Source organism: Gordionus sp. m RMFG-2023, chromosome 5 (assembly GCF_954871325.1).
Source record: "Gordionus sp. m RMFG-2023 chromosome 5, tfGorSpeb1-WG-v2, whole genome shotgun sequence".
Lineage (NCBI taxonomy): Eukaryota > Metazoa > Nematomorpha > Gordioida > Chordodea > Parachordodidae > Gordionus > Gordionus sp. m RMFG-2023.
In genome coordinates this window covers 11,033,229-11,105,317 of record NC_088779.1, presented here as the reverse complement: position 1 = coordinate 11,105,317, position 72,089 = coordinate 11,033,229, and the positions used below count along the sequence as shown (strand labels likewise).

Below are 72,089 nucleotides of genomic sequence, written 5' to 3'. Positions count from 1 at the left end.
CAAAATATATATTTAAATTTAAAAAATTATTAAACTTAAATTTCAATATTATAGTAAATATTATAATTTAAGTAGCGAAGTCGTGTAAGGGTATTTCCAGACAGAACGTTTTCTCAGAGCGGTTCTCTAGGCGTGTTTCCAATTTTTTTATTTACGCCAAACAACGATAAATTATTTATTTTTATAAATTTGCCACTTTAAATTGTTAATAAAAATCTGTTTTTATAACGATTAAATGGCGTCTGGGAGGGTTTGTGATCAACTTTTGAAATATTTTATGCAAATTAATTCGAGCATGCCTATAAAATCAGCCTAAAGTTATTACAAATATTAAAAAAATAAAGGGCGATATAGTTAAAGCCACCAATAAAAATAGCGCGCTATTTTAGTCACACTTAATATTTTCTTTCGCTTCAAAAAATAAATCATATTTATAGAACTGTGATAACTTGGAAAACGCGATATTAAAAAACTTTTCAAAACGGTGTGATGCACAGACAATTGAAATTTGCCCCAAGTTATAGTTTCTAAAATTATTATTAATACTGTAGGTCAAAGACCCGACCTGAAAAATTTTTTAAATTGAAATTTGATCATTAATCTTAACTTTATTTTCTTTTGGGAAAGAACACATATAATTTGCATTTCTTATTAAAGAAAGACTTAGGTTAAAAACATACCTAATGTCAAAATATAGGAGGCCAATATATAATAATTTTATTAAATGTTCGATTTCTTTAACACTCAATAACTAGCTCCAGATATTCTTAGCCGTAAAAAAGAATTAATAAGAATAATTAATAATCAATTATAAAAATCTTATAAAGAAAGCATTCAGATAGAGAGAATTCAACCAAAAGATCTGCAGTAACAGGAGAAAAAATCGGAAATTTATCATAATCTTAATCATAACAAGAAAATTTAACATTTTAAATAACTTAAAATATTCGTTTATTTGATTTAGATGTCGCAAAACGGTTAAATTATTGTGCAAGACAAAACTCTTGCACGTTCCAAACATATTGACCATACAATTAAGAAATAATGCACCCGCAAAAAAAGATCCCCAGTCGAATGAAACCTTATCATTTACCAGCCCTCCAGTAATGGAAGTTCGTAAATTCATGACAGATCCATTAGTAAATTTTTCGATAACACAAAAGATATTTTGAGATAATCATTATTTTTTTCTCTATTGCGGGCAGTTAAATTTTCATATCAATCTATTTTAAAGGTAATCATTTTTAAGTATTTGGCGGCATTGATATTTTTCATTTGTTTTTTTGTTATTTTTAGTTTAGTTTTTAATCATTTTTATTTTATTTCTTTTGATTTTTTCATTTTATTTCATTTTTTTTTACTGCTTAAAGCCGGACCAGGATACTGCCTTAAAGCTTTATTTCTTCTAGCAATAATAATGACGTTGTTTTTTACAGGTTGAAATAATAAGGGGTAGGAGGATGCTAATTCTGAGATAAGGGGTAAGAACATACTATCCTAAATTAAATTTAGAATAGTTATTTTATAATTATATGAGAAATAATAAGTCGCTATTAACGAAAATATGTTTAGTACTATTTCTTCCCTAATTTCGGTATAAATGGAGATATAAGATTTGTCAACCCATAATTTATTTTTACATGATGAAATACCCAAAGTATAAGCTCCTTGTAATATTATTTTGGCCCCCTCAACTAGTGTTATCAAACGGCCCGATTTGGATTGATTAATAATAAAAGCCCTATCAAGATTTAATAATATTATGTAAACCTTCCGAGTTTGCTCAAAATAGATGCTAAATTTAGGCGTAGATTTTTTTAAAGGTAGTAATTGCATCTCCAGTCATAACCTGTCAAGCAGACCCTTTTTTATTTATTTTTCTAAATCCAAGCCCTTTTTAAAAAAAAGATTTTGTATTTTTTTGAGATTTTTTCCTGATTAAATTTACTCTCGCAATAATTAAATAGGGTAAGATGCAATTTGCCAACATTTTGCAGTATGAGTTTTAATAGGATAAATAATACCCAACCCCTCTTCATTTAACCTTTTAAGTAAGCATTGGTTAGGAATGCGAAATGAAAGGGAAATGCAAAATAAAAAGTTATCTAAATATTCTAAAATAATAATTGAAGTTTCTATTAAATGTCAAAAAAAAAATTTTTATATCTAGGGGCGGAAATTATATTATAAACTATATGCGAGTGTAGTTTGCCAGGAAGCGCAGACAAACAACAAATGTTATGCCAATTGTTTGCTACCAAATCAAGAATGGATAAAATTTGAAGATCCCAATGTATAATTACAATAAAATAATAACAAACAACTTAAACTTGAGCAAATTTGAGATTTCAATAAAACCTGACTCATATTGGTAATTATCGAATTAAGGTGGGAATGATGGTCGTTTTCTTAAAGGGAAAGTTTACTTAACTAGGTTTTGGGAATTGTTGCAAGGAAAAAGTTTCCACACTATATAAAACAGATTAAGATTGAGTTATCGCGGTAAGGTTGTTATATAATTTAAGAACTAAATGTACCTAAAAACCATCTATAAACTAAACTCAATGCTATAAGCTCGCAGGAGAATATTGAGAAATAAAATCAATCAAATATTAAGTATTGTTGATAATCAAATAAGATGACTATAAGTTTCAGAATATTTTAATCTATTGCTATATGTAACAAGTAATCAAACTTATGATAAGGCCTAAGATTTGAAGACTAGAGGATTTGGTGTATTGAAAAAAATTTGTAACGACATATATAATAGTTATGAGTTATAAGGTGTCGTTATAAATATATTATATATATAATATACCTGTTACTTTAAAATATAAAAATTATTCAGAATTTAATTTATACAAATTACAAATTTTTATAAATTATATTTTGTTACGCTTAGCTTGCTATTTTTCATCATTGCTCATTAAAGCTGGATAAACTCTTAGATTATTACCTAGAATTTAAATAAAATTAATGACATCACTCACAATTAAAAAATAATAATTTTATTTGTGTAATATTTAAAAAGGCTTAGCAAATCTGGGTTATTAAACCTAAAAACCTTGTATAATTTAAAGATGGCATTTTTTAATTTTTTAAAGTCTTATTGTGTCCGAAATTTATTCCAGCGTGTACAAACTATACCTACCTACCCTCTTAACAGTGAAAAATTTGAGCTACTTTTAATTTATATTCTTATTTATTTTTTATTTATACCTTTCATAGTCAAATTATAAAGTGACCCCTTAATCAGGATTATACTATATTGGAATATGACACTAATATATTTGAAAAAAGAGACATTATATGACTTCAAAAGCTATAAATTAAAATATACGCGAAAAAATAAATTATGACAAAATTCTCTAAATTTTAAGGGTATATACTACATACATGATGTAATTACGATTCAGGTAAAATCGAGTTTTTCAAAATTAAATAAAAAATGCGCTATAGATGATCCAAACTTTAATAATTTTCTAAAAGCCTCGAGTATATGAATAAAAGCGGGACAAAAATCTAAATAAGGGAGAGCATATTGATTAGAGACCTTCATGGGCCGGGCCGGCCCACGACCCACAGCCCAAGCCCGGCCCGGGCTTGGGTTTGTTGGAAATTTTTGCAATAGGGCTTGGGCCTAAATTTTTAAATTCAAATTTAGCTTATTTTAAGGATATTTAATAGGATAAATATAACAAATCATTCTGATTTTATTAGTGTTATTTATCAAATTTCCTATACACCTTGGGAGAGTATATATTTTTTAAATCGGAAATTGGTATAATTTTACTTAGTTAACACAACGGCCTGGGCACGAAACAGCGAAAATCAGGGAATATTCCCAAAAATGTTCCCAAAGATGGCCAAACTTCGAGGATTACTAGAGCTACGAGTAATTTATTCTTTATAAATCTTTTTAGCTATATTATATTTTTAGCTTCATCCTCATTATTGGATATGTCTTCATGGGAGGATGATACAATACTTTATAATGAGACGGATGCTGATGAGATTTTTATATATGGATATTCAGCTAAATGAAGAGGATATCAACCTGCATCCTAGATTGGTGAAAGAAGCATGAAAAAATCTTGCCAAAATTTGCAAGATTAGCCAAAATAATTCATGCAATTCCAGCATCTAATGTTTCCAGTGAACGGAATTTCAGCACTATTGGAAGTGTTATTGAAGAAAGAACAACAAATTTAAATAACGAAATTGTAGATAATATATAATTTTATATGATAATTTGAAAATTAAATTAAAATTTTGTTTATATAATTTATTAATATTTTATATATATATTATTACTAAATAAAATATTATATTTCTATTAGTATTACTTCAGCATAAGTTAAGTATACATAAAATAATTTTATGGGCTTGGGCCGGGCTTGGGAAAATTTTTAAATATTATAGCGGGCTTAGGCCGGACTTGGGAATTTTTTAAATATTAAAAACGGGCCGGGCCTGGGCTTAAAATTTTTTTTTACGATGGGCCTGGGCCGGGCTTGGTCCTAAAATCTAGGCCCATGAAGGTCTCTATTATTGATCAGATTCTAACATTAGCATTATTACAACTGTGATTTCCTGTTATCATAGGCGTAACCAGGTGGGAGGGGTATATCTCCTTCTTAAATTTGCCTGTTCTTGTAAATATCATTTGAAGCTAATAAAATCTCCCTCCTATACACACTCCCCCCTCTCTTTCCTGCCCACCATTTAAAACGTATGCAATAATAGATTATAATCAAGAACAAGAAAAATAAAAGTTAATAATTTTTTAAAATAAATACTATAATTATAAAAAAGACTTTGGCAACAGTAAGAATGTTGGCAAGCAGCATGAACTAAGAAGTAAAAATTTGAAAGACCCTTGAGGCATGTAAAGCATGAAAGTTGCTAAAAAAAATAATAATTAGATTCCTGTAAAATACCGATCATTATTGTAATGTAAGACCAGATAAAAAGATAACAAGTAAAAGTAAAAAATATTTTTAAATAATACAAATTATGAGATAATCTAAAATAAATATCAAAAATCATAATAAAAATTAAAGGCAAAAAATTTAATAATAAAGAATTATAAGTATAAATATTTCAACTTAAAAGAAATAAAACTAAAAAGTCGAAAAAAAAATCTCTAAAATCTGACATAATCATTTCATAACTATATATAAAAAATATTTTCTGAAAGATGCATAATAATAATTCTTCTAATTTTTCCATTAATAGCATTCAAAAAAACTCAGGCTTTTTAATAAAAATGAAATAAATAACATTCACTCATAACAATTAAAAAAATTTAGAAATAAAAATACATTTTTATAATTAAACAAATTGAAAAACTTATGAAAATATATAGCCGAAAGCTTATAGTAATAAGTGTATCTTATAGTTGTTAATCTTAGATTCTTAAAAAAAACTTATTCAGATTTTAAAGTTATTTCAAGCTAGTTGCCTGTGAATTGTTATGATGAACATCTAACCGATTGATGTAGGAATTTTCTACATAGCTATGTTCAACGAGGACAGCTATTATTTGTTGGAATGCCAATTCTGATCTTTTAATTCTCATCATGACACTCTACTCTTTGGAAGCAGGTGTAGTGGACTTATTATACTATAATTTGAAGCAACAATAAAAAGCATCCGCAGTATTAATACTATACGAACTATGGAAAACTAGAAATGAATGGATATTATTCATATAATCAGAATGAAAATTTTTTAAGCTTTAAATATCAAATGTTATAATAATTTATAAAATAACCATTTAATTAATCCGGCTTTAATAAGGGTATAAGAATACGATACTAAAAACTCATTATAATATGCCAATACAGGCATATATGTGAATAATATATTATAGATCCAAAATTATTGAACATTTGTAATATAAAATATAACAAAATAAAAATTTATAGGCCGAAAGCAGAGATTTAGAGAAAATAATAATTGATAACTCCCATTTATTGTTCTACCAGATAGACACGATCCATAAAACGAAAGCTTCTTCACGCAAAGAAAGTTGACTAAATATAAACAAAATTAATTAAAATCCATATTCTTTTTTATGTTATTTGGGATAGGTATTATTTTTGCCTTTAGTGATGAAATGAAAAGACCCGCAGACACTTATTCAGGTAATTTATATAAATAATTTTTTCAAAAAAATGTTTATTATATATCGATTAAAAAAATACAGACGCAACCCTAAGACCAAAAAAAATTAGAACCCATTCAAATTTCACCGTGGAAAAGCAAATTCTAGAAAAATCCCCAGGTTTTATTAATTTAAAAAAAAGATACTTTTATAATTTATACACAAGATTTTAAATTGTTTAAAATAAATATTGCTTTAAACTTTTTTACCAGTAGTTTGTTTGGTAATAGCTAAAAGTTAAATAATGCTGTTTTGGGCGCAGAAGAATTGTGGAGTTTAATTTATTTCAACGCCCTTCAAAGCTAAGCTTTATTGAAACTCAGTTGTCTTGCAGTGGTGTCGTCATCGATGAAATAACGACGTTATGTTATTTCAAAAGACACGCTTCTTTTTTTTGAATAACGGTAACGCAAACGATTACTTTGAATTTTATGGGAAAAAATATTTTTTATTTAATTTTATTCTATTTTCTATTAAACATATTTCTTTTGATTTTATAAATTTTATTAAGAATCTAAGCCAAGTTTTCAATCCATTTTAATTTATTTAATACATTTTTGTTATTAAATTTTATATATTCAAGATTGTTATCAATTAATATCGAATCAATCAAAGCATTTAATTAAATCTAATTTTATAATTTACTTTATAAAGAATATATATCATACTTATTTCTTCAGGTGAAGATGATTTAACTCTGCCCTGACTCCAGTATGACACATTTTTTACACAAATAGGAAATATTAAGTAGACTAGGTCTACACTATAAGTGGAGATTGTGCCCTAATTCAAATATTTCAATGTCGATGTCTTGCAGCTCATATATATAGAAAATTACATATATGAATTCAGAATTCTGATATAGATAGAAAAAAATATGTTTGAAAATAAAGATTTTTTAAAATTATTTTAACAAATTCCACCAATTAAAATTTTTATCTATCAATAAACCTACCTTCCGCGTCAGTTGAACGTGTGTCTAGCACCGCAAGCTGTGTTGAGCACAAAGTTCTCTGTTTATCTGATTAAAATTTATGAAAAAAATTCTTTTTTTAAGTACTTTTACAGCACAAGTTTTTTTCTAAAAATAGAGTCAATACCCAATTATACTCAAGAAAAACAAAAACGTGATCAGTATTATTAAATTTTAATTTACAGTTAGAAATATTTTCGATTTATGAAAAACTCCGATGTTATACTACTAATTTCTAGATAAGAAAAAATTCGTATACAAACCTTATATATATTTAATAAAGAACTTCAGGGTCTCATATTATTCGAAGAGGATAGTATCAGCAAAGATGATACTTCGGATAGTAACACCCAGGCTGAAATTCAAAATATTGATCTTACAGGTATCAGTGAAGACATGTGCACAACATCTAAGATCGGAAGTTTAATGCTAATCATTTATATTTTTATTTTTAGATCTTTCTTTCTGATATAGCAAATCATATGGTTGATAATTTTTCACATGAAGTAAAATATAACAATAGATGACAATAATAAAATATAGAATTACAATGAAATTGTAAAAGACGAAGGTTTTCATAGTGTACAATGTACTCAATATGACACTCCTTGGTTAAGTATCTGGGATTCCCCTGCTTCTGGTTTTATAATACTCTACACTGTTATTTTTATTGTTATGATTAATATATAATTATAATAATCCTAAATTTTGTTTAAAAGGACAAAAAATGGCCGAAACATTAATGCCAACTAAAATAGAACCTACGCCATTCTATTCCGAATTCAACATAATCGACAGTAAAAAAATTAAATTATATTATGTTTTTGGGTCATTTTTTTTGAAAAATAAATATAAAAAAAAAATCATGATATATAGCCTTGTTTTAAATTATCAAATTTTATTCAACTCCATTACGATCTATAGACCAAAATTGACATTGACTATCCCAAATTAAGAGATTATAAATAAAGATTTCATTTTACACAATTTTTTATTTGTTCAATTTGAAATCCACCACCCCATCCTTATATTTTATTTTACCTTTTATTTTCCTATAACAGGACACAATTTATGTTTACCAGATTATTTTATTTAACTCTTCATTTTTTATTTATAATTAATTCTTTCATGTTATAAATTCTTAATAACATTATATTTTAAAATTGAAAAAAAGTCTAGATAAAAAAATTGATGTTTTATAATTTTTGGTTTGAATAAAAGTTTCAAATATTTTGTTAATAATGACTCTTATAAGATCACAAGGGTCAAAGGATCATCAAACGACCTTACTAATGAATGGCCCTCAGATAATTTTACCATTTACTGAAGTTCAACCACTACAAATGACGTCCTGGGAACACCGACAACTCAACCTCAAAGTGTATTCCACTTCGAACACCTGTGTAATTATTTGCACCGGTTTCGGCTGCATATAAAGAATATAACAGATGACCTGGGAAAAGGCATAATATTCCTCATGTGAACCACTTTTATTTGTAAAAATAATAACTTATTTCTCCTCAAACCACCCAAGGGTACCATAAAATACAGGAATCGATTGAAATGGCAGATCCGCCCAATCAAGCTTGCAAAAGAATTTAGAATAGAATTTTAAATCCGAAGGAAAATATAACCCAATAAGCTGGAGCGTTGAAATAACCTATAACTGTGACCTTTTAGAAAGCCATGATTTATTTGTGTCGACCCAAATCCATGGGTAAAATTGACAAAGTAAATTACTATCCATAAAACCTACGTGATTCCAAGAATTATATAGATAACGAAATCTATAGAATTCGCGAAATCTTAGGCAAAAATTAGTATAACTTCACATTCTTACAACCCATAGATAGTAAAAAAAAACCTATCAGTACTAGCATCCCTCTAACAATTCATCACATTAGTTACCGTATATCCATCTACAATATCAATTTCCTAGATGTTTTCAATACTGAAGTATGGGCCACCTGTAAATTAACTGTTATCACAGACAACATAATAAAAGCTATTTCCAAAACAACTAATACAAGGCAAGCAATCCAATAAATCCAAAACCCACATAATGATTACATCGAATAGAAATCCTAAATAAAAAATCAAGATATTTATAAACAAGAATAGCCATATTGAGAGAAATAACAAAACACAATATAATATTAATGTTTACCATTTTAAGTCAAATTTTTTAAAAATAGATAAAGAATATATTGATTATTATTTAAAAATTGAGCCACTTACATAACGTCATACCACCACCCCCATCCCCGTATTATTTAGGGATGGAAGAGTGGTCATATTTTATTTTGTCATTTTTTTTAAGTATTATTTTTATTTTTTTTTATTTGAGGTAGTGGGGCATGGCTAACTAGTAGAACCCCAAAGGTCATTCAATGGAAATTCGTTTGAGGGGTATGCCTGTGATCTTATAAGAGTCATGACTAACAGGGGTTCACTAGTCTTTACAATCTCGGGGGCTCAAAAAAAATTTAAAATTATTTTCAAAATTACCTTTTTTTAGCTAACATTATCCAAAATTACTTTTTTAGCTAAGAGTATCCAAAATTACACTTTTTAGTGGTATAAAAAAAATTTCAAAATGCTTTTTTTTAGGGGACTCGAAGTCATTTTACAAATTTTATGCTGATTTAATTCTGTCCCATATAATATAAAATTAACCATCACAGAGATCTTGAGATTCTAATTACACCTCCGAATTCAGAACGATCTCATGCTCCCTACCTTATATTAAACATAAAAAAAAGTTAAAAAATCATATAATAAAGTGTAAAAACTAAAAATTAAAAGAGAATATAATAAAATTTATATCAAAAGAGAATATAATAAATTTATATCAAAAGAGAATATAATAAAATTTATTTTACATATAAAAGATTGAAAAAAACTGGATATACAATAAAATATATATTAAAAAATCACCCTTCCTACAAAATGTTTATTTTTTAGGGGAAGAGTATAAAATTTATGATAAAACACTTAACTACAACCCTAACACTATCACATTTATTATCAATAAGTCTTTTAAATAAATTATAAAATATATAAACTTCAAGATACTATTCCCATAAGCCCTCCGCCTACCATGAACACACCCATTAAATATCCGAAAGTAGATGAAATAGAAAGTATATAATATTTTTATTGATAGTGAGTGATATATTAATTTCCTTTTTCTTGTTTCTTAAAAAAAGGGTATCAAACATTAATTATGGCAAGTGATCAACCTCTCGAATCCGTTTCTATTATTGGTAAATATATATATATTTATTTTAATATATATATAAAAAAGAAATTTATATAATTTGGGCCCTTGATAATTCGAGAAACTTCTTAATTTGACCAAAATTTTGAGCCTCAATAAAATTCCTATTGTTTCCAACGTTGCCAAAATTGATAAAAACATGTATTACTTACTATATAAATTTATCTAAATTAAACTTCAAAAATCTCTTTGTTGAAATTTTTAATTAGGGATATCCGAGCACGTTAGTGGAGAAGAACTTGGGAAAAATTAAGGAACGGATTCCTGGAATTAGAAATTCTGAAGAAATTAGGAATTTAATACATAATAATATGTTAAGGCTCTATTATAATTTAGTTTTTATTTTCTTAATTTCAGTTTGCTTCACATAGAATGTTATTAGCATTATATTATTCATTATTTGGTATTACTGTCATTTTAGGAATTAAGATTATAAAAAATATAATTTTTATATTTTGATATAATTTTAACTCTTTTAAATATAAAATTAATAAATAATAAAAGTTTTAGTTTCAATGGATAATTGTTACTGTTAAGAGCTGTATTTTGAAAGTCAAATTTATAGTAACAGCAGCACACGTTTTGTATATTTTGTTTGTAATTAATTATATTATAATATATATATGCTGGTCGTATGGATCTAGAATATTCAGGGTTGGATTGAATTGAACCAGTTTGGGTCAATATATAAATATTTAGCATAATCGTATAAGATGTATAAACATTCCTATCTGACAATTTGACCATGATTTTTTTTTTAATTAATATAAAAATTCTATATTTAAAAATTAATATTTAAGAATAGTTCAAGAGTTCATTTAAAAAATGGTCAGAAACCTTACTTAATAAGTTGATTATAACTAATTTTTAATATAATTATTATACAAAATAATTTTGCGATTTACAAATTTGAATTAAATGGAAATAACTAAAAAAATATATACGACAATGTAATATTTATTTGAATTGAAAAAGAAATATAATGTTTGTCTGCACCGAAAAAATATATAAATAGTAAAACGCTAAGATCATTTTTCAATAATTTATTTGACTTTAACAAACTATTTATAATATAGGCGGAGTCAGAATTCTTCATGGGGAGTGGCACTATTATATAAGTACTATATTCCCAGAAAAGTGACCAATGTTACTTTAAGCTAATATAATTTATTTATTAAAATATAAAAAGCATATAAAGTTGGCATAAAAATGTAGACAATGAATATCCTAAATGTATAATACGTATTTCACAATATTGAATTAAGGATGAATTTAGGATAAAATAAGTCTAAAGATAGAAATTCTATTGACACTGCTATAACTTATAAATAAAATTATATTAAATCTCAACTATGTATTAATTAATTTGCAAGGTTTTTATTGTAAATATTATATTTCAATTATGTAAATTATATAAAATTTCTTTAAAAATTTATGCAAATTGTAAAAAATAATTATAACATTTCTGCCATATTACCTAAAAAAGTGTTTAGTAAACTCAACAAGATATGAAGCAATATCAAACTAATCTACCATTAGCACATAAAATCCACAATTTATCTAATACTTTATTTGGGTAAGTACGTCTTGGTTTAAAATTATTGCATAATATAATATTTTAAAAACAACTTGTTCACTTCAGTCGTGTAAGACGCCATTTAATTGTTAAAAAATATCAAACTAACAATAACGCAAAATCGCGTGCATTAAAAAAATTTCATGGTTGGAAGGATACATTTATTATTTCTCGCTTTGAAAAAACGTTATGTTTGGAAATGGCCTTATTTTTTACTAATAACTGTTATTGGAGGTCTTTAAACTTGCTTATTGCAGATATTTGTTTTTGATATATTTTTAAATAATTTTGATTTTTCACTTTTTTATATAAAAATATTTCTTTTCTAAAATTTGAATTAAAGTCATTATTTTTTAAAAAATATTAATATTTACTTATTTGGTTTAAAATGATTGTTTAAAGTAATAAACCGTAGACTTTTTATGGGAGAAATGGAGGGTTGGGGGGGGGGTTGAGAGGCATGTAGGATAAACTTTTATTACTTTTGAAACAATTATAAAGCGAAAAGGCAATTTTTTGAATAGGGGAACTTCTCAATGCTTAAAACCTTAACATTTTCCCACACTGTAGGTATTGATGGGATATTTGTTATTCCCCTGTTTATATTTAAATTTTTTACCCAACAAATAGATAAAGAAATAGAACGTCTTCACGAAATACCAGATATACAGGTCTCATCCGTGATGCCTTTTACTGAATCTTCCTGTCGAATATCTGTTACTACTCCAGGGGGGTCTCAGCCTAAAGTTAATTTCGAGATGGCTAGTATAAAAACCTCGAAGGTCCAATTTATTAATGGAAATGCCGACCAACAAAAATCAGATCAGCCTGATAACATGGACGAGTTAGATGTTGTATTGGAAAGATTGACCGCGAGATGTCAAGCCCCAAATAGCCCCATGTCTTTGGAAGAATTTTTTTCCCCCTTGAATGATGATTATTTTAGTAGGATGCTAGAGACAATTTCGCCGCTATCAATGGATGCCAAAAATGAGGAGGGCTTGAAAAAATATTAAGTGAAATCTTTAATATTTATCATATAATATTCTGAAATAGTTGAAGGCACGTGGGCTGACGAGCAGCCAGGATTTTCTGTAAAGAGGGGGGGGGGTGTGTAATTTTTTATATTGAAATGGTTTTTCTGGAGCATTAGTAATTTATTACTAGAACTAATCATATTTTAAAAAATGATAATTTCGAACACAAAAAATAAAATATTGGAAAATACAAAATATTTAAGAGCGAATCTAATATTGTTAAAAAATTATATTTATTAAATCGGTGTGTAAATCACAATAAAATATAGAGTAAAACATTATATGATATAAAAAGTTAATCAATATTTTGTTCATAAATGAAATTTAATCTTCTATGAGATTTCACCAATATTTCCGTTTTTATTCTTTGTAATGGAGAAAATCTCATCAAATTTAGTTGATCAATATATTGTTCATAAATGAAAATTTAATCTTCTATGAGATTTCACCAATATTTCCGTTTTTATTCTTTGTCATGAAGAAAATCTCATCCCATTTACTTGTGCTAATTGATATTGTTTCCAAAATATAAAATAAATTTTAATTTAATTGGAAAGAAATATATTTTAAAGACAATGCTTTCATAGCGTTTCTGGGGACTATCTTCTAAAATTAATCTTTCATATCAAGATTTAAATTCTGAAGTTAATTGGCTTTCATATACATTTATATTCTGAATAAAATTTAGCTAAATATTTAATTATTTTAATATAAGAATTAATATATCCTCAGATCAGGAATTATAGATATAGTCATTGTAAATTGAATTGCCATTTAATAAATCATAATCGTTCATTGATCTGAGTATAAAATGTATCCAAAATTGGAATAAGGGTTATTTTATAGTATTCCTCAATTGAGTCCACGTTAATATTAGTTTGTCTAGTTGAATCTCAAAATCATATAATTTCGCTTTCGCCTCAACAATTACATAAATCTCATAAAATACTTGGTCGAGATTATCGCTTAATTTTCCAAGTTATAATACAACAATATTCGCGATTCTCATAACTTTAATCAATTTAATGAAAAATATTATAGAATTTGGTTGATAAAATTTTCTTAGATCCATCAGTGTTTAAGGTTTAAAAAAATTTGAAAACAAACTTTAAATTTTCATGAGATAAATACGAACGAATAAATAAATAAATTTTAATTTTTTGCTAATATTTAAAATAGAATATAACCTAAATAGATCACTATGTATCATAAAAGATGAAAAATCTTTTATATTTTTTTAAATAATTTTGCTATGAGGGAAGCCCCCCCCACTGGCTACGCGCCTGCATGTGTAATACAAAATATACAAACAAATTATATAATAACTAAGATGATAGCCACCACCCCCTTCCCATTCAAACATTCTGGATTTGCCACTGTTATCCATAAGAATAAATATTGAAATCATGACTACAGATCTCATCAATTTTTTTTATCAAATAAATTAAGATATAAATTATCAACCTAATCCTGCCATAACCTTACTCAATTTTCTCGAAATGGGAGTGAACGTAGTCATGCATGAGCATGCCTTTTATCTTATATTTACTTAATATTTTATATTTTTAAAATTTGTATAATTAAAAAAATTGTTTATTTTATAAAATTTTAGATACAAACTAGATGATATCAAAATAGAAGAATAATCTTAATTTTTTTCCCCTTTATTCATTAATCTAATGTTTTTGTTTATTTTTCTGATATATATTTTATTACACCATTATTATAATGTTAAAAGAAATAAAGATTTTTCCCCAAAAAAATAAATTTTATAATATTTAAATGAAGTTATTTTACAAACTAGCAAGTTAAGCCTAAGTAGCTAGCTAGTATACAAATTAGCAAGCTAATTTTTTATTCTAATATTTTTGCCTATTTTTTGTATTTATTCTTTTTAATCCACCTTTGGACGCGCCCCCGAAAACTACGCGCCCCTACGCGCCCCCTATGAAAGAGCTTATTTTAAATTATATTATTTTAGAATCGTATTTAGCTTTATATAAGGCAGAAAATGTTTTTTTTCATAAAAAAAATGATAACATAGTAAAATTTTTAAAAAATTATTTTTTTACACGACTAAAATACGCACCCCTACGTGCCCCTACGCGCCTCCTTCAAAGAAATTCATAAAAAAAATAAAGCATAATAGGATTAAGCTCATTAAAAGAAATCAAAAAATGTTAGATTTGGAAAACACTTAATTTCTTCTTTTTTTGACTAAACTCCCGTTAAATATACTTATTTTTTATAATAAAAATATTTATTTAAATAAGATAAATAATACCATTTTCTGAACCTCCTCGAAAAGTTATACATGGTTCTGTATTCATTTTTAAAAAATAATGTATATTTAACGGAGACGCGTAGTTTAGTCAAAAAAAGAAGAAATTTAGTGTTTTTTCCATATCTCAATAAGTTATAAATAATTTATAAACTTAATATTAACATTTTTGATTCCTCTTAATGAGCTTAATACGAATATGCTTTAATTTTTTATGAATTAAGCTTCTTTAATAGGGGGCGCGTAGGGGCGCGTAGTTTAGTCAAAAAAATTTTTTTGTAATTAAATTTTTTTAAAAAATAATACCATTTTCTGAATCTTCTTAAAAAGTTATACATGATTCTGTATTCATTTTTAAAAAATGTATATACCGGGAGCGTGTAGGGGCGTGTAAGGCGCGTAGTTTAATCAAAAAAGAAGAAATTAAGTGTTTTTTCCAAATCTCTATAAATAATTTATAAACTTTATATTAACATTTTTTGATTCCTTTAATTAGCTTAATCCTATTATGCTTTATTATTTTTATGAATTAAGTTTCTTTCTAGGGGGCGCGTAGGGGCGCGTGGTTATGTCAAAAAAAAATTTTGATTTTTCAAAAGCCGGTTATAATAAGTTTTAATATATAATATTAACATTTTTTATATCTTTTAATAAGCTCTATATGATTCTGCGTTCATTTTTTATAAATTAAGCTTCTTTGATGGAAACGCGTAGGGGCGCGTATGGGGGCGCGTATGGGGGCGCGTATTTTAGTCATGTAAATAAATAATTTAAAATTTTTTTTACTCTATTAATTTTTTCTAAAATGAAAAAAAACATTTTATGCCTTACCTTATAAAGCTAAATACGATTCTAAAATAATATAATTTAAATTAAGCTTCTTTCATAGGGGGCGCGTAGGGGCGCATAGACGAAATGAGATAAAAACTAAGTTTAATAAAATATTTTAAGAAAACTTAAAATTGAAATACAAAGTAAAAATATTGATATAGCAGGCTAAAAAGAAACCTTTTAAAAACCCAAATTAAGAATTGTGGAAAATCCAAATAAATCTCAGGGTAAAAAATCAATTTTTAAAAAAATCATAAAATATTCGTAAGCCTATTAATCGTAAAATAAAAATTAGCTATCGAGTTTGTATATTTATTGGAGAAGTTTGTATTGTGTATCTTGTTTGTAAACTAGATAAATATGAGTTAATTTGTATATTTTTATTAACGCATTTTTTTTCAATTTTTTGTTATAGTCTATATATAATAGGCATATGTAGACAGGCCGCTGACCTTTTTTGGTTACGCCGAAAACGCCACCGTTTAAGGTAATCACGCCGGCGCATAATTTTTTTTTATATATTATACCTTTTTATTCTAATAATTGGTCAACATTTTGTAATGATAATCAGGATTCTGATGAATTTTTATTTTCTACTATTTTAAAATCTTAATTATATTGACGTCATTATAGAATTCAATCAATCAAAAATCTAAAATTCCAAAAGTTACCATAATTTTACATATTTTTAAAATGGATGCATCTACTTTAATAATTTAAATAATTTTAGTATCCTAACTCTGGATAATAAAAAATCCATAGTCTGGAAATTTTTTTGCAAAATAATTAGAGAAATTATTACTGCTCTAAGATATAAAACTGCAGAGGTTGAATTTGAATTCGAGAAAGATCAAAAAATGTCTAAGTACAATAGATTTAACATCAGACATGTTAGATCTTGACAGCATTGATCCATACCCGGATACCCGTTTTCAAATAGGCAATTCGAATGATAATAATAATAACAATAATTCCACGCATATGAAAATCTTAAAATTAAATGTCCCAACACGTTAGCATAGTATATTAATTATGCTAGAAAGCATATCTGGAATAAATAAGTATTTAATTAATATTGTTTTGAAAAGAATTGGGAAGCACTTTCTCAAATTATAAATCTGAGCTGGTAGAAGAACGATTAGCATTTCTTTCAAAATAAGTATATTCTTTTATTTTTCATTTAAAATTATCTAGGTATTGGCTTCTCTTTTACAAGATTTCAAAAATTGGCAATTGTGTCAAAGTATTTAATAGAGCAAAATTGTTCAGCTTCAGAATTTATAATAAAACATTTTAAACTTATAGAGAATATGATAATTAGGTAGTAAATATAGCTAATGAGGATCAAGATGAATTATTAAATTTAAGTTATTTGACAAAATTGGCGAATAAACATTCACCAAATATAAATTATGAATCCAAGTTAGGTGACTTAGAACGAGAATGCCACAGTTTTCTTGGAAAACGATATTCACAAAATATGGACGTTCTAAATTTTTGGAGAGAAAAGAAGAGTAACTTCCCAATCTTTCCAGTCTCGCCAAATAATTCTTTGCATTCGGATTACTAGCACACCTAGTGAAAGAGTTTTCTCTACCTCAGGATTGACGTTAAATTTAAGGAGATCATCATTATATCCCGAAAATTTAAATAAAATAATTTTTATACATGATAATTATAAAATTACGAAATCGATTTTGGATTTATAATGAGTTTTCTATTAAATAAATATTAAAAAATATGCCGAGATATCTGTAGAGTAATGTATATTCGTTTTTTAAAAAAATAATAAGGAATTAAAAAAATTTATGTTATAAAAATTTATAACTGCGCCGATTTATGCCGATTTTGTTGACGGCGGCTAAAAATCGGTGCGCCGCCAGCCGTCGATAGGATTTTTTGAAAATTGCACCGGTCGCCGATAGTTTATCGGCGCACAGGTCTAGGTATATGTATCTTATAAAAAATGATATCATAACTTTTTATTATTATCGAATAACACAATTGTTTAACAAAATTATAGGCCATAATCAATCAAATTTTAAAAAAAACGCCATAAATTGATAATGCATTTTTATGATAGTAGAGGCTAAATGATGTGGAATTTGGCTAATAACTTAGATAAATCAAAGCCATAATCAGGGCGTGCATAAATTGAACATTTTTAAAACGTTTAAGGCGAATATCGAAAATTTACAAGCAGTCTAATTTTTTCTTAATTGACTAGTATTTTTTTTACTGAATTAATTTTTCAAATTTTAATACACTATTCCCGGATATTGTTCCTAAAATAAGTATAAGGAATATTTTGATTGTGTTTTAGGGTAATTATGATACCTAGATACTAGCAGTGCTGGGGGTGGGGGGGGATATTAGAAAAAATAATAACTTGGTTGAATCAAAAGAATCTGGAACAGATAGCTATAATGATATATTATTTCTAGAATGAATGAAATTTGGTAAACATTATATTTACTATTATATACGTAGGATCTCAAGATTATTTACTAAGGACTATTTAAAAATTTTAGAAAACTTGATTTAACAAGAAATATATTTTTTTCTTTTTGATTTGGACTTATCTACAAGCCCATAAATTTATTTTAATCTAGACCTTAATTAAGCTCTGGTATTTAGATAATACCATATTATCTGGTAATATCAGTAAATAAATAAAACGGCATATATTATTATTAAAAATTTTCAACGATTTAACTTATTTTTAAATTATGAGAATTGCAATTATTCAACTATTATTTTTTCAACATTTTGCCCGTATGATTGTAAATTTCCATTTTTAGAACAAAATTTGATTTACTAATTCAATTTCAAAAAATATTAAGATATTACCAAAATTAATTCTGCTTTAGAGCATTAGGTGTTTTTTATTTTCTTTACTTCCAAAATATGAAGAAAATATTTAATCGACATGAGAATATAAACACACACTATCCTCCTAACAAAATCAAGTGATTAACTTATGATCACCATTACCCCTATCAATAGTTTTTTTTACTTCTCATTTTCTATCAAACAAAAATTTCATTACTAATTAAACCTTATATGAGACATCATGCTAAAATGCTTTGTCAAGCTGCTCTGCCAACACATATATCGTCAAAATTTATTCATTCACGTATAAAGTTAGGATGATGCTGTATCGTCGTTTATCTATTTTCAAGCAATGCAGTTAAGTAGTGTGCCAACTTTTTTTTATGTCACGAATGGTGAAACTTATTCAAGTTTGCTTAATAAAGAACTTTTGACAAAGAAGAAATTAAGATATGCTAGTGTTATCAGGCTAGGCTTATCTCAGCTTGCTGTCAAAGACAGGCGTGTAGGCAGTGGGAGAGGGCATGGGGAAAAGTTCTCCTTCATAGAAATTTTTGTTGAAAAAATTTAAAATTAGGTTAAATATCTTAGATGTGCCTTAATAAATACTAAAATAGTCGATTTAGGACGAGATATTCCATTGTCTCGTCAACAGGTACAGATATATAATATAAGGCACAAAAAAATTAATATAATCATCCAAAATTTATAATATAAAGTAGATGTTCCTTCACACCTACACACTTAATTATAAATAATTCACGACATACTTTAACTTCCTGGGATATAAGCAAAGACATATACTGGCTTGCATACATATTTTTTCCCCTCCAATAATAATTATGGCCCTTATTGTCGAGAAAGAAAAATTACAAATATATTCTTATCTAACTTGAATTAAAAAACTGTTAATTTGAAAAAGAGGCGAAAATTATATAATCAAACTTTCCAGCCAAGAACCCTAAATACAATTTGCAGGTCTCTTTGATCTAACAAAAAAAAATTAACTTTGAAATCAGACGTTACAATTGATTCGTAAAAGATTCCTGGCCATTACCTAGAGGAAAATGATTATAAGTAATTTTAAATTCTTTTTCTTATAAATGACGTTTTAAGCTCTGTTACATTTCTAAAATTTTGCATCATAATAGCTATAGTGACCTGTAATTAAGAGAAAAATCAATTAGTAATTTAACTAATTTTTCTAAAAAAAAACCTCGTTGAGAAGAGAGATAAAAATATTGATATAATTATCTAAAATTAATTTTTTTTTCCCTTTAAAATGTTTAATTCTTTGTAGCTTTTAATTTGATTATATAATAATTAAGAATAATATTATACTTAGTAATATTTTTTCTAAGAAACTAAAAATAAAAAATGGTAATAAATTTAAAAAAGAAATGAATAATAATATGAATACATAATATATAAATTTGTAAATTATTATATATATTTAATTTGGTGAATGGTACTGTCGGTAGATCAAGGTCAAGTTGATGGATAAATATAAAAATGACTATTGTCATTTTTATTTTCACACTCACTTAAATAAATCTGATTTGAAGCATACCTACATGTGTTAATATAGTATAATATTACTATAATTCTTGTTAAGGGGTTTTTTAAGCCAATTTTAATACTTTAGTAAATAGAATTTGGCAAATTCACCCGAGTGTAAATAAATAATTATTTACTCCTATTTAGATGTATATAATAATACCAGATTATTATATATTGTGGTGATGAATTCACATAACATTTTATTTGATGGGAAATTTTTTCGAACAAAAAAAACGCATTAATTTAATGACCCTTTAACCTAAAAATCAAGTTTTAAAAATATATAGTAACAATAAGCCTCTTGTAAATTTTTAAAAAATCATATAATGTACGATAAGATAAAATAATTAATCATAAAAATCGACATTTGTTCAAAAAAATTTAAATAGTGAATTAAATCCTTTATTTAGTTAGTCAATTAATTTAAAATTCTGCATTCCAATAAGAGAGACTGGAACCATATGGCTGGCAGGTTGGGTAAAAGGGGGATAATTGTTTCAAATGGTCAAATGATATATTTATGTACTTATACCATATGTTCATTTGTGATGGAAGCTCTGCATTCAGAAAAGATATTGATCAAAAGCCAACTAACTTTCTTTATTTAGTATTTATTGTTTTAATGCAAATCATGAATTTTATAATATTTATTATTTTCAATGTTGAAGCTACCAAATGAACTTATTGGGAGCTTTTAGCTTCTCTAGAATAGTTCCAATATTTAGGCTGTATCACTACCCCTGTGGTATAACGGGGGGGGGGGGGTAAAATAGTCAATTTGTGAATTAAGAAATTCCAAAGATAACGATTCTCAATATTATAAGTGGATTTTCGGTCTTTAAATTTATCCACTAAATTCTTACCTATTATATTTGTAATAATCGTTCTGGAGGGGAAATCATTTTAAATGACGTTATTCCCAGTTGAGTCACAGAAGGGATACGCAGGAGCTCGAGCACAATTTAAAGACCCTCCTGTAAATTTTGAAGAGTAGAATGTTCTATAAAAGGGTGAAGATGTTAGCTAAAAATAGGTCATTTTGAAAATATTAAACAAAAACTAGTTTACTTGCCGCATTCATAAACAAATAAAATGTTTAGAAATTTTTCGAGATATCTTTTTTATTATATTAATTTTATTTACTTTACGCATTGTGGAAAGCAGAGATTTATGAGATAATGTGATATTTATTTCCTTATATAAAATTAGCTACTTTTATCATTTCAATAATACATTTTTTTTCTGCCAGCTTTAAAATATTTTAGCAAACACTTTTATGTCTCATTGAAAAAAAAGAAATAATTTTTCAAATATAGAGCCTATTAGGTGGCAAACATTCGAAAAAAAAGCAAAGAAAAGGCACTAATAAAAATTACTACAATTCAAATATTATATATGAAATTTATTTAAACAAGGTATGAATCAAAAATATAATCAATTACGACTTTAATATAGGGTCAAACCTAAAGAAATTTAAATTCTTCAAGTGAACAACGAAATGTCGATCGAAAGAATAGTGGAAAGCCGCCATTAGGTGTCTTGACCAAGATGTATTGGTATATTCAAATTTAAATATCTCATCTTTTTTCAAAATATCAGCCAAGGTTTATATTTTGCGGTAAGTTCATAAAGATTATCAAAATGGTCGAAACGATATCATATCTTCATTATCTTCCTTATATTGAAGTGATCAATTTGGTACGTTCCATAAAATCCTCTGCAGTGTCATTTCAATTGCTATTTTTGATAAATTATCCTTTGTCATTTCAATTGCTATTTTTGATAAATTATCCTTTAATTAGAAGCAACACTCTATTTTCAGAAATGGGAGGGGACAATCAAAAATAGAAGAAATTGACAACATACCCAGACAGATCAAAAAGATCAACTTTTTAAACTACCAAATAAATTTAGAAAAATTTACAGATCGATCCATTTTAAATAAATGTGAATAATACTAGATTTTAATTATTTTTATAAAAAAAAATCGAAAATTATGGGGAGAAAAAATTTAAAGTTGATCGATTTTGGGGCGTTTTTGGAAATTTCAAAAAAATTTGGTAGTTGAGTAGGGTAGATTTAGACTTTAAAAAAATATGACAGTCTATTAGTCAATGTGGTAGATCTGGCAATCGGTATATGACGCAACATAACCATTGAAATATAATAAGAGTGAAAGAGATATGAAGAAATAAGGATGGATGGAGGATAGGATTTATAGTTTTTATCAGAGATGGGCATAATTATTCAAAAGTTCTTAATCAAAATTACTTATAAAATAATATATTATTAACTAATTCCATATCTAAAAGCACACGTAATGGTACTTTCCTAGAGTATAATTACATAATTACATTCCTTTTATCGTAAAATTAAAAATTAAAGTAGGGTTTGATAAAATTCTTAAAAATTATCGAAAACCATATTATATACCTTATAATAAATATTTTATTCCTTGTTAAAAAGACTCATGTGAAAAATATAAAGAAATATTAGATAAATTATCATAACATTATATTCATATATGATTTTATTAAATGCAATCAAATTCTGGGTTACAAAATAGAATATCATGTATGATGTCTCAATATAAATAGTTATTATGGACATAACATTTGAATCTCCCTTTCTACACTAATCAAAGGATATTGAATAAATTTTTAACTAATGTTTAATAAAGTATAACTTTAAAAAAAAATTATTTAGTTTTCAAACAATTCATTATTTAAATGTGTACTAGAAAATTTACAAAGCTTAATAATTTTTCTACAGGGTGCTGATCAAGATAACAATGCTCCCGACTTTTTATGACAAAATTTACAATTAAATCCTTAGCCACTTGATGACTTATTTTAGATGCCTATGAATTAAATTCTGGTAAAGTTTATTGAATATTTGCTTTTGATGATTATGAATAAATTTTTAATGATTAAATTATGTAAGAATGTTTTCACTAATAGAACAAGATAAAGAATAAAAAGTTAATATTCAAATTTAACTTTATAGGTTTTAAGAAATTACGTTGTGACCCTTTACGAATTAATCATAGAGTGCACAAGCAGTTGTGGCTTTATCATTTTTATTTTTTTATTGACAACTTATAGAAATGAGTGTAAATTTTAAAAATATCGATGGCTCTAAAAAGAGCTTATAGTAAAAATGTACCTAAAAAGCATGTATAATCTAAACTGCTCCCGTAGCCAAGGTCGCCACCTCCGGCATAAAGCAATAAATAAAATCATCCATAACGCTCTCAATAAAGCTAAAATTCCTAACATTCTAGAACCTACAAACCTCTCTCTACAAGATGGTCTCAGACCTGACGGTTTAACCTGCATCCCATGGTCCAATGGGAAATACCTAATTTGGGACGCTACCTGTGTCTCTTCCTTTCCCTCATCGATTAATTCAAATCCTCTTACTAATAGCGAAAATAAAAAAATCAATAAATACTCAATATTAAATAATTTCATTTTTCAATCCATAGTCATCTCAACTAATGGTAATTTCTCCCAATCAACTATTCATTTTTAAAAATTTTAGCACGTAAAATTTTTAACATAACAAATGAAAAACGCGAGTCAATCTTCCTAAATCAAAAAATACAATTAGAAATTTTCAAACATAATTATACATGCTTTTTAGGTACATTTTTACTATAAGCTCTTTTTAGAGCCATCGATATTTTTAAAATTTACACTCATTTTTAATATATGACTTATTATTATAAATAATTACTATTTTAATTATAAGCAGAATTTTCAGTTTACTTAGGTATTTACAGTTAGTCAAACTCTTCCAATATTAAAAATTTAAAAATAAAATTAAAACTTTCAAAATGTCAATTTATAGAAGCATTTTTATTGAATAAATTTTTTTTGAGGAGAAATTATCGGAGTTGTTGTCAGAGTTCTAGGTAAAAGTTAGAAGAATCACTCATGTTTCTGCCCTAGATATGAATGAAATATTACAATTATGTCTTAACATATAAAAAATGAAATGATTGCAATTATTAAGCTTTTTCCATAAAATAAAATAAATAAGAAAAGGAATTATGAATCACAACTACTTTCTAATTACATGCTTAAAAAATTAATTGTAATTACAAATTTCTTTTTTTTAAAGTAAAGCTGCTAATTATAAGAAAGGAATTGTAATTATGGAATTACTGCCAAACCTTTATTTTTAAGCTATTTTTGATAGTTTATTCTTATTTTTGTTAAATATTTAGGGGTAGGCAAAAAATTTCTTTGAAATGGGGGGGGGGGGGGTGAGGGGAAAATTTGTAGAGATATAAGCCCATGTTGAAAAAAAAACGTTTTAAAAAAATCCGAAAATTTTATTTCTTTTTAATAATTAACTATTTTAAAAGATTTTTTGCTTATAGATGAAAAGCTATATCAGGATAAAATTTATTCTAGTCAAATTGAATATAAAGTGATTAATGGTTTTTCAAGGGGCAGTCTCCTCTATGCACTAATTGTCCCAAATGGGCATCGTATTCGGGCCAAAAATTATTTGTTATATTTGAGTCTTTATTATGAGGACTAATTTTTTTTTTTAAAATATTTATAATTTGTTAAATTTATATGTTAATTATAATAATAAAAATAAAAATTTTGGGTTTTATGGGTTAAATTTGATTTCTTGCTTATCCCTGAAGAGTAATGCCATTTTACCCAGGGTCATTATTAAATAGTAAAAAGCACGACGTTTAATAGCATCAACAGAATAAAGAGTTTTAAAAAAACCCTGGTTTTTATTTTATTTTGTAGTCTAATGGTAAGGCTATCCTAATGATATAATTAATTCAATTTTATAAAAATAAATAAAATTTTAAAAGAGCAAAACACCACTTTATAGCTTTGGTCTCCGCTAACTTGTTTTACAACTTCCTCAAGCAAAAGCCTATCTAAGCTAATTAATTCGTTGTTGTTTATTTTGGTAGTATTTAGATCAAATAATTAGTCAAACACTTATTTCATTCATTAACAATTAATTATTAATTTGCTTTTTGAGAGTATATCAAAATAAATAGATAAGCGAATATTTTTTTCAAAAAAAATACTTATATTTAATTGACTTATTTTAAATAGTATTTCGATTGCTTAACACAAAATATAATATTTTGTATGTGAACTTGAGCCAAGGTTTTTCTTGATTAATAATTTAATCACTTAGCCATTTGTGTGAGCTCAATAGACAAAATATATCTAATAACTTGACAAGATATAAAATAAAATTATAAGCCTTACTTAAAACATTGAATGACCTACCTACCACTGTATGTTACCAACTTTTTTAAAATTTATTTTTATCCACAAAAAAATAAAATATAAAAAACTTGTAAATTTTAAGAATATCTATGACAATAAATTTATGATTTTATATATACATTAAAAATCCCTTTCATATGCCCCATAACAATAATTTTTAACCTCTTTATACGTGTATTCACTTTATTTTCTTATCTAAAGAATCGAATTAAACTTTATTATCATTTATAATATATACCTTTATTTAAAAAAAGAATGTCATTCATGACATTTGATATGTAATATACCATAATTTCAACTAAATAATATATTTGATGTCCTCTTTTATATCTCTTGGTTGAAATTTCTACGATTGACAACAGCTTGAACCAATATGAGGAAAGATAATTTTAATTTATCGCATAATTTATAAAATAGAGTATCATTTTTTTTTATATTAGTTATAAATATTTTTTTATTTTAAAAAGTAATAAAATAAGTAATTTTATTCATGAAGTTATGATTTAATTTTAAAATAATATTGTTTAATTTTATTTTTAAAAAATATATAAAAAAGATTCATTAAAAAGTTTTTTTTGAAACAAATTTTAAATTTACTTTTACTTAAAAAAAAATTTATATTCAAAAAAAAAATAATCTCGAATCTATCTTGGATTAGGAAAATCTGATTATTCTCTAATAATAAAAAAAATTTAAAGGTTTTAGAAGTATATATGTTCACAAGTAAACCACTAATATAACTTTTCATCGACTTTCTTTATTTATGATAATGTATTTCTAAGTATATATTGGCATGCTTAAAAAGCCACTTTTATTGGCTCAATTAGAAAATATTTTAGAGAATTCATCAAATAAATTTATGGAAAGTCGATGAAATAATATATAGTTGCTTAATTATTCATAACATTATAAATATTTTTTTTGTGTTATCAAGATTTTTAAATTCGTTATAAAATATTGTATATAATCAAACTTTAAAAAAAAATATGTTGTAAAATATAAGAAATTTAAAAATGCAATAAATATAGGCCCCTATTATATTTATTTTATTTTTTATCTACTCTTTAATATTTTGGGGAACTACGGTCCCCAATCCCTAAAACTTTTAAATCAATTGGGTAAGAAAATCAATAAAGACTAAACGAATTCCTTTCCTTCAAACCAAAAACTCAAATTTAAATTCTAAATGGGAAAATTACTATGTTTCTTTGAAATACTCCCTTATCTCTCTTAGTCCCTTTCCCCCCCTCTTATATTATACATTGTAAGATGATCATGTTTTCAAATAAAATTTTATTTATTAGGGTTTTCTGAATAAAGGAGAGTGACGAAAAATGCAATTGAGCTACCTGTTAATCTTTACGGTATAAAATTTAGCTTTGATTAAAATTTTATTTCAAATTGAATCAGATATCTATTCCAATTAAATTATATTTTTATAAAATCATTTTTATAAAAAAATCAAAAATTTAGGTAGCTTATTTATCGGCTATCTATTCAAAAAATTTGGACTATTATTATGGCAAAGGAGGATACCGTAAAATTATAATTAACATTTTTATAAATTATAATTTTATATTATATGAACCGATTATAATGGTAATATTATATTTTAACATTTATATAAATTTAAGAATCTCAATCATCTTATCAATCGCAACCCCAATCTTATAATCCTCAACCTCAATCTTATAACCTCCAACCCCAATCTTATCAGTCTTCATATGGATTTAAGCATGGTGGTAGTGGTAAAAAAGAATCAGGAGTTAAAGGAACAAGTAATAAAAATATTTACAAATTTGTGCTATAGGTATTATATTTTTTAAAATCATTAAAAATTTTGAAAACCTGATTTTGATTCTACTCGTTATTGTATCTCGTATATAAATTTAATTCTCATTTTAATTTAAAATACAGTCTCCGATTGCCTAGCTGGAAAATTGAAGTGCAATTTTAAAGTTTTAAAAATTAAAAGCAGCGGAGAAGACTCAACCACAAATGAACCCTCTACTTCTACCTCCGCCCCGACAACTACCACAGCAGAAGCAACCACAGTATGGAATTAATATTAAATATAACGTTTTTAATAGTGTTAATTATCATTTATGTAATCAAGACTTGTCCATATAAAGATTGTGTAAAGCAATATTTTTGCGACAGTGCTTGTATCAATTTCAAAACAATAACTTAAAAATATCTCAAAATTTTAAACAGAAATATAAAATAATTTTTAACCATTTTATTGTCATTTAGGATGCATTCTATTACTACAAAGAATCCATAAAAAAAGGCGGTAAGGGCGGTTATTCAAATAAAGGCGGGATAAGGGATCGCGAGTATAAAAAAAGCGGCTATTCAAAGACAGGGAAAAATTCAACAGAAACCACAGAAGCCAGTGTAATAACAACGGAAGCAGATGTTGAGAAAGGTGATGTAGATGTAAAGGAATGGGTACTCAGAAAGAATATCAAAGGCGGAAAAGTCTACATCAAAAAAATCAGCAAATCCCATTTTGAAAAAGATAAAAAGAAAAGGAAGCGAAAGAACAAAAAAAATAAGAAGAGCAGAAAAGGTAAGAGGAGCAAAAAGAGCAAGAAGAGCAGAAAGCATAAAAAGAAAAGCAAGCATTACCAGGTGAGCGAATCAACAACACATTCAGTATCTGGTAATAAATTTTAAATTAATAGCTATTTAATCGATTTTATAATGAGTTTCAGTTTTTTTAAAGTTATTGTCTTATGGGTGAAAAAGAGATTATTTGTTTATTTAACTTTAAATTAAGCTTCACCAGATACTACAACTTCCGCCATGACCTCTACTACCGAAGACGAAAAGCATTGCTCTTATTGGGACACCAAATTTGGCAAGTGCAGAAAGCATTATAAAAAATCCTCTTCCCGCAGGCGAAAGCCTAGAGTCATACGTAAAAGGGTTCTCCTGAACATTAAAAAGAGTTGTTATGGTGGAAAAGGGGGATGTTATGGCTCGCCCAGGATGGGTAATTTCAAAAATTACCAAGGGGGATTCCCCAGTTCGGGTAACGCTATGAGCGCCTTCCGTGGAGCGCTATACCCAATTTCATTTGGCAATCTACCAGGGGGGATGTCAACAATAATACCCCCTTTTACGCTACCTCCTATTACGCTACCCACGCTACCCCCTATTACGCTACCCACGTTACCCCCGATTACGCTGCCCACACTACCCCCTATTACGCTACCCACACTTCCAACTCTGCCACCAATTATTACTTTGCCACCGATATTACCTCAGAGAATGTTGTATTATAATAGCGGCTCCAGACCAGTGTATCAAGCCCAGGGAGCCGATAACCCATCATCAAATAGGATCGGTTCTGATTTGATACCCGAACACTTTCCGCAATCAGATGTACAGATCGAAGGGGCTGAATTCTTATAAAAAATTATAATTATGTGAATTTTTTTTTGTCTATCACCCTTTAAATAAATATTCTTAATAATTTACGCTCAAATAATTGTTGATAATTTTTCTTTGGATTGTATTGTTAAATGTTTCAAATAGGTGAAGCCAACAATATTATTATTTTTTACATTAACTTCAAGGGTCACACTTATTTATATACTGACAATATACATAATTAGATGTGCATTACTTACTTAATACATATTAATATATTTATAGATTTTAGGAAAAAAAATAATTTAACATTATTTTCTGCACATTTATTCATTCATTTATTTAAATTTTTTAGATCATATTAATAGTATTATAATATTTAATTAGTATAGATATAACGCTAAATTTGATGGTCAATGCATAATAATCATATATTTAGAATTATTGATGTTATATTAATTTATGTTTACTAATAAAAATTGAAACTTATCCGGAATTAAAAAAATAGCTAATTTGTGTAGCTCACTACTCAAATTAAAGCATGAAATGTTACATTATTTCAAAATACAAAGTATTTCTCTTGGAATCAAATTCTCATCATCATTTCCTTTGGCATTTTTAAATATCAAATTATTTTTAAATTTAATATTAAAGGTGTTAAAATAATTGGTGCTTTTATTTGGTTATAAGACTCATTTTAGATCAACGACAAATTTTTTTGTTACTCGCTTTTAACGCAAATTGTTAATGATAATTTATTCATTAAGAATAAATTTTAAACAATTATGAAAAACTACTTTGTAAATGATATATTAAATTTTCCAATCAAATTTTTGCATGTGTAAACTCTTGCCACCTCATATGATAACACTCGAGATTAAAGGATTGCTATGCTTTTAAGCGATTTGAGCCCAAACAAAGGTTTCATTGTAATGGCACCAGTTTAATATAAAATATTTATACAATCATTTTATCAATGCTGCGGTATTGGCAGGACTAATGGAGTTACGAGTTTTTATGCCTAGGATAAATCTAGCTCTAAGTGACTATCAGTTGTATTAAAAAAAGACGAAAGCTTCCTATAATTCAAGCGTTTGTAATTACAATAAATAAAAGTTAAGGGCAAACCTTTATGTAGGTTTATTCTTGCCTAAACCCGTCTTTGCCCATGGATAACTGTATGTAGCATTTCCAAGAAACAAATCTCAAAATAATATGAAGTATTGATTTTGATATCAGAGGTGCAAGGAATAATTTTAGAAATGATAAAACATTCACACAAAATATCATCCACAATGATATTTTTAAATAAGGTATGTAAAACCCTCATCTAATAAGATTTAATTTTTATGGCTTAAATTACAAATATAAATGTATAAAAATGCAATCAAAAATATTTTATTGTGCACATAAATACGATTTTTTCGGTTATTATGAATTTATATAATAAAAAAAGTATATTTCCACATTTGTTTCAATTATTTGTTCATATTAAAGGACTTGGCTAAATGTTGATTGGATTGAAAGCCCACTAAAAAAAAATATCGGAACCTAACCCTTCCCACTTTTTCTATTAAAATTAAACGCCTATCGCCTAATCCTTAATTCTTTTCACACCATCTAAGTTGTTACTCGCTAGATAGCGCAGTACATCGAAATAATCTGTTTCCTCTCCTATTCATTAGTATAGTACCTTCAATAACAAACGAGCTGCATTGCATAAAACAGTTAGACATTGAATACTAAAAACGTATGCCTAACATCTGTTCAAATCAATCTTTTTGTTTTATCTGCTCAGCATCTAACAGTTATAATATTCTGTCCCAGATTTCTAATCTTAATCAAGCCTTTCTCTTTTCTTTTTCGTTCTCCATTTAATCTGAGATTTCAATTTTAGCTTCGCTTCTTGCCATCATCACTATTTTTTTAAACATATCCATTTGCTATCTTTTAAAATTCAACTCATGCACTTCTCACTTTTAAATCCCAAACTTGCATATTCATTTTAATCTTTCTTAAATTTTCTGGAGTATGACCTAATTCATTGATTTCATCTAATCTTAAAATATTTGTAATTTTAGAATGAATCTTAAAAAGTTCTTCATAAGATATATAATTATTCTACATAAGAGATCTTAAAAATTTTAATAATATATCGAGGAGATCCCGTGATACAAAGAATTCAAGACCCTGCTTTATTACCCAAGATGAATTTTTTAACGAGGCAGATCGGGGTATTACTTTTTATATTTTTTCTACCCCAATAGAATAAAATTATTGAATAGTATTAAATATTTATATTTAAAAATATATATTAAAATATTATAACAATTCGACAATATATTATTTCGACGGTAAAAAAATCTTCTTCATAGAATTGTATTACATTTAGCTATAGCTATTGTTTGAAGCAATTAGGCTGACATTCATTTATAGGAATTAAAATATTTGTTTTTTCAAAGCATCTTCGGTTCTTCGCCATGCTCAATGAGCTTTAGATCATAATTAAAATCTAAGTCCAGAACTCCATCCAAGATTAGCGATTTTAAAATGCTTGTATTTTTCAAGAAGACTGAAAAGATGAAATAGTTTTTATTATAATTATAAAAATTAAGCAACCCACTTCAGTTTTGGTTGCAACAATCAATACCATTGCGAATGCAACAACCTATGCCCTGTATACGATCCCTTGGACTCACATATACAACTACCCTTCTTGGGATAGAAAGATATGTTAATTTCTAGAGGCATCCCTACTCTTGGAAGTACCTAGACATGCTACAAAGATAGACAGTATCATTATTTGGGTGGGGGGGGGGGCACCAGTATTAGGTGGTGTTTTTCACAGATGGTCTTTAGATCCACCTATTGTAGGCCTTTGGTTCTGATATATTCTTATAAAAATAATAGGGTTTTACTTCTTTTTTTTTATTAAAAAACCTTTTTTTGTAAAAATTTCCAATTGTAGTTGTTATTTAAAAAATAATAACTTTTACCTCTCATACATAGTTAGTGCGAATTCGCAGATTATACAAAATATGTAGTTCGCAGCAAATTCGCCCTTGAGGTTACTAATTTTTCCATCAAATGCTTGTTTAAAGTGATATATGGTATATATTTTTGTTGATAACGGAGGAGGGGTGTATAGGGGAGATTTTATATTATTATCTAAATGATATTTACAAGGACAGCCACATTCCCGAAAAAGGGGGATTTTCTCTTACACCCCTGGATAAGCCTACGCCATGCCATCTTAAACATCACTGTCAAAATTTTTAGCAATACGTATAGGAGCACTGCTAGGAGCAAGAGAAGGTTCGCACTCTACTGTCGATTCTACATCTTTATGGAAAAAGTATCTAGATGCACTTCTATGTAAATAGTTATATACAGATGTTACTCATATGTCTATAAGACATTACAAACTTATCACAAAATAATAAAAGGACAAGAAAATCCAGCCGAAGACCCATCTAGAAATTGGTTATTATGAAGAACTTATCAAATCACGACACAATATTTATCGAAACAATTAGTTCCATGATTCTACCACTTAAACAAATACGGGCTTTATGTTACTCCTCAACTTTGAAATATACAAGAACATAAAATTAAAACTAACGAAAATAACTCTCAGAAAGAATTCATGAGATGGCAAAGGCGCCACTTCTTTATATCTTAACTGGGCCTGCATATTTCTAATGTAAATAAATGTTCACTGGTGGCAGTCAAAAAAGGTAGTACAGAAAGATCGTTTTCCTCTCTTATTTTTATTTATTTATAACTCTTAAAGTCAAAAATAACTGAAAACATATAAGATATTTTAATTGTATATTTAAATAAAAATTTTAATATAGATTATAAGAAGTAAAAGACCAAATAAATAAAAAATAATTTATTTTGCATAAATAGAATATAATAAATGATTTTTGATTTAAAAAGTTATCATCTAATACTTTGAATTCATTTTCTTTGAGAAATCTTTTTTCTTAAAATTATATATTGGGAAAAATAAGAAACTTCAAATATATACACATTCATAATTCACAAAAAAATTTAAAAATGAAATAATTTATATTTTAATAAATGGATATATACCTACGAATAATAAAATGATTATTCGATTCGATTCGAAAATTTTATTTACCATGAATTAAAAAAAATCTATTATAAAATTTATTTTGTAAATTTAACTAAGGATAAAGACAAACAAATTTTATTAGTGAGACAAAATAGAAGCATACATATATAATATATTTATATACAATGTGGAAAAATCAATATAATATTCATATCTATAATGTAGAAGATAAATCTGACAACAGCGAATTTTTCAAACATAAAGTTTTTCGGATTGTTTAGGTTTGCCCGTCATTCTTGATGTGATGGGATTAACAGTTTATTATAATTGTATATGTTATGTGTTATATAAATTAACTTCTTCGTCCATCTCTATCATAAAAGAAATTTCTAAAGTTATTGTTTATTATGAGATAAATTAAAATGGAGTTTCAAAATTTGGCGCAATTTTTATTATTCCACTAGGAGATTTTATTAAATTGAAATAATTTCAAATAATTCCTAATAATTATATATGATTTATATATGATTATTTTCCAATATATATTAATACTATAAATTATTTTAGTCGAATAATTTCGAATAATTCGATCGAATAATAGATAAAAAATTATTTGACGAATAATATATTTTCCTTATTCGAATTCGATTCGAATTTTCGAATCGAATAATTGTGTTATTCGTATTCGTAAAATAGGAATCGAATCGAATCGAATATCGAATAACAAATAATTCGTTTTAGGTAGAAATGGGTAGGTCTAAAAGTCGAAAGGCTTCATGATACGAAAGGCTAAAAAATAATATTGAAAATAAAAATAACAAAGAAAATGATTAATGTGTAATTTGATTGATTTATTGCTTTTTTTACGAGAAAAATATTATAATAACATTACATTATAATATATTAAAAAATGGAAATTTTAAGATCTTTTCAATTTTTTTATTAATTCTTTGAAATAAATTGCGGTTTTAACTTTATTTAATTTTATTAATTTTTAATTTATATTTTTAATTAAATTATATTTATATTTTTAATTAAGTTATATTTATATTTTTAATTAAATTATATTTATATTTTTAATTAAATTATATTTATATTTTTAATTAAATTATATTTATTTATTTAAAAAAAATGGAATATAATATATTAAAAAAATGGAAATTTTAAGATCTTTTCAATTTTTTTATTAATTCTTTGAAATAAATTGCGGTTTTAATTTTATTTAATTTTATTAATTTTTAATTTATATTTTTAATTAAATTATATTTATATTTTTAATTAAATTATATTTATTTATTTTAAAAAAATGGAATATAATATATTAAAAAAATAGAAATTTTAAGATCTTTTCAATTTTTTTATTAATTCTTTGAAATAAATTGCGGTTTTAATTTTATTTAATTTTATTAATATCTTACACGTAATTTTAAGTATCTTTATATAATTCAACTCAAAATTAAATTTCCTATCCAAATATGCTTAAATATATTTTTTTATGTTACCGTTTTAAAAAATAATATTTTTGTCAAACGTTCGAAGGGAAAAGGCTAACATCTTAAGATTAATTTTATAAATTTTATATCATTCAACTCAGAATTAAATTTCCTATCGAAATATGCTTTGATGTATTTTTTTACGTTATCGGTTCAAAAAATAAATTTTAATAATTTTTTTGTGGTAAAAACGTTCGAAGGGAAAAGGCTAACATCTTAAACGCAATTTTAGGTATTTTTATATCATTCTACTCAGAATTAAATTTCCTATCCAATTATGCTTAGATGTATTTTTTACGTTTCCGGTTTAAAAAAAAACATTTTTGTCGCGAAAACGTTCGAAGGGAAAAGGCTAACATCTTAAGTTTAATTTTAGAAATTTTTATATCATTGAACTCAGAATTAAATTTCCTATCTAAATATGCTTTGATGTATTTTTTTACGTTATCGATTCAAAAAATAAATTTTAAATATTTTTTGGTGGTAAAAACATTCATTTGGAAAAGGTTAACATTTTAAACGCAATTTTAAGTATTTTTATATCATTCTACTCAAAATTAAATTTCCTATCCAATTGTGCTTAGATGTATTTTTTTACGTTTCCGGTTCGAACGTTTTTACCAGAAAAAAATTATTAAAATTTAATTTTTGAACCGATAACGTAAAATAATACATCAAAGAATATTTCGATAGGAAATTTAATTCTGAGTTCAATGATATAAAAATTTATAAAATTAAACTTAAGATGTTAGCCTTTTCCCTTCGAACGTTTTCGCGACAAAAATGTTATTTTTTGAACCGGAAACGTAAAAATATACATCAAAGAATATTTCGATAGGAAATTTAATTCTGAGTTCAATGATATAAAAATTTATAAAATTAAACTTAAGATGTTAGCCTTTTCCCTTCGAACGTTTTCGCGACAAAAATGTTATTTTTTGAACCGGAAACGTAAAAATATACATCTAAGCATAATTGGTTAGGAAATTTAATTCTGAGTAGAATGATATAAAAATACTTAAAATTGCGTTTAAAATGTTAGCCTTTTCTTTTCGAACGTTTTTACCACAAAAAAATTATTAAAATTTATTTTTTGAACCGGAAACGTAAAAAAATACATCTAAGCATAATTGGATAGGAAATTTAATTCTGAGTAGAATGATATAAAGATACTTAAAATTACGTTTAAAATGTTAGCCTTTTCTTTTCGAACGTTTTTACCACAAAAAAATTATTAAAATTTATTTTTTGAACCGGAAACGTAAAAAAATACATCTAAGCATAATTGGTTAGGAAATTTAATTCTGAGTAGAATGATATAAAAATACTTAAAATTGCGTTTAAAATGTTAGCCTTTTCTTTTCGAACGTTTTTACCACAAAAAAATTATTAAAATTTATTTTTTGAACCGGAAACGTAAAAAAATACATCTAAGCATATTTTGATAGGAAATTTAATTCTGAGTTCAATGATATAAAAATTTATAAAATTAAACTTAAGATGTTAGCCTTTTCTCTTCGATCTTTTTGGCGACAAAATTATTATTTTTTGAACCGGTAACGTAAAAAAATACATCTAAGCATAATTGGATAGGAAATTTAATTCTGAGTAGAATGATATAAAGATACTTAAAATTACGTTTAAGATGTTAGCCTTTTCCCTAATCCAGTACTCACAATATCGTTATACTTACTATCAATTTAGTTTTGAAAAAAAACTTAAATAGAATATACATATAATTTTAAAAATTCCATTATTTTAAAATAACCAAATATAATTTAATTAAAAATATAAATTAAAAATTAATAAAATTAAAATCGCAATTTATTTCAAAGAATTAATAAAAAAATTGAAATATTATAATCCATTTTTTTAAAATAACCAAATATAATTTAATTAAAAATATAAACTAAAAATTAATAAAATTAAATAAAATTAAAACCGCAATTTATTTCAAAGAATTAATAAATAAATTGAAAAGATCTTAAAATTTCCATTTTTTTAATATATTTTAATGTAATGTTATTATAATATTTTTCTCGTAAAAAAAGCAATAAATCAATCAAATTACACATTAATCATTTTCTTTGTTATTTTTATTTTCAATATTATTTTTTAGCCTTTCGTATCATGCAGCCTTTCGACTTATAGACCTACCTTGATTTTTTATATATTTATTTTTTACGTAAATTTTTTCTTGATATTTTGATCGCTAAATTTTTTTTATTTTTTTGAGATAATATATTTTAATTGGTTATATTATTTTTTTTAATATATTTTTATGATATATTTAATTTTTAAATAAATATTTTAAAAATGATTTTTATATATTTATTTACGTCATTTTTTCTATTACATATATTTTGATCACTAATTTTTTTAGGTAAAAGTGACAAATGTCATAATCGTATTTTTTTTAACTTATTTGAGTTTTTTTAAAGGAAATAGATAAAATTATGTTTTGCAAACATTTTAAGTTAAAATTTCAGTGAAGGTGTACTATAGAAAAGTGACAATTGTCATAATCGTTATTTTTGAACTTTTTTGAGTTTTTTTTAAAGTAAATAGGTAAAAATATGTTTTGCAAACATGTTAAATTAAAATTTCATTGAAGGTTATTTTTGAACTTTTTTGAATTCTTTTAAAGTAAATAGGTAAAAATATGTTTTGCAAACATGTTAAATTAAAATTTCATTGAAGGTGTACTATAGAAAAGTGACAATTATCATAATCGTTATTTTTGAACTTTATTGAGTTTTTTTAAAGTAAATAGATAAAAATATGTCTTGTAAACATGTTAAATTAAAATTTCAATTTTGATATGTTTTATATTTTGTAGACACTAAAAATAATATCAACAATAAAAATCCTAAATTCGCTTTTATTTATACATTCAAAATTAATGATTATTTTCCAGCAAATCATCAATGCCTTGATTTGATTAAACTCGAGATTTTATTATGAATAAATTAATCACTTCAAATGATTTCATAGCATCCGAAAATATTTTTTTTAAATAATTTATAATAAGACCGATGTATAATTAAAATAATTTTAAGATAAATTAATTTTTTTCTAAAATCTTAACTGCGAAATATATTCAAATATAGAATCCTGCATCGGTTATTTGTATATCAACTAACTATAATCTTTGACTTATTTATTTCAATTCTGTGAGTAATTATATTTTAAATATTTATTCACTTTAGTGAACGATCTAAAATTACAAGTTAGAGCTAATATTGAAATGTAAATCTATCAAAGTATTAAATAAGCTTTTCGAAATAATTTTCATGAATATATTTATAAACGAAATAAATTTTCGCATTTTTCAATGTTGCATATAGTACCTTCATTGATAATTTAATTTAAAATGTTTACAAAACATATTTTTACCTATTAAAAACTCAAAAAAGTTCAAAAATAACGATTATGACATTTATCACTTTTCTATAGTATACCTTCACTGAAATTTTAATTTAACATGTTTGCAAAACATATTTTTACCTATTTACTTTAAAAAAACTCAAAAAAGTTTAAAAATAACGTATGACATTTGTCACTTTTTCCTAAAAAATTAGCGATAAAAGATATATAATAGAAAAAATTACGTAAAGAATAAATATATAAAAATCATTTTAAAAATATATATTAAAAAAAAATATCAATCAAAAAATATATTATCTCAAAAAATTTATTAAAAGAATCATATAACACAAAAAATAAAAAATATTTAGCGATTAAAAGATGTATCAAGAAATAATTTATGTAGGAAATATTTTTAAAAATATATATTAAAAAAAAATATCCCGGCAATGATTGCCGAAATAACAAAATCACTCTGCCTACCACTACCTCACAATGCCGAAAAAATTCAGGCAATGTATACATTGCCGCTAACAGCTATCATTATTATCACTACAACCAGTAGGTGTTGTCATAGGCTCCTATATATTGCAAATAACTGAGTTTTGCCCATAAATCCTTAAGATGGTCTTTAGCCATTTGTTTCTGCTCAATACTTAATAAAACTTGATATCGTGGGTCTAAATATTTAGAAGCGTATGCAACACTATTTCAAATTTGTTCTCGAATTTTCATGTTTTCTAATATTTCGTATGAAAAAAAGACATAATCCATATGCCATAAAAACCAGATAAACATAATTGTTCTGATTGTAAATTTAATGTTGTTATTTCCGAAAAAAAGACTTCACATATCTATAATAAAATCAGTAGAGAAATCTTTCAAACTTAACAATCGTTCTAGCATAATACATATTGAGGACCAACGTGTTTGAAATCTAATATTGAAATTGACCTTTTCATTGATTTACATATTTACAATTGTGGGAGTTCTTAAATATTTTGCAACATCCCTTGCTTTATAAATGATAGTTTTAAAGTGATTATTTTTTAGGCAATCATTAATGGCTAATATAAATTTACATAAAAATATTATTACTGTTGTAGCTGTTGAAAAAAAGAAGAAATTTAATATAATACATCAAATGTCAGTTATTTTCTGACTGGGAAATTAGTTTTCCTGGTGGATGGGAGGAAAACGAAATTATCACATGGGTTGTTGTTAGAAAAGAACATTCTTTGTTTGGATTTGGAGTGGAGATTTTGAAGACGGGATAGATTGGGGAAGATTTAATATGTTTATATGTTATATATACATGAATAAAGATGAATTGTAGTAAAGTTTATTATATTTATTTATATTATTAGAAAGGATTATTTTGGATTGATATATTTTTGTGATCAAAGGGTTGAGAGTAAGAGTAAAGGGCTTATTTATATTTTTTTAAATTATTTTTTCGAAAATGTTGACCGTATTCCCAGGATAAGAACCTGGAGATTCAAGAGTTATTCGTTATAAAAAGGTAAGAACCATTTTTTCATATAATTTTGAATTTTACTGTGAAACCCCAACGCAAGTAATAAAAACTATACAGGGGTAAGTGAGATTAAGTGGTGAGTTTAAGGGTTTCTATAATTTTATCTTAAATATTTAGCTTACAAAGCATAAGATAGAAAGTATGTAATGAGTATTAGGATTGAAAATTAAAATAAAATGATTAATTATTGGTTAATGATATTTGATTCACTTTGGCCATTTAATAATATTTGTGGTATTATATGTCTAGATGTATATTTTACATCCAACGTTTGACAATAGTATTGTCTTATTATTTGGTACGCCTTAAGACTCATTGAATGGTGTTATAGGTATTCCGTCATAGGAAGATAAGACCTCAAGATCAGCAGGACAGAGGATTGCTAAATATTTAAATATTTGAAATTTATGAAAATATATATAGAAACTTTTGCAATAAAGTATGTGTTATATAATTATGCATTTTGGGTTTTTAAAGGGATGGACATGTGTGGGATAATTTATTATTAATTAATGTTAATATATTGTATATTTAATTCCGTTTCAATTAAGGTTGATATGTTATTAAGGGATCTATTGAGGGTGAGTTAATGTTGTTTATTTTTAAATAATTAACCATTTTTATGAAATATGTAATGTGAATTACACATATGATATATTTAATTATGAATGATAATTTAAAGGAATTGAAGTATGATGAAGTCAGAATAATATCTATAATGTTAGATGTGGATAATTTTGATTTAGTGTCTGCATTTGATATATATATAAATTGGGTAGGGATTTATATGATATATTAGATGATGTGTAATATTTTTTTTAAAAATTATGAAATCTCTATATTTAACATATATTTTTTTAAATTATAAAATTTTATAAAAGGTTTTATTTGCAATTATTATATTATTTTTATGGTATACAATGGTGTAAAGGGAAAATATTTTTTTTTAGGTAAATTTTTTTTTGTAAATTTATGCTGCGTATTATATTTTTTTTTTATCTTTGTAATAATTTTATAGCACATCACTATTTAATATTTATTTTATGAACATTTTTTTTAAAAAAAAAGACTCAAATTATTTTATATTGTGAAGGTATATTAAAAATTCTTTACATATATACCATATAGCCCATTATATTCTCAATTTTTGTTACTTGCATTCACATTTTTGTGAATTTGTGCTAATTGTGATGGCAGAGTTAGGTAGAAATGGTATATTTTTCTTAGGATACTGAGTAATTCCTAGATGGAAAATATTGTATTTTCTACATATTATATATTTTTCCTCCCTATAAAATATTATATTTATTTCTATATATATATGTCTTGTATTTTATTTAAAATCTTTGTTAAGCAAATTTTCACAATTATTTTTAATACCTAAAAATGGATTTTTATATCGATTTAAGGTATTAAAATGTAGCTTTGATTTTGTTTACATGACAGAAGGACAATTATTACATGTGTTGAAATTGCATTTCACACACAGACCATGTGTTCACATTACAGTATTATATGTAAAATCATTATTTCCTAATTACCATTAATCATAACCAAATGATGTATATTATAGATCCTATTTCTCAAATGTCTTAAAATAAATGAATTATTATGTTTTGCTGATATTACATAGTCCATATTAATGTTCCATAGATTATAAATGCAGATACCCCAATGTACATGTCATTATTGATAATATGTGTTTTCGCGATTATATATTGAAATGTATCGGAGATATTATATTATAAATCATCATAAGGGGAAAAGATTCGATAAATTCACTGAACGTCTTCAAGGCGCCCCGATACAATTCAAAGGGGCGATTCGATACAACACCACCACAGAGAGAGGGACGCTGGGCTTGTGAAGGGTGGACGTGTTGTAGCTGTTGAAAAAAAGAAGAAATAAATTTAATATAATACATCAAATGTCAGTTATTTTCTGACAGGGAAATTAGTTTCCTGGTGGATGGGAGGAAAACGAAATTATCACATGGGTTGTTGTTAGAAAAGAACATTCTTTGTTTGGATTTGGAGTGGAGATTTTGAAGACGGGATTGATTGGGGAAGATTTAATATGTTTATATGTTATAAATACATGAATAAAGATGAATTGTAGTAAAGTTTATTATATTTATTTAATATTATTAGAAAGGATTATTTTGGATTGATATATTTTTGTGAGCAAAGGGTTGAGAGTAAAAATAAAGGGCTTATTTATATTTTTTTAAATTATTTTTCAAAAATTACCTACACTAGAAAATAATTTCTGATATCAATCTCTAAATAAAATGGAAGTCCAGGAAGAAAATTGAAAGAAAAACCTGTAGATAAATGATTTTACGAAAAAAGTTAATAAAATTTTAAAAAATTTATATTATTTTTTAAAAAAATATTTTTATTTTTAATTTTTTTTTATGACACCTAGAACACTTGGACCCTCCACTTTTAAAACCGGGTCAGAGTAAGTAAAACCACAATACGTAAGTTCACATCCCTGGTAATATGTATATATAAGAATTTTATTATAATTTATATAAACTAATTGATGTCATCTTTTGGTAACCAATTTCGTAGATGTTAAATAATGAGAAATTGTTTTGATTAAAATTAACCCTTCATCCTATAAAAATATTTTCTAGCTTTGTATAGGACGGACCCCGGGCAAAAGCGGGCAGAATCTGAAATTTATTATTCACCCCCCCCCCCCCCTTCCATTTCCTTAGGAAAATCTTGGCTACGCCTATGAATTGAATTATTAGTTACTGTATTTTCAATGACGGGTTTAAAATATGTACACTTTTTAATACATTTTTTTTAATGAATAAATGAATCGTCAGTCTAGTTTAGTATTAATGCCATTGAATTTATCTTACTACTAGGAGTATTGATTTATCGATTTAAGGATTCGTCATTACTTTTAAGCAGGGACGAGAACCCGAACCCAAACCCTCGATATTTAGCTGAACCCAAACCCTTTTTAAATTAAGGGTTCAAGGTTCAAGCCAATTTATAATTTTAAAAAATTTATTTTGAACTTATTTTATTTATTTTAAATTAAAATATAAAAAACATGTAATTTTCGATTTTTATTTATAAAAGATTTCCTAAAAAGAGTTCTTATTTAAAACAATAGTTATTTTATTCAAAAAATTATTAAATTTTTTTTTGTTATATTTAAGAGTCGGCCATTTTTCGTAAAAATTTTTTTAAAAATAATCATGTTTCTATTATTTTAACTAATTTTAATGCGTCATTATTTTTCTGATCTCCGAACCCTGAACCAACCTGAACCCGAAACGGGTTTTGAGATTTTTCACTGAACCCAAACCCATTTTTTTAGAAGGAGGGTTCTCGTCACTGCAAGATTTACAGTCATATTATCATTCTTTAAAAAAATGCTTATAGAAAATTAACACTGAAATCTTTCAAAAAAACCATCATTTGTTAGATGGAATCAGAGAAAGGTATCTTTCTAAGAAGGATAAAAATATATTTGTCAATAAATTTATTGCGATTTGGTATATATTATATTCAAAATGTTCGATTAACAATAAAATCACAATATAATTTACATATCATGTTAGCATTCTTGTATCAAAAATATGATTATAATTTTATAATTTAATAACACCTTTAAATATAGAAAAAAATAAATATTTTATTAATTTTTATTTTAGAAAAATATGATAATTTAAATTTTATTAAAACAGTCATATATTATGAAATTATTCTAGATTATTTAATAATTATGGAGTTATTGCAAAATAACCTAATTCTTTTAATTTTGATTTTGGAACCTAAAAAGTTGACATTTATAATTTTTATATAAATGTAACAACATTGTAAACATGGTAAAAAATAGTTAGAGGATATGAAAGATTTATATATTCATTATAAAGGAAATGAATATATCAATTAACGAATTTAAATTCAGTTAAAAATGTATAAAATTTGTTATAAAAAAAAGGAGTATGAACACGAAAAAGAATTGTTTTGTTTAAATAAATATTAGAAAAATAGTAAAAATATTATTTTAACATAATTAGGTTTCGTTTTTTCGTGCGTGTTCAAGTGAACTTATGAGTATCGTTAAAATGTCTTTGCAAATTGATAATCGATTCCTCCATCTAGTATGTATAAAAAAAGATTATCTAAAAGTCAAGTCTATAAAGTAAAGAATTTTAACCAAAAATTAATTTATCACGTAATTTCTAATCAAGGCATAGAAATAAAAATTAGTTTGATTTTAATCGCAATATCATTTTTCAAAACAAACCTGTTTAAGTAGTTGAGAAAACAATACAATGCCTTTTGCCATTTCTTCATCCGATAAATTGTTGAGCGAATTTCTTTTGTAAAATCCATGATCATAAATATAAGATGCAAAATGAGAGAGAAACGTTTTGGGAAGATATATGGCTGCCGACCATACGGTAGTTATAAACGTTATGAAAGACGCGGATTTCAATGGAACAATAAATGTAGACCTAGATTTTTTTAAAGAAAAATTGTAATCATGTTATATTAACGACTAGCCATATGTAAGGAATAAGAGTTGTATATACAATAGAGCAACGCTTGGTTCTCTCAAAAAAATCTTATCATACTGGGATAAAAAAAATGAGGGGAAATAATTAAGAGGACCATCTACGTTTTGTTGGCAGGCCGCAGTTATCTATGCACGCAAGAGGCAAAACCACTTACTTAACCCATGGGAAATAAGAAAATAGTCATAAAAAAAGCCCACCGATTAAATAAGTTTTGATTATGTTTGTTGGCTCTATTAATTTTACTCTTATTTAGCATTGTGTGAGAACTTATAACAAAAACATAAGATTTTTTTAAAAAATACTAATACAAAGACAATCACTTATCAATAAAAGGTAGTTTTTATATACATAATATGAAGATAATTAACAGTAGCATCACTAAGGGTGGGACGCATAAAGGCCCATTGCCCTTGAAAAATATGACGACCTCCCATCCCTGAGAATTTTTTAAAATATATTTAAAAAAGATCTAATTGAAAATGTTAGCTAAAATCATTTTCAATTTCAAAAAAAAATATTAATTATTGATCCCCCTTAGTTTGTATAGGCTAGTGACGATACAGATAATTAATACTCTATATTTGAATTCATAAACCCGAAATTTAATCTTATAAAAGTTAGATTAAATTAATACACGACTCTCGGAAAATATTGAAATTATAAGAAAGAAAGAAAGAATTACATCTAAATAAATAATTATTACTCTTACAAGTGTCAGTTAGATAATGACATTTATGGACATTTACTCGTAAAAATTTATTCCGATTAAAGCAATGGTGTACGCAGCGGGGGGGAGACAAAATCCCCCCCCCCCCAAAAAAAAAATTTAGATGCCGAATATATTTTTCAAAAATATTATTGTTTGTATTCATTTATATTTTATTATATTTATTCATATATCATTCTTTTTAAATTTTTATATTTTTACCTTTTTCATTTACTAATTAATTTTATCAATTAATTTCATTTTAAAGTTTTCCTTGGCGTAATATTTATCTATTATTTTTAAAATTTCCGGTATTATATTTTTTCACCAATTTCAAATTTCTAGTCATGGATATTAGACTTTTTTTAAAAAACACTGAAGATAGTGAAAATCATACCAACAAGCAAAAAAGTATAGTATAATAATTTAATAAAATTTTAATTTTAAAATATTTTTAACAATTAAAACCCCTCCCATAATAGAAAATAATGAAAGAATTGCTGAAAGAATAATTGAGAGTCAGGATATAGAGCCATCTTAAGGTTAGTTATTCTAAAAATACATTTAAGCAGTTTTATAATAACTTAGCTAGTATAATAATTTTAGATAGTTAATTTAGAAAAAGAATGAGATTGCAACAATGTGCAGCAATAATTTTTTTTAAAATAATTTTAATTTACATTTCAATATTTAGACATAAACTTAAAACTAAAATCTTTATACAAAACTAGAGTACAATGATCATCCATATGATATATCCAATTTTTTAGATAAAGATAATATTCGCCTAGAAGAAAGACACATACTTCTTAAAAAGGTATATATTAAAGATACCTATGATAAATATTTTATTTAATAATAGATTTATATTCCACCCCTCAATTTTTGATATCCCCAAACTTTATGTGCTAATCGAAAGTTAAAATTTCAAAATAGCTATTTTACTAGATGGTTATGGCTAGCATACTCCATCCGAGACAGTGGAGCTTATTACAAGATGTGTGTCCTGTTTGGACCACGATATTCTGGCAGAAATCTAGTTAAGCTTAAAACTCTTGTTAAGACTCCTTTCAACAAATACAAAGATGCGGGGGAAATTTTTGACAATCATCAGAAAACAAATTATCACAAAAGCTGTGAACTGATGATTTTGTCAAAAGAATCAATTCAAAAGGGGGATTAATAAATTATTTAATTATACAACTATTTTATGTAATACTTTTCAAAAATCTGACATTGATTTGATTGAGATGATGAGAATAGCAGAGACAATTTTTTAGAACTCAAGGAAATTAGAACTAATGCTGATGAGGAATTTCATATTTTATATGTTATTGTTGAATCAAAAGCAAAGCTATACGAGTTCATTATTTGTCTCCCTCGACTTGCAGCAAGGCAAGCTAATCGTCCAAATATATAGGGTCAATAGAAGAATATTATAAAATAAATGTCTTTATACCTCTTTTGGATACATTTCTAACCCAAATAAATGAACGGTTTTTAATTCATCTAGATGCACTTACCAATCTGCAGATATTACTTCCGCAAAATACCTCTGAACCTTTTTCAGGTGGTGATAGAAAAAAAATAAAATATTTGAATTTTTATCATGAAGACGTTAATGTATCTCGTGATGCTTTATTAGCTGAATGCCAGCTATGGTATAAAAGATTAAATATGGTTGATATAGTCCCAAAAAATGGCATCGTTTCAAACATCTTTTAGATTATTTCCCCAATATATTGAAATTATTATATATATTAACAACTCTTCCCATTAGTACTGCAACTAATGAGAGAACATTCTCTTTAAGAAGATTAAAAACGTACCTAAAAGTACAACTTTTGAAAGTAGATTGAATGGTCTAGCCCTTTTGAATATTCATAGGCATTTGACGCCAAGCACGGATGAGATAATTGAAAAATTAGCTCAATCTAAACGAAGATTGGATTTTACATTATAATATAATGTTTCTATAATATATTTTGTGCAATCATTTTTTAAAGTCTTATATTTTTTTTACATAAAAAATTAAATTATTCATATTCAACATTTAAATTTTTTATACTTTATATATAAATTTTAAAGGCTCAAAAAATTTAAATTTCTATTATGGATTATTTATTTTATAGTCATTCATATCCTGGTTATATCCACTTAATATTTTATAATTCAGATTTATTTAAAGTATTTATATGCCGCCGGTTATATCCGTTTAATATTTTTTAATTCAAATTTATTTTTATATACCGGTTTATATATTTAATTTTTTATAATTCATATTAATTTAAATATGTATATTAGAAATAGTTATTAGTTCAAATAAATTCATGCTTAATATTTTTAAATAACAATAATTTTATTTTAAAAAATTTAATTCCCCCCCCCCTTACACCAAATTCCTGCGTACGCGCATGGATTAAAGCAATATAATTTACTATTTTTGTTTACAGTCAATAATATGTGTTTTTTTTAATGACTACTTTACTTTGTAATTTTGATAATTGTTATATTATTTATTTAAAAAAACAGATAATTTTCAGGAGAGATAATTTCAAGTTGTATTATTCATTTTGGATGATGATTTATTTCATGTATTGAATTGTGTAAATTTAATAAAGAATATTATCTATCTTAAATTTTTAAATTGATGAAATGAAATATACACAATATGTGGACATTGACTTTTAATAATTACTACAGTGCATAAAGCTCGGAAAGGATTTGCCCTCGGTGATATGGGTCAGTCACCTCGGACAGGCACTCTTTGAACTCGGTTCGTCGGCCGGACTTTGATCTCAAAATTTGATCAGATAGGAGTCTGAAAGTTATGGCTGGTCCAGACCTAAAAAGAGGCCAGAATACAAAGCTCAGAAGATTTATCCGATGTCGGTTCGGTCAGAGACTTTGGACAAGCACTCTTTTGATTGGGTCAGTCGGAAGTTGATTTAAAAAATTTTGTTCAGATATGACTCTGAAAGTTTTTTAAGGAGACCCGAATGAATATATAGCTTTTACTATAATAGTAGTATTAAATTAAAATTTAAAAAAAAATGTAAATGAACCTAAATTCGGACTGGTAAAATGATTCGTTCCCTTTGTCCTGCGAACGTATAATAAAATCTTCTAGAAGCCATAATTTGTAGTTAAGATAAACGACGTAAAGGCATAAAAGTAACCTGCAAAAATAAATGCATTTTATATAATTTTGGATAAGAGGTTTAAGCTAAAATTCCACACAAGTTTTCCGGTAAAATATCTAATCTAACAAAAAAAATCAAACTAAGAATAGTGACATGATACCGAAAGAGTATTTTATAAATTAAAACTTGTCGTGTATTTAAAGTTATAAAAGACAGAAAGAAACAAGAAGTTTCCAAAAAATAAACAAGTTTACAACCATAACTAGAGCACCTTGGATATTAAAAACTAAAAAATTTAAGAAAATAAATAACTTCAAAAATTCAGTATTTTATTAAGATGAACGTTTGTCGCATAACGTACTTTTTGTAAGTAACGAATTGCAAATTAGATAAATCTAGGTAACACGAACATAATTAGGTGAGGTCTAACTTTATCAATCGAAGCCATTTTTATGGATATAAAGGAAAAGTTTTAAAAAAGTTAAAGAAAATGAATTATACATTATCACATATAGTAGGATAGCAAAAAGAGGGGAGCGAGATTTATCCTCAAGACTACTACAAGAATCCTTAGGTCCTGATATTCTATTTCTCCTCGAATACGTTTTTTTGGCAACTAGTCCACTTCGATTGCTTCCATCCATATCACCTGATGATCTACCTATAACATCTGATAAAGAATCATCTTGAGAATTTTTGTTGCCATTGCCAGAAAAAGGAAGCATCTTGTTTCTTTTTGACATGTGTCTTAATGGGAATAAAGTATTGGTGGATTTCAAAGAAAAAACAGTGAAAAAATTTATAATAAAATATTGTATGGGAAATAAAATTTTTGCCATTAAGTTTGAAATGTTACTTCATGAGCACTCATTATTGATAAATATTGCAAAGTATTTAATATAAACTTTTTCTTGGAGCTTCTAGAATCTTGTGTTCCAGAGTCAATAGTTTTCGTTGCTCTGTTAGATTTGTTACCACTTAGTTCATTCGGGACCTGCTGATCTTTTCGAATTTTATTGGTTTTACTTTGGCTAACGACATCGTCTGAGACCTCATTAGTTATAGATTTTGCCCTCAGTTCACTGATTAGTTTATTGCCTGTGGTTAAATGGTATTTTTTTGTTGTAATCCAAATGGATTTATCAAAAGTTATGAATTAATTTTACTTTCATATAAGTGCTTGCTGACCTGGCTTAACTACAATTAGTGATCTGCATCGGGCCTAGTTTTTCAAGCCCGGCCCGGAATTTTTTTAATAAAGTTTTGCCGGCCCGGCCCGAACCCGAAATTTTTTTAAAAAGTTTTGCCGGCCCGGCCCGAAATTTATTTTAAAAAAATTTACAGGCCCGGCCAGGCCCGAATTTATTTAAATATAGAAATTAATTTTTATAATTACTTAAAATAAAAGACATATGTTATATAGCGTTTAGTTTCAATAAATCAAATCAAAATTTTTTATTTTACATAAAAAATTTAATATAAAATTGATAAATTTAGATTTATTTATTAAAATTTCCAAGTCCGATTCAACCCGGCCCGATTAAAAATATTAGGCCCGGCCCGAACTCGATTATTTTATATAAAATTAGGCCCGAGCCTGGCCCAAAGCCCGTTCGGGCCGGACTTAACTTTGCAGATCTCTAACTCCAATATTATAATAAATAATATGAGTAGGGCTACATCATTTAACATTTTAATCGATCCGATACTTATATTATCCTTACCGATTGTTTTTAAAGGCCAATATGGGCGCATACATTTAATATTGGTGAAGATAAAATTGTATTGATTGCCAAAACAAATATACACAGTATAACCGGCTAAATAGCCCATAAGTTATAATGGGTTTCTAAAATGAATTTTGTCATTAGGCATTCGACTAGTATTTTACGAATAGGAATAATGGAAAAAAATATGTGTAAAAAATTATTCGTAAGTGTTTAATAAGTTCTTCACATTCAGTAATATAATAATTCATTTTTTTCACTTCTCAATTTAGAAAAAAATGTAATCAATCGAATACATTTTTTTATTATTAGTACGTGTACGAAATTTAGATTTATATCATTATCTGAAAAATGGTGGCTTATAGTTAAAAACTAGATTCCTGCAAGACAAATTTTTTCAACCAGACCTGTAGGAAAAAAAGCATTTTCCCAACCAGAACATAATATTATTTACATATTCTAGACCTAATTTCTTGATATCACCGATTAAATCTAGAATTAGAGCAAAAATATTTCCAAAAACCAGACCTAAAATAACCCATCTAATAAAAAAATAACGGTCCATCCGAATCCGTGGGTTGGGGTTTCAGGTTGGGTCAGGTTTTTCAGGCCTCTAGTTCAAACCAATATTAAAAGGTAAACCTAAAATGAACAATAAATAATTCATAATAAATTCCTCGGGAACAAATAGGATAATTTACTATTCGTTTTTTAAGTATTCATTTTAGTAGTGTTGTTAAATGGCTCATTTTGAGCCGTTTTTTAAAAACGGCTAACTCATTATTTCATGAAAAATATGTTCAAGCCTTAAAATTTTGCTCATGGGTGACACAAAGGTTTGAGCATCTATTAACGAGGCTTGGACAATGTTTTTCTGGATAAAATTTTGAGTTAGCCGTTTTTAAAAATCGGCTCAAATCGAGCCCTTTAACAACACTACGTTTTAAAATAGGTCTACTAAAGGGTGATGACAAGTAAAGCTAACTAAAAGTGAAATAAAATTATTACCTAAAAACTTGAAATAATCTTGTAGCCCGGATTGGCAATTTTTTTCGATGATACCTAAATAAATTTAATTATAAATATCTATTTTTTATAACTTTACTAATTTTCAAATTAATATAATAATAAAAGTATTTTATATTTTTTTCTAAAGAAAACAGATTTAAAATTTCACAATTATAGCTATCAAGCAAAAAATTTATATTTTTGCGAAATTATCATAACTTCTTCAAAAGATTAAGGCTATTATCTGGCCCGTTCCTAAATTATTTGCCACCCTTAGGTAAGAATCGATCTGTTGAAAAAACAATAAAGAATGAGCCTATAACTAAGGTACGAAAGGCCAGTTTGGGTTATTATGTGTCCTTAGAAGTATTTTAAGTAAAAAATTATATTTAGTTCTTAATTAAAAATATAAATATGCAATTAAGGCTTACTCTTGACGAGCGAAAACACGCTCTTTTTATATCCTATCAAACAATGAACAGTTAGTCTACACGCCTTTGAATCTTTCTCGCCCCCGACCCGGGTGAGGCAATATCTACATATCACGTAATAAGCGTCACTGTAAGGGACTCCCGAATTCGTTACTTCACATTCCACAACATATCTATTATAAATTTGTTTTGAGAGGAGAATGGATATTAGAAGTAGCATTTAGATTTTTATTTTTTATAAATAAAAAAATTAAAATTATATGGCTGCAGAAATGGCATGTAATATGCATTTTGAAGCAATACAAATCATCGGGTGGCATGCCATTTTAGTTTATGAATATAATAACATTTATTATAAATGAAACTCTGATTTTTATTTTAAATTTAAAGTAAATAGTTTCTTTTAAGGAAAGAAAATGGATTGTCACCAGCTGATTTGTAAAAAATTGTCAGTTTGGATATTTATCATTGCGCTGTAGCCACGTAAAAAATGACAAATTAATCAATTTGATGTTTGATCTGTAGATGATTTAAAAAAATAATATGAATATAATATAGTGAGCAAGCAATAAATTTGATTTGGTATTCTTGGTATGAATATTCAAAATAAATGCAAGTTATTGTTTTGTTTTTAAAAAATATCAAGAAATTTTATGCATTAATCTTTTAAAAAAAATTTGGTTCATTTTTTTCATGTACATATGTAGTGGTTTAGAAGTAGACAGTGTCGTAAAACAAAGGGGGGGGGGTTAAGGATGATACTCCCCCCCCCATAACTTCCGAATTTTTTTTTAATTAAAAATAATTTTTTTTCCTTAATTTTATTTAAAATGGTTTCAATTTAGAAATAAAATAATATATAGGAAATCAAAATGAAATATATTTAAAAAAACAAATAAGAATTTTCAATTTTAAATGATCACATTGTTTAAAAATATATATTAAAAATTATATATAAAATATTAAATAACAATAGATATATTGTTAATATTTTCTGGCATAGTAAAATTAGATATTTATAAATTTAATAATAAAATGTATATTGTTAAACTAATTAGATAGTTTTAAAAATTTTAATTTATTTTTTACAATTTTTAAATAAAAGACAAATCATTTAATTTGGTAAATATGAGAAAGGGATATAGCTAATATGTTTGGGATTGAAATTTTTAAACCTAGAATAGTTTCTAGACAGTACAATCGCTTAAATATTGATGCATCTACGATTGAAGATTTTTATAAAATAAATATTTTTATTACACTTATTGATACATTTTTATTTGAATTAAAGAAAAGATTTATTGTTCACATTTTTATTTTAAAGAGCTTTTATTATCTTTTGCCTGTTGAGTCTGAATACACTTGAAACGCAAGAGAATATTAAAAAAATCTCAGAGTTTTATTCTGATGACTTATCAGGATCTTATGATAAGTTATTTTGTGATGTCGAATTTTGATATAAATATCTTGACAGAATAGAGTACTCTTTGAGACTAAATATGCTTTGCAGACCCTTTCCAGGTGTAATCGCACTTTAGATTCCTTGCCTAATATCAAAACATCGCTATTTATTTTAGCTACCTTACCGATTAGTACCTGCACTAATGAAAGGTTTTTCCAACTTTGAACAGGTTTGAAACCTATTTAAGAAATAGCACTGGTGAAAACTGTTTAAATGGATTTCCCATATTAAATATTTATAAGGAGATTATTCTAGATGAATTAGCCAAATCTCAGAGAAAAGTAGACCTCTCTTTATAAATTCAAACCATAAAATTGAAATATGATTATAATATGTTCTTAGTCATAAAATTTTTATAAGCAAAACTAAAATTTAATTAAAATAAATATTTTTAACATAAGAATAAGATATATTGAATAAAAAATGGGAGGTTTTAGGGCGAATTTTTTTTCTTTCTAAACCGAATAATTAATTTACAATTGATTAAACATTGATAAAATTTTCAGAATAATGTTTCAGTTGCTTATTAATCATAAATTTGGGTAAATTTTGTTCCTAATATTTTTCCCATTTATGCTGGCTACTATAGTGATTAGACACTAATGTTTAAACACCCCCCCCCATCCATGGATCAATCCTGGCTACACTCGAAGTAGATATTTTACTTTTGATGATAATAATATTATAAATAGTATAAATGTTATAATAGGATAATTAAATAAAATAATAATCAAAAACATGACCTAGGGAAAAATAATTCCGGAGGCAATGTTATTAATTGAATATGCCATTTTATTACTTCATCTGTTTCCATAAATAAACCATTGTTAAATTAGCAATATTAAATTGACTAAAAATTTATTTTATCATGTGTGTTATCATATGAATATTTTTCAATTTATAATAATTTTAATATATTCTGTTTTGAATGTATAACTTATAATCAAATTTTAATGTTAACAATTTAAATTAAGAAAATATTTTTATATAAGCCAGAATTAATATGTATAAGCCAAATTAATATTAATAATATCAATGTTAACATAATAGTAAATCAATATTTATTAAACAGGGCAGAAAAAAATATAGAGATTTTCAATACCTCCTTAAATTTTAATAAAAAAAATTATTTCAGAATTAATACAAAATAAAATTATTTTACAATAATAAAATCATGTAATTAATTACTAGTAACTTTTTAAAATACAAGTAAAGAAGTGAGTTGTATACCAACCCTATGTCACAGTGAAATCATGTAATATAATCATATATATTATTTTTGGTCGCATAGTGATTTTAGTTAAATACCAAGAAAATAATGATAATAGTGTATGTAGAATTAGCAATGGCCCATCACATCTATATCATGGTAAAATTTAAATTTTAAAAACAAATTTTTACTGAGAGAAAAATAAAGCATAAAAGTATAAAGGATTGTAATTGATACCTTTTGCTCCTCCTTCTATGCCATTTTCTCAAAGAACTTTCTCCACCAACGATTAAAATCTGCAAGCAAAATTACATTATAAATAATATTAATAGGAAATTATACTATTATTTTGTTGAAGTTCGTTATTAACACCAATAAATTTGCCTTAAATTAGGGGTGTAACTGATACCACTTTTTTGGAGGAAGATCCGATCCAATATTAAATTTATATTGGCCGATTATAAATCATTTAAAATAACTGTCAAATTTTTATTAAGCCTATCGTTTTATATTTATTAAGTTATAATTATTCATCAATGCAAAATAATATAAATATTGATCATTTGTAAGATAAAATGGTTTTAATGTTTTGCTATCATCATAGAAAGTAAAGAATTCCAACTAGTCTATTTTATTAGTGTTGTTAGAAAAACAGATTTGGGTGGATCTTTAAAAGGGGCCCGATTAGATATGCCAAAATAATATTATGTAAACCTAGAGATTTTGTTTATAGATGGCGGAAAGGTTCGGACTTCTATTTACCAAATCTCGCCCACATAATAATATAATCTTAATCGAGTGTTTTTGAAAATCGATCCAAATCGGGGTTTAACAACACTACTATTTATGATCAATGTAAATTGTTAGAATTCTTTAAAATCATAAACAAACATCCTTATGTATTTTTATTATTTTTTTGAGATAAGTTAAAAATATTTTTTTTCAAATAATTTTTCAATTATATACTAGTGTTGTTAAACGGCTCATTTTGAGCCGATTTTTAAAAACGGATAACTCAATATTTTATTAGGAAAAATATTATGCAAACCTTAAGATTTTGCTCATAGGTGGCATAAAGGTTTGAACATCTATTAACGAAATCTCGATAAAAAATCGGCTCAAAATGAGCCATTTAACAACGTTATTCTTAACTTATATATAAATATATTATCTTTTAATATTAAAAAATTTTTTTATTGAAGACGCCATTGAATCGGAACATGTCGGCAAATTTAACATCGGCCAACAGCCGATATTTTCGAAAAAGGCTAAAAATCGGTTCGGATAAAATATATCGATACAATTCCTAGATTAGAATATAATTTTTGAATTTGTATAAAATATCGATTTCTAACATCTAACATATAAAATCGCAATACAAGATTGATACTCCGATCTATATTTATAAGTTGCCAGTTTGGTTTTCAATCAGAGTTTGAAATTTGAATTAAAAAAGGATTCTACTTCCGGTTTCTAAATATTTATAGAAAGTAGTTTATAGTTCTTTAAATTTAAAAGCTGTTTCCAGGGTTAAAAATTTTGGGTTAATTAAAAGTTATCAAAAAAATAGGCAAACAATAACCCCCTAAAATAAATGGCACAACATTTCAAACAGTATGGCCGTGTCCTGGTTCGAGTTATTTTTTATATTTATTTTTGCTTAGCCTAGGCTAAGCTGTTAAACTAGGACACCCTATTTTGTAATGTTAAATGTTTGGTGGCATTGTTATTTTTCGTATTATTTTCCCATAATTTTTAGGCAGTTTAGTCGAAGCTATATAGCCAAGCTAACCCGCCGGCTGTTAGTGGGTTCCCAGAAATTGTAATCGATTATCCTTTCAAAACAAACAAAAAAGGGCACTTGTTTCTCTGTAGTGGGTGCTGATTTGGTACCTAAGGGACTTGAGATTTCCACGACATACGACAAAACTCTCTTTTTCTTGCTGGCGTGAGAGTCGATATGATGCTTGGAATATTTTTCGTGATGATGATTAAGGTTATGATTGTGATGTTGGGAGGTGGACAATTTATTCGATGTCATATTTTCGTTCGAACTTCCCCACTCCGACATTACTAGACCTGAAAATTTTTTTTTCCGGATAAACTTGATTATATATAAAAAATATATAAAACGAAATTATAGGTTTGTTAGCCACTTCCGCTGAATATTATTATAAATCAAAATAAAATCAATCAGTGCCGCATTTGTAATATTTTTAATTGCTCTCTTCCTATATAGTCAAAAGAAATTATGAATCACTATGATGAACTCATAGATTTAAAAGATGATCAATCACCATCATTTATAAATGGCATATAATCCAAATCATATCGTCACCTCTTAAGTTTTTCCAACTTCGGTCCCACTTTGATTTCAAAATTAATAATTTCTAATTAGATGCTGTGCTTATGGATTCGTAATAAGAATACAAAATAAAGAATTGATAATAAATAATAATAAAGTAATTTTTTTATAAATATAAAATATATTATGAAACGCAGATTTACACTTGATGAAAACTACTTAATATATGCATATTTAATATAAGATCAAACTTTTAAAGCCTCCAAAATATGTACTTTGCTCAGGAAAGGATCTTTAAGTATTTATAAGTGATGGGGGCTTTTCATTTCTTTTAAATACTTATAATTTTATGAGCCCTCAATCTGTTTTATTCATTTATAACATAATTGAATAAATTTAGATTCTCGTCATCTTTAATTAATAATATATATTCTATGACATTTTGAAATGCCATTTATAGTAATGGATGTCAATCAAATAACTTCAGAATGCTTTATAGATGGAAAAAAATTTGACCCGATTTGGCAAACAAAATAATTCATTTAATCCCTAAACTCGTCTGAATGCAGTCGACCAATTTGAATTGAAGGATAAAAAAATATTGTTAAAGACCTGCTATGTTTTTCAGCTAAATCTACATTAAGAAGATGGAGATAATGGTAAAATACTTATATAAATCTAGATTTTCGAATAATTAATTCGAAAAAGTTGAGAATTACAAATCTATATATTTATTCATTGTAAAAGCAAAATATCAGTGAAGTAACAACCAGGATAGCAGAAGTACAGCTGATTTTCTCAAAGTGAAGTTACATGAAGGTCAGCGGTATCATTAGCATTGTCAAACATATAGACTAAACGTGCATATAATAAGTTATCTCATTACCACAATTAAACGTTATAATACGATATCATCTTTGGCTTTAAAAATATTCCTCCTTAAAAATTTGGAAATACCCTGAACAATAGTTATGATCCCTTTTAAAAAAAAGGATGTATATAGACATATAATATAATAATTTGTTATATAATATTTAATACTCTTGGTATTTCTTTCCTTCTGGATATTTCTGAAAAAATGCGAATTCGTGAATAATAGCTGGAAGACTTCATCACACGACTTGTTGTTTATTATCAAGTCAAGGTAGAGCTTACCGGGATGTTCCGAGCATAAACAAGATATCGTATCACCTTCGCCTTCTTCTGGCCCTAACTTTTCATCATCTAGTTTTAAAATAAAATTGTTTTTGTAAAAACTAAATTAAAATTGCTGTAATTTTAAAGGATGTGAGATTATATAAAACCTCGCCTAGTTAATGAAGGATTAAGGCTACAACAAAATGACAAATTGTGGACTGAGTATCATATATTATTCTGTATCCACATTTTCGCAGAATGTTTTTTTTTCGATAAATCAATTCTTCAGTAATATATTCTTTCCATATGACCAATAAAATATATAATTTTATATAATACTTTAATTTGCGTTTTTATAGTTTAATAATCTCCTATAAAGAAATATATTTTTTTTAAATGGTCTCCTGAAAAATTATAAAAAAAATGGATATAGAACTCTACAATACTCATTCAACGAAATGTCTAACATTAGATAACGATCTCACAAAACAAATACAAGAAACCGATTTTAAATTATTGGAAAACAGATGTATTATATATAGCATCTTTCAGTGGGGAAGAGGAAAATATACACCTAAACTTGAAACCGATATGCATGGTGAATGTCTCATTGGATATAATTTCTTTAACTTTTGAACGTATACTTATATAACAAAATAATATTTATGCAAAAAGAAAATGAACTGGCAAAATATATGTATAGCCATCCCAGATATTAAAAGATTTATCAGAATATTATTTACTGTATTATTGTCCTTAAGAGAGGAAGCATTAGTTGGATAGTAACATTTTTTCAAATAATATGGAATACATGACCAAATGAAATTTCGAAGAGGGTAAAATTACTTTGTTCTACTATTAGGTTTATAAGTAATTAGTCGAAAATTAAAAATAAATATACACACTGAACTTTTATTATTTTCCTTCTAGAAAAAATCCTCTTAATCACTAATTGCTGATGAATTTCAAACAATATCTTTTTTCAATGGCTCTTCTTCAAAAAGTTTAAACTTTTAATCAATTAGGTAAAATAATAGATGGCTAATAAAAATGTATAGATAAAAATAAGTAAATATTTTGCTTAACTTATAATTAATAACTTGTATCATTTAAATTTTATAATAATGACTTACCAAACACCAGAATATAATGGTACAGCCTTAACCCATATTAAATTTGATATGGGCCAGGTTAAATTAGTATATATGAGATGACAAGGGTTAGGTTACATATGTATATATATATAACTTAAATAGCTATTTTCATTTGTTTATCCGCAATGTTGAATAACCATTTTAATTTGTTTATTTGTAATGTTAAAAAAAAAGATTTGGGCAAAGAATTACTTTATAAACCAAAACAAAAAAATATGATCTCGAGAAGTAGTAACCTTATATTCATTCCTGGTAAACATATAATATTAAACGTGAGATGAATAGTTAGTCGGCGGAGTATTATAGTGTTCTATGTACATATTTTTTCAAAATAAATTTTTTCAATAAATCAATTCTTGAGCGTATTCTTCCAAATCCACAATGAAATTATTCAAAAAAAATTTAAATATTCTCCAAATTTCGAAAAAAATGGATATAGAATACTATAATACTCAGCGAAAGATTTGAACCTTCCGTTGAATATATATTGGCAGATGAATCGCCTTCGATAGGTCCGTTAGATATATTGATATACTCTTTTGATCCACCATTTTGAATGGAGTCAGATATTAATAGTTCTGAATTAGTATCCTATAAAAAATAATGGAATTCTATAAAAAATAGAATACTATAAGATAAAAATGATGCATAAATGAGTGGTTGTTCAGTGGTTCGATATTTAAAAATAGCAAACCTAATATTTTAGCCAAAAAATATTAGGCAAGCCTGGAAATTTTGTTCATAGATTAGAAGGGTTTGGACATATCTATTAATAGAAATTTCAAGGCATGCCAAATATTAAGTTAAATAAAATCTTTAATTAAATTTGGCGAAATCGAGCCGTTTAACAATACTTAGCATAATGTAATATCTTATTTTATTATCTAAATAAAATTTAGGCTTTGTCTTCGCTAACAATTAAAATTCGCATATTTTTGTAAACAATATAAACATATATGTCTTAGCAAAAAAAGCATTATTTTTACAAAATGCGCGTATTCGCGCATTTTATTAATTGCCATAAAAAATGAGAATCATTTTCAGGTTTAGAAATTTACTAGCCAAAAAACCATATTTAACATAACAACTTTCATATTTAAGAAAAATGTATCATAAATTCATTGTTTATCACTTTCTTTCCTTCTTTCTTATCATTAATTGAATTATCGAAATTTTAGATTACTGAGAGAAATGTGACTGGGCTTCTGTTATTAAGAGGGATGTGCTTGGTAGAGCTGAATGAAATTTCACCCGATTGATTTTTGAGAATATCTGCTAGGGGTTGTTGTAATATGGAGTTGGGAGGAGATGGGTAATTTTTAATGCCTTGAGAATATCTTTGACTGGAGAATTCAGGGGAAGATTTAACTCGGGTTTTGGAGTCAGCGAGATTTCCTCGACTCGTTAAGAGATCGTAATGTTTCTGAAGAAAAAGAATAATAGGAAGAATATTAAGGGATAAAGTATAAAGAAGTCGTGACGTTTTAGACGCATTGTAAGCATAATCGTTTATATGCATTATAATAATATAGAGAAAAGTAAAAAAAAAAATTTTAACCATATTTACAATCGATTTATGTAAATGGTGCACTACCTTTTTTCTTATTGTAGTTTTTTTAGCAGCACTACTTTTAACAGTTGGTAACGGTAGCGTAGAAGAATACTTTTTTTTCTGTTGGCTAAGAGAATAGCTCTATTTCTCTACTTGATTACTCCCCAAATTAAATATAACTCTAGATGGCCATCATTAATTCAAAATTTAAGCTTGGTCATATAATAACTCTTTTAAAAAAATTGTTAAATAAACTTATGATGAATAAAAAAATTGATGGTTTGAGATGAAAAAGAATACAATAGATAATTTTTTTGATAAAAAAATTGATATTGATTAGAATATAGACTCCCCCAGATACCTTTTCTTTTAATAATAAATATTATAATAATTTATAACAATTTAATAAAATTTTATTATCTTTAAATACTCCAGGTCAGGCGCTAGTGAGGGATTTACTTAGTGATCGCTCCTCTAGCCTTGGGAGGAGGGGGAGATCAGTGAAACTTATCGGCTCGATTCGATATTTTAAAAATGCCAAATATCGGTGCTGATCCGATATTTAATATCGGCACAACTCTAGTTTCCTAGTTTAACCTCTAATTGTGCAATTAATTAAAACTGAACGTCCGATCGATATTCGGGTACCAACAATTTTTTTAAAAAATGGAAGTTTTCGGCTGGAAAGTGATCTTCAATGCTGATACCATTTGGTGTTCTTGAATAAGATGATAATCAAGTTTTTCTACAATATTTTATTTAACTTACTAATCCTTATCCTTAAAATTTCAATTTAAAGATTTTTTTAAACCTAATTTAGAATATTTTAATTAAATACCTGCAGAGGACAAGATTTTAGGATCAGCCCGGATTTTATTCCAGCTTCTTCTTAATACTCGGTTTAGACCATTTTTTTAAATTCATTTTTGATCATTCTAGAAGGTGGTGCGGAAATTTTTAAAATGTTATTTTTTTAAAATCATTTTGTACATATTGTCTCAAAGGGCAGTTGAAAATTTGGGAAGTAAATAAATATTAAACGCTCACATAAATGATTTTCCAATTGATTAATTAATAAATATAATTTATATTTTATTTTGAAAAATAGGGTAGACCTGGAGTTTATAAAAATTTTTTTTAATATTTGAGTATAGTTATGAGCATTTGTATAATCCGCGTTTAAAACTGGCTTTATTTTCAAACAATGAATTATTATATTTATTACCTTATAAAATAAATATCGAAAATCGTTAATTCGCTTGTAACAGTAGGATTTATAAATTTGCTTAAGAATTGCGAGATTCCACTCAGATTCTGAAGTTGCGGCAGATTGAGAATTTAATAAAATGGTTTCTAAGTGCTCATCTTTCCTATTGCTGCTTTTTTTATGCCGACATCTGGGTTTGCTAATATTATGTTTAGTCGATCTATTAATGATGCGAATTGAACTTCTATTCATAGCAACTGGTCTTTGCCTTTTGGATTTACGGTGTTCATATAGGCCTATATTGTGCTTTTGAATAACAGCACTCCAGGCACTACCTCTCCACATTGATAATAATTAGTGAAATTTGTATAAAGATAAATAGACGTGTATTATGCTTTATCACGTAATTTTATTTTCAAAATTATAGGATATAGCGGTGAAGAAATATAAAACAAGTCGTATTGGATAGTAAATTTTTGTTTGAATATTTAAAATTCGAAAACAATGTTAGCTTTCATATATTTAGGGATTTGGAAAATGAAAACGGTAACGCGATTTGAGATTTTGTTCCGGAATTATTTCAATAATTAGTAATTTGTCCATAATTATTATTTTTTTTTAAAATAAATATAAATTTGATTAAGGATAATAAGCAGTTTTTTTAATACTATATTATTATTTTTAAAAAAACGAATTTGACTAAAAAGAATCAGCAGTTTTTTTAATACTAAATTATTATTTTTATTCACCAAATAGCCAAAAGAAATTAATAAAAAAAACGAAAATTTCTAATTTTATAAAGTAACAAATGCTTTTTAAATTGAAAAAATAAACGTCCATTTATTGTTATCACAAAAAAATATTATCATTTTCCGAATCCGCTAGATAATGAATTAATTTATATTTCAAAAAAAATTAACATTCGAGTTCTTTTAATTTTTTTTTTCAACACGTTCTTTAAAACTTTCGGCTGACGATTGAAACGTAAATAGAATATCATTAATATTAAAGGAACTGAAATGGGGGAAATATGTCTAGTAAAGCCCTAGGTTATATAATCTATCTTTTTTAGAAAAAAATAGGAAAAAAACATAAAAAATCACCCCGAAACAATTTTCCAGAACCTTACCTCCGAAAATTTAAAAAAATAGGCCCAGTAAAATCCAAGATATTTAATATGAGTGATTCTTGATCCAAACTAAGGCCTGGTTTGGGTTACAGTTGAAATTAAAACATTATAAAATAATAGTTTTGTTTTAATTTTCATAGAAACTGGGTATAGAAAAAGTCTTGGACAAATAACTAAAAATTAGGGGGAGGGGATAAGGTTTAGGTTTAATTTATAAAAGTATTAATTATGGTATTGACACCATTTGACGACGGTATATTTACACCTGATTTAGTATAAAAAAAATTTCGTTATTTAGTGGCAAAGAATTTTTGGATTAAAAATCTATTAAGTGTTGTTTGTTATTCTATAGTAATATTATTAGTTTTAACTTTATCTGTACAATGTTGTTAAAATAAAAAAAATAGAAGCAATAACTGGTAGTTGAATGATTAATTTTCAGTCAAAATGTAACTCTAGTTACTTTTTAAGGATCTAAATTGTAACTTATAAAAGTAAATTAAACAATACTAATAATTATCATTATATATATTCATCTTTAGAATGGCAGCTGAGGCTCAAAAGTTAAAGATCTTGACTGAGGTGCAGCAAGCTATTTCGACCCTTATGAAAAATGAGAGATGAGTCAGTCGGAGTTAATTTATAATGGTATAATATTAGGTGATTTTTTTATAAATAAAAGTTGCTTTGCAATATGAAATTGATTCTACTGATTCTCGATCAAAATGAAGGTCTGATTTCCATGAAAAATTCACTTACGGAAAGAGTGTAAGGTTAGTAAGATATGGTTTAAAGTTAACAGGCCTCGGAACAAAGCTCAGAATAAAAAATTTTTAAAATAAACATGGGCAGGGTCTAAAAATGTACAATTAGCACCTTTGCAGGTCTCTGATATATATATATATATTAAAAAATGGGTGTTGTATACTTCTATTTTAATAATTGTTTATTTAGTAAGTTGCCAATATGTCGACCCTTATAAATTATTATTTAAAATAGATAGCATTAGAGTAACCGAATATGATTTATTGGAAATTATATAACATAATTAATGCTCTTTTAAAAATAAATTCAATCATGTAACTCCTCATTTACAAGCAAATTCGCTGCGAAATATACAAAATATTCTGTAATTTTGTATTCTCCGCCGCAAATTCACGCTAACTTAGAATGAGTGGTAAGGCGTTTTTAAGTTTTGCAACTTGAGCTTTTTCTGAATTTCATTTCGGTGGTCAATTTCCCCAAAGATAATTTTTATCTAAAAAATTTATCAAAAAAATAGGAAAGATCGGCGCGGTCCGGCTTTCGAAGGCGCCACCTGCTGGTAAAAGAAATTTCGGGCCTTTGTTTCGTAAATCCTTTAAGCCTATAATTATTTATGTCATTTTCTCCTTTATAAAAGAAAAGGCCGGGCCGAAAAACTTTTCAAAAATTTACAATCATCAGTGTCTGAAGAGAAGGGCGAAGAAAGGGCACCCCCAAAATATTCATCAAACCCCCCCCCCTAAATATTTTTAATTTTTGAGCAACCCTATAAAAAAAACTAGACTAAATTATTAAAACTTTTATAAGACCTTATTACAATAAAACAAAAAATGCCAATTTATAGCCATTTAAAACAATGACGCTTCAGACTAATAGGGTTAGTAAATTCATATCATCGCAAATATCTTGATTAAAAAAACGACTTATAGCATATAACATTCCTCATCATCTAAACTCTGTCGTCAATTAATTTAATAAAGTAATATAAAGAAACCATGGTTTAACAAAAAATCTTCAAATGCTGGCCTAAAATTTTGAGAATCTAACAAAATCGTTTAAAATAAATTTGTGATTTTATCATGAAAGATTTGGAATGGGCAAATTGAGATCAAAAATCTGGCTTAAGCATTCCTACGAAAATCTTCATTTTTTTTTATCTTCAGAAATAAAAAACTTTTGACTAGTTAAAACCTTGAAAAAGAAACAACAAAATATTTTTTTATTTATGATGATGAATTACACATAAAGATCTTTCTTTCTATATTAAACAAAAATTAAATAAAGTACATATGTTTTATAAATTTAATGCCAATTTGCATTCAGTTACCAAATTTGGTTTCAATGGTATTGAAAATAAGAAACGTTAAATTTTGTAATTAAAATCCTGACAATATAAATATTAGGATTGGTTTATTGCAAACGCAAATGATAAAGGCACATAATCACCTTTTAAAATATTACCTATGTATGAGTTTTTTTCTTCATTTCTATTTGATGATGAAACAGAATTTAAAAAGTTTGCATGTTTATGGGTTATTATTTTATCATAAAAATAAATTCCAAGGGGGAGGGGGGATAAATATTTGTATTAAATCGCATAGGCGACTTTATCGAGGTAGGGAGACTCTCGCCCCAGTTGAAATATGTTAATTTAATTTTAAATATCAAATTTACAACTTACATAGAAATTTTTAGGTATTATAATTAAAAAGATAATTCTTCATTTTTACTTTATATTATTAGAAACATCGCCATCTAAGATTTTCTTATTTAAAAAGTTGAATCATTTGTTAAAGCTAATTGATTATAAAAAATATAAGCTTTGGTTGGTTGGAATAGCGTAAACTTTAAAACCAATGTGAATTTAAATAAATAATTTTAATTAAATTTAAAAAAGAATAAACTTTATCATTTAAGCAACACTTTTATATCTAAGCCTGACTTTTTTTAAAATATTTAAATCCATTTTAGGTGGAATTTCATAATTTCATATGAAATTCGGAATCATTTAATAAATTTCATTTAATCCATTATAATGATAAAAATTGAAATGACAAATTTTTTTGAATAAAGAACATAAATTATATTATTTTAAATACTTTAAGACTTGACAATTTATTATTATTACAATGTTAAAATATAAAATAGAATTCTCCTATAAACTTTGAAAAAAAAATTAATTCTATGAATATATCAATTAAATATTCAGTAATAAAATAATCAATACTTTTCGGGATTTTAGCATAGCCTATTATGACACATAATATAATAAAATATATTATTTAACTCAAGAGAAAGAATTTTATAATATAAAAAAAAATTTGCATTTATAATTTAAGTGTTCGCCTTGTATTTTCAACTTTTCGCTTTGTGAAATAACTCTTAGGCTTACCCAATCAGACAGTGAGTCAAGCCCAAAGACTCAATGATTAATTGGAAAACATTAAAAGTTATATGTTCTATCCATAAGCTTGAAGTGTTTGTATCATTATAATATATCATCCTGTTCCCAAAATTTACTATCATACTCTAATCACCCGACCTTTCTAATCTTTATTTTCTTAAATCATATTTTTTAAAACAAAACATCTATATAAAGATTCTTTTAATTCTATCTCAAATTAAGCAAATTATTTTTATATTAAATTAATTCCTCTATTATTTTCTCTAAAGTAAATATAAAAATTATTCTTATCTTTCCCAATAAATAAATTTCTAAATGACATTTAACCGAAAATAACGAGGAAAAATTAAAAAAAAGTACTTCTTTGCAATTAATTTCCGATTGGCTAGTCTCCAGAACATCTAAACCTCTAGCCTCGACTGCCCTCGGATCTACGTAATCGTCATCGTCAGATGTTAGTCCTAGCTCATTGCCATATGATTCGTGAACTAAATGCCACAATTCAGGGGCCGGTAGCGGGAGATGACCCAAAAGGGCGTTTTGCCAAGCCCGAAACAGTGCTAGGTAAGTCTTGTCGCGGGATGTGAATGAAGCAAAAGTGTATTTAGAGCCATCCTGAGTTTGCAAGGTCAAAGCGTTGGGAATAATTTTGGCCAACTTCTCTTTGCTCACGGATAAAACATCCTATTTTTGTGCGAAATGATGATTGATGGTAAAATAGATGTTATAAGAGGTATGTGGAGAGAATTTGACTAAATCATGAATATAAGGTAATAAACAGTGACGAAATATAGGGATTTTTTTTTAAAGAAAATCAAAAACAATTTCAATATACCGAATCTACAAGTTAAGATTTTTTAAAAAGGTTTCTCGATCCAGCCCGTAAAATAATTTTTCGCAAGATTTCCGCCCGGGCTATCAAAATATTTTAGAGAAGTTGTCAGGTCTGGCGCCAAATAATTAGTTTCAAAAAATACATATATTTTCCAAATTATAGCTCAAAAAAGTCCAAATCTAAATGGGCTTCCTGCTTTTAGCGCGTTAAATTTCTTGTAATCTAATATTACATATAACAAATTGGAGTCTAGCGCGTTAAATTTCTTGTAATCTAATATTACATATAACAAAATGGAGTCTTAAGAAACTAAAAGTTATAAGTGAAATATGAATGTAATACTTGATTCCTCTTAAAGTATTTTTATTATTATTATATTTTTGATAATTAGTTTAATTAAAAGGAACTATAAACCTTTTTTTTTTAAATGAAGATAATTAATATTTAAATCATAAGATAAACATGTTATTTCCAAAACTCTTTTTTATAATAAAAAGGTAATGATAAAGACAATAAATAAATTTGCTCATATCCCCCAGTTAAGAGTGATTAATAGCCTATTTATGAAAAAGAAGTAGTGAAACCTTAAGGATAACATCCCATTTGCTTAACATTATAAAATTGGCAGGATCTCCCTGTTTATATCGTAATAAAATATTTTACGATCAAATAACTTTTCTGTGCTGATCATAATCACAACAGGCTTTATTATCTTAAATAAATTGCCTATATCTATATTATATATATGTATTGAAATATAGCATGGAATCTATGAGGATACGAAATCTCTAAATAATTTTAAGTCATTTCATAAGAGCTGTTCAATAAATTTCGATTCAGGTGACAGGAAACGTATTTAAACATGGTAGAGCAATGATATATAATATTACCTAGACTGACGATTCATTCATTCAAAATGAGTATCAAAATAAATCAACTGGTAGTACGTCATTTAGGTTTCCAATATAAACAATTTATATTAAAATTTTATGAAAACCAAAATGGCGTGTCACCTGCTGATTTATATTCAATGGCACTTCAAAATGCATTTTAATGCATGAATGTGCATTATATGTCAATGACATTTGTGTAGAATAAATACCTTATTAGATTAAAAAAATTACTATACCTTTGTGTACAAATATGAATCCCAAAGAATTTCATATATATCTTAATATGAAATAAATATAATTTTAAAAAAATATAATTTAAAAAAAACCTTGAATCTTATCTTGATCTTGCTCTCCCATCGAAAAATGTTGGCGTAGAAGCAAACGTAAGATTGGGATATGTACATGCGGCCTTGAATTAGGATCTCCTTCTGCAGGGCGCAGGAATAATCGACCAGAAGTCTCTCGTTTTCGATTCCGTTACCGTTTTCTTCGGTCTCGTCCATGAAAAGCTTTTTGAAGTCCTCGTTTCGACTTTTGTAACTCGGGGCCAGCACGTCCCAAAACGTTTTCCTATATTTCTTGTTGTCACATGGCATTTGAAACAAACTATTGCTGCTGTTTGTTGATGATAAGGTAGGGGTCGTAATTATGTTAGAATGAGGGGGTAGGTTTATACCGGTCGAGTTTAACAAAGAGCGGGTAGCTATCGAAATGGTGGGTAATAGCGCATTGAAAGTTGGCTCACAAGGGCTTTGGTTATCATTTCTATTGGGTATGGAGAGCTGGCAAGGGGGACAAGGGGCATGGTTAGCAGATAATTTAGAAATAGAAACACGGGGAGGCAATGGTACAGGAGGAAAATATGGGTCGGTAAGGGTTATAAGAGAGGTATTCTCGTTATTACCGTTGAGCAAGATGCTGCAAGAAGCCGGAGATGATGAATCGTAAAATCGATTATTAAAGGACGAGGCGTCATTTTGTAACATGCTAGTAGCGTGCGATTTGTGAGAGAAACGCACGGGGGCATCGGCAAAACGTCGTTTTTGATTATTATTGACGTTGCATGCGGTGTTATTTAAGGATACTTTATTAACGGTTTGATGTGTCAAGGTAGGATAACTACGGTTTTTGATTTCGACCTTGCCGTCTTTGTTTGATAAGTCATCCGTGCTGTCTTGGCTATTACCATTGATAAAAATTTCTAAGGTATCGGAAGATTTACGGTTAAGATCCTTCAATTCACTAATAATATTATCATCGTAAGCGAAGCTCTCGGGAATGTTAAACAATGAATGATAATTTCCGGGTGGCCCGGGAATTGAGGGAATCCTCAATTCTGACGACCGAAACCCGGGGTCCGATTCGATAGAGAGTTGGGATTGACGCCTAATAAATGCCCGGTTTTCATTAATCGAATCTGGCAGGGAGGCAAGATTCAAATCCAAAGGTGATTTTGTGGCACCATCAAATTTTTTACTAGAAAAAAAAGGTTCAGTGATAATGGGAACTTTTTTATCGTTTCTCAAAAGGTAACGTTTTTTGGAATAGTTTTTGGGTTTGTTAATAATATGAGAGATACTGTGGCCCTCGCTGAGAAAGGCTCGAGGCCTAATTTTAGGAGATACCTGACCACAATGACTGGAGGATAGTGAGAACGGAAATGGTAGGCCATGTTCGTCTCGAAACATATTCAACGTATTAGGGGCGGGGTCGAGTTTGATGTTAGGATCATCGCTATGATAGTAACAATCCTGAAGCGGTTCGGAAAGCAAGGAAATGTTTCCGGGAGAAATTTTATCCGAGGTGGTGATATTCGGGTGATTTAAAAACACGATGTTATGAGTTATATCCGCGAAATTTCGACTTTGGGCATAACCATTCGTACCATATTCAATGATGGGTGTCGAGTTTCTGTTGTGATCACTTGACATCGGGATCCTGAGATCATAATTTAGCTTATCCAATGATTTAATTGTACTAGAGCCCATTATAAGTGAATCTAAATGTTCACCGTCAACTAATTGCAAATTTTCTGGGGATATTAAGGAAGAACGGTCTCCCAAATCACCCGTTTGCGAAGTGTCGTTAATACTAGGCGTTCTTATCATGTTGATCAACTGGCTACGTAGTTTGGAATCGTTAATAGCGTTATCCAATGAGTAACAATAGTCACTATGTTTCGAATTTTTATCGAAAGCCGACAGATAAACTCTTTTAAAATTGCTGAGTATATTTAAAGTCTTCTGCCAAAATAGATTGCTAGGTATAGAGGAAGATCTGCGAAGCGAACCGTATTGGTTATGTTGAATATTAAAACGGGCTAAAGATGGGAAAGAACTGTAACGGTGATCATCGAGATCACGATTATATGTGCCTGATTTCGCCATAAAATATTTCTTGCCATCCCATTTTTTGAAAACATCTTTAAATTTTAACGTCGGTTTCCGAGGATATGTTGAATGTTGTTTGAGTATAATAGGCGATGAAGCATATTTTAAGCTAAATCTCTTTGATAAATGAGGGCTACATATTCGAAATAAATTTTTTTAAAAAATTAGATGGCAAGTTAGTTATAAAATATTAAATTATAGGTTACATAATATAATCGGGATTAGTAATATTAATTGAACTCTAATTTTATTTATTCAAAAAGCAGGGTTCGTTAATTTTATCAAAAATAAGCTCTTTTTAAGTCATGTGTCATTTTTTCAAAAATAATGTCCTATATCAATCCAGTTAGCATTGAAATTTAAAAAAGTCCCAAGTTTTTCTTAAAAAAAAGGTCATTATGCGATTAAGAGATATTATAAACTAATAGCAATCTTTCCGTCTTCTATGGTACTAGAGATTGCGCGAAATAGAAAATAAGTGTTCGTATACCATGAAGTCTTTTTTTACGAAGTTAACTTGTTATGCACTAAAAAAAATAATTATGCGATTAGTAATAATTGGTTAGATATAAAAGTAATATGCTTGTATTTTTTTAAAAGAAAACGAATATATGTATCCGTATTCTAGGATATGGAATCCATGGGGATTCAGAATCTCCCGATTTTAGATCATTTACAGGGGGAGATAAAAATCCAATTTAATCGGAAGTAGTTCTAAAGTTCACGGCAAAATTTGAATAATACATTCAAATCCGTTATTTAAAATTTAAAAAGGGCTCTTTGAATGACTTAAAATCGAGAGATTTTCTCATACCCCAATATGAACATATAAAAGGTTAAGAGAAAAATAAAATATAATAAAATTTAGTCTTTTTTAAAAAAAAAAAATTAATTTTAACAAAATGGTTAAGCAAATATTTTAAAATATACTGTGTTTGAGTGATTAAACTCCAAAGGGGATATGGTGGCGCTGTCAGAGTTTTGTCCAATCTGAAAGAGAAATTATGCATACTGTACTAAGTTTAAATATTGTGGCTGGGGTATTAATTGTTATTTTTCTTAAAATATATTTATAGTATTTTTTTAAAATTTTTTAACATATTTTAATATTAAAAAAATCGCAATTTATCATCACAATTTTTTCCATTCTTTTCAAATATTAAAAAAATAGAAGAGATCAAAAGTCTATCGCCAAGGTCAGCGTTTTGTATAAGATAAGCCTCTAAAGACGGATAGGTCTCTTTCTTTTTTTAAAAAAAAGAAGGAAAAAGCGGAATCATTGTTTATATTACAAAAATAAAATAAATTAAGAAGCCTAAAAAATTCCGTTGAAACTTTCAAAATGGCGTTTTTGTTACAAATCAAGAATATTCCATTTTGGTTCATATCTTATAATTTTATTATTTATTAATAGCTATGATTTATTAGGGGGGGGGCAGTATTTATATTAATAATTTGGGGAGTTTTTATAAAATATTGAGAAGTTTAATATAAAAAACGAGTTGTGAACTAAAATTTTTCAGTGTTTATTTGAAAGTTGTTTTAGTATTTTATTTAAATAATTCGTTTCCTATAAAAAAAATTCAATTTGCCAAGAAAAATCGATATAAGAACAAAGAAAAATGATTTATAGGTATGAGTTTTTCTCTCTTGTTAAATGATGAATAGACTATAATACAGCGTTACCTTTCATCCATAGTTAGCGTGAATTCGCGGCGAATTATAAAAAATAAGTTGTATTTTGCGTATTTAATTCGCGGTAACTGCGAATGCATGGTTATGCCTCGTTTACGCGTCGCTGGATATTTTTCAAAGCAATCAAAAAATATGAGGTAAAATTCATAATCTATAACGATTGTGATTCATTTCATCGCATCGAGCAGTCATTATAAATTTCACCTATTAATTCCTTACTTTTGTTAAAATACCACGCGATGCGCGGTTACTATAAACGAAACCTTACTCTTATATGTAGTATATCGTTCATAGTTATGAAACGATATGGCTACAGTGTCATGCAATTCCATTATCGTAAGTTACCAGTTGAACGATTACGCTGATGATTTTTTGATAAATTTCGATTCGTCCTTCTAGTTTGTTTATAGATATTTCCTCCCTCAACTGGAGGCATCCTGATTAGTGTGTTAAACGGCTCGATTTTTTAAAAACGAGTCTGGAGATTTTGCTCATAGATGGCAGATAGGTTTTGGACATATCTATTAATGAAATCTCGAAGCTTGAGTAATATTATTTTGGCTAAATTCTTAATTTAAATTTGACGAAATAGAGCCGTTTAACCAAACACTTAGTGATAAAAATAGACCCGAATCGGGCTTCTTAACAACACTACAAACATAATTTTGATAATACAATTAATTTTAGCAAAAAAAAATAAATTCGGAAATGAAA

General features: G+C 26.6%; 1 protein-coding gene and 1 long non-coding RNA gene across 3 annotated transcripts; one reads left to right on the top strand and one right to left on the bottom strand.

Moving 5' to 3' along the window:
• The first annotated feature begins 7,738 nt into the window (after positions 1 to 7,738).
• On the top strand, positions 7,739 to 10,235 carry LOC135929650 (uncharacterized). Its single transcript, XR_010572626.1, has 3 exons — positions 7,739 to 7,782; positions 7,862 to 7,939; positions 10,214 to 10,235. It is a non-coding gene; the product is annotated as an uncharacterized LOC135929650 (long non-coding RNA).
• Positions 10,236 to 43,265: 33,030 nt separating this feature from the next.
• On the bottom strand, positions 43,266 to 70,747 carry LOC135929961 (uncharacterized). Of its 2 annotated transcripts, XM_065466720.1 has the most exons (15): positions 70,611 to 70,745; positions 67,617 to 69,813; positions 65,923 to 66,246; positions 59,689 to 59,928; positions 58,976 to 59,096; positions 57,256 to 57,438; positions 55,771 to 55,988; positions 54,147 to 54,205; positions 51,238 to 51,410; positions 50,807 to 50,860; positions 48,977 to 49,169; positions 48,573 to 48,818; positions 47,994 to 48,107; positions 43,949 to 44,159; positions 43,270 to 43,799 (listed from the first exon to the last, which is right to left on the bottom strand). In XM_065466720.1, exons 1-15 carry the CDS (start codon positions 70,688 to 70,690, stop codon positions 43,740 to 43,742), a joined length of 4,473 nt encoding a protein of 1,490 aa, XP_065322792.1. In that variant the 5' UTR covers positions 70,691 to 70,745; the 3' UTR covers positions 43,270 to 43,739. The 2 variants fall into 2 exon arrangements, with proteins under 2 accessions (XP_065322793.1, XP_065322792.1); XM_065466721.1 differs by lacking the exon at positions 48,573 to 48,818 and having other exon boundaries at positions 43,266 to 43,799; positions 70,611 to 70,747.
• Positions 70,748 to 72,089: the final 1,342 nt, after the last annotated feature.

What these genes read in the sequence shown, in the direction of transcription:
- LOC135929961 (XM_065466720.1), bottom strand. Translation starts at nt 70,690, where the DNA reads ATGCATAATTTCTCTTTCAGATTGGACAAAACTCTGACAGCGCCACCA. An exon ending in CAATATATATTCAACGGAAG is followed by an intron (nt 57,439 to 58,975) that starts GTTCAAATCTTT and finishes TTTTAAAACTAG; the next exon opens with ATGATGAAAAGTTAGGGCCA. An exon ending in AGATTATTTCAAGTTTTTAG is followed by an intron (nt 49,170 to 50,806) that starts GTAATAATTTTA and finishes ATTTAACCACAG; the next exon opens with GCAATAAACTAATCAGTGAA.